The sequence below is a fragment of the Phaethon aethereus genome, assembly GCF_964289735.1.
Source record: "Phaethon aethereus genome assembly, chromosome: 4".
NCBI classification, from domain to species: Eukaryota; Metazoa; Chordata; class Aves; order Phaethontiformes; family Phaethontidae; genus Phaethon; species Phaethon aethereus.
The window spans coordinates 44,629,221-44,701,309 of record NC_138578.1 but is presented as its reverse complement, the minus strand read 5'-3'; the positions used below and the strand labels follow the sequence as shown (position 1 = coordinate 44,701,309).

Genomic DNA, 72,089 nt, shown 5'->3' with positions numbered 1-72,089 from the left:
GACTAATCCATCTGATGTGTATACAGTCTTGAACACACAGAGTTCAGCAATGTCTGTCAGGGGTTTTTTTCTTACCTTTTTTTTCCCCTTGCATTGCTGCTTCCTGATGAAAGAAAAGAAGTAACAACTGATGCATCAGTGCTTTGGCTCCTGAATGCTGAGAAATGCCAGTTTGCTAGAAAAGCAAATAATATGACTCACTTTGGATTTTGAAGCAACGTCATCCATCTGGAAAAGAGGTCTGCATACATTTTAGGAAACTTCTCATTTGCCATGTTAAAAGTTATCATTTTGCACTGCCTGTGAAGTTTTATTGTCATGTTCCAAAACCTCAGCAGAAGCTTCTCAGGATCAGTCATTCATGACATTGTGCTTTTCCATAGACACCGTTAGAAATGTACTGGTCTTCATCTGTTACAAATGAACAAGCTGGTAAACTGTTCTTTTAGGACCTGTTCTCTTTACCTTATGTTTTTATTTATTTGATCTGAGAGGCAGTACCATCCTACAGACAGTTGTTGGCATGGTAGGTGATCAGTTCTACTCTGCCAACACCATCTCTGTACAGTAGTGCTCTTCCCATAGGAATACAGAGCCTGACGACTGCTGTTTTTAACAAAAGAGACTATGGGGAACCTGTCACTGGAGGCAGCAGCAACAAAGCATCTAATGTCTGTGCTATTCCCAAGAAGAAAACATAACTGTGGTCAGCATACACATACATTACATGACCAAGTTCATGGCTCCGGGGTGTTTGCAATGATATTTTTGCTGCCTCTGAAAAGACTTGCTAAAGTCTGTTGAGCCATGCTGCTGGAATCAGATGATGAAATCATGAGAAGCAACAGTAAGTGTTATATTCAGATTGCTAGCAGACACAGTGCTTGCCTCCTTTTCTCCTGAAGTAACCTTCTGGGGCATATTTGTGCTGTGATTGTTTTTAATTTGTCTTATGCCTAATGTCCCCACCCTTTTGGGATCACAGCCGAAACATCTGCACAGCCGGCAAATGACCATTGTGCCATTCAATAGTGTTGGGTTCAAAAGCTGAGAGAATTTAACAATTACAAGTGGAGATAGTCTCTACCAAATAATATGTCGTGTGATGTCCTAGTAGTGAACTCCTCTGGCTAAGTGCTGTCAAAAAAAAAACCCATTCTTGCCAGCAGACCACTTTTACAGACTGATCAGACATGCTCTTCTCCTTCCACATCAATAACGTTCTCAAAGTGAAAGTGACAGGCTGTGCCTCATGGTCAAAGTTTGGCTTAGGTTAATTCATATTCACTGATTCTTGGGATTCATGCTACAAAACGTCCTAATGAGCTGTTCCACTTAGCAAGCTTCCAGAAGTAGAGGCCTTCTTTCTGTTTCTCCTTCTGAAATACTGCCCAGAGGAATGCTGCCTGTGAACAGCCTGTACTGCTGTTCCTAGAACCATAAACACAGCTTGTGGCTTTGGGAACTGTGAGGCTGCCAGATCAAGCAGTAATATTGCATTATCAGAGATAGTTCTCACTCTTTCTTGAGACTATGAAAATTAATAAAGTATACTTATGTATGCAATGAGTCTGCTTTTCTAGACAATCCTCTTCAGTGACTGCTGTTCGTACTTCTGTTCCTCTGGGCAGTCTCTTCCCTGCATAACTGTAAACAGACTGTCCTGGTTTTGGCTGGGATAGAGTTAATTTTCTTCCTGGTATAGTGCTGTGTTTTGGATTCAGTATGAGAATAATGTTGATAACACACCAATGTTTTAAGTAGTTGTAGTGCTTATACTAGGTCAAGGACTTAGTTTCCCGTGCTCTGCCAGCGGGGAGGTGCACAAGAAGCTGGGAGGGGGCACAGCCAGGACAGCTGACCCAGGCTGGCCAAAGGGATATTCCATATCCTACAACGTCATGCTCAGTATATAAATTGGAGTTGGCCGGGGGGCGGGAATCGCTGCTCAGGGGCAGGCTATCGATCACCAGGTGGTGAGCAATTGTTGTATTGTGCATCACTTGGTTTTGTATATTCCTTTATCAGTATTATTATTGTTGTTGTTGTTGCTATTATTATTTCCTCTTTCTTTGCTGTCCTATTAAACTGTTTTTATCTCAACTCGTGAGGGTTTTTCCTCAATTCTCTCCTCCATCCCACCTGAGGCTGAGGTGGATGAGTGAGCAGCTGCATGGTGCTTAGTCGCTGGCTGGGGCTAAACCGCGACACAGGCAGAGTTTCAAATGGACAAACTTACAACTACAATAAGGGTCAGACTTCAAGTGTTATCTCAGTTTGCTACACCGAGCCACGTGTATCATCAGTGTGAACTCACACAGTCAACAGACATATGCAAGGACACGTAACAAAAATAGAACTTCCTGAAATCAAACTAACATGAAATAGTAAAGCCACAATGGTACCAAATAGGCAACACATTTTGCAATTAGCTCGAGCATGCTACTGGAAATTTTTCTGAAGCCAACACAAATTATGTGGCTGCATTTTACCAATATTTCCTGTGGAAAAATGCCATTCACGAAAAATTTGGAACAACTTTAGTAAAAACTTCTTGCAAAGTGCAGAACAGATTCATAAAAACTCAGAGACCTGATCTTCAGAGGATTCTCTGACTGCCTGAAAAATCTGTCCTCTGTTCAGGGGTGATGAAATGGTGTTAGCATTTAGGAACAAACAGGAGCTAAAATCCTGTTAAAGACACGAGTGAATGGTCATTAGATTGTACTTGTGCAGTAAAGAATCTATATAGCAACTATTGGCATATAGTCACCACAGCTACATTAAATGCCAGTAATGAATCCATTAAGTAAACTGAAATGAATAACAGACTCTCATGTGCCAGAGGCAACATTTTTAAAAAATCTTCCATCTTCCAAATACAAATATAATATCTTCTTGGAGTCATCCTGAGGTAATAATTCATTTCGTACTCTGTAGGTGTAAACATCCTGGTATGACAGATAAAACATTTAAATTATTTTTGATTTATGTCCTTATATTATTCCATGGCTAGGATGCCTTTAGCATGAGTTGCTCTGAGGTGAGAGCACACTAGGCTTAATCTAAAATTACTTCACAATAGATTAAGAATTAATCATTTATGTGATCTCAAACATTTCACGTTACATGAACTCATTAACTCTTTGTCTCCACCTATGCATATGTATGACACACACACACACATGCACATATATGCTCTGTCACCTCAGCATAATTGTTGGATCTCAAGATTGTTAGGAGTATCAATCAACAGGATATGACAGTCTTTATGCCACAGAAAAACTCATCTACTTACAGGAAATCTCCACTTGTTGCATTAGGGTAGACTTGTGTGTCAGGGTTATGATCATGGTTACGTTGTCAATGCTGTTCCAGAAAATCTGGGTTTCTTGAATGCCTGATGCCATATCTGTCAATGGATATCTAAGATTTCTTAAAGCATCTAAAATTATGTGGATGCCTGTATTTAAGCAGCAGAAGCCTTCCCATTATTGTGTCTCTACACTGAAGTAAAGGGTATATTACAGAGTAGAAGGCGGGTCAAAGACTTAGTTCAATGCTTGACCTTTGAGCAATAACTACTTTGATACTTTCTGTCAAGAATTCTTAGGGAACAGAAGATCACACCATAATAGCCACTGTTCAAAAGTCAGGATCTTGGCCTTCTTTGTTAGTACATATAGACAAAACCCATGACATACTTTCTGTCGTCTCCAAACTAAAGGAAAATATTACTCATAAGAGGTAAATCTGCATTTTCATTGACTATGGTTTATTTGCTAGTGATTGTAGTAAAGACAATCTATAAACGTACAAACTAAGTTCTTAGAATTTGAATATGAAGTTGACATTTTCTGACGTATTTGGATAGTCTAGTTTCTTAAACATCTGGGCATAAGACATGAGTCTATTTTTCTTTGGAAATTTGGAAGAAACAGATGTTTAGTTGCAACTTCCCTATCACAGGATATTCCATCTGTATTTCATCTTTATGATTTACTAAATTGTCGTTACCACATACTGTGTGTTTATTTCCTTTTCTCATTTTCTGTCTCTTTCTCTCTGGTTCTGGTTTTCTTATTCTACATAAATTCTGACTTCATGTGCCTTTCATAATTACAGCATTGAAAATCTAGTTGGATTCTGTGACCAAAAAATGCTATCTGATTCCAGAAAAAGAAACAGAGAGAACAATTTTCTCAAAGTAGGCTGATACTCCGCTGTATTTATTTACCTAATTTTTTCAAAAAAAAAAAATTTTTAAACACTAGTCACAACTAGTTAATGTCATAACTGACATCTCCTGCTGATACAACTTCTAGATTAAATGAACAACAACATGCCCAAATAAGAATTCAGTAGACTCACAGATCTTTCTACTTTACTTCTGCATCTGTCCCTCTTATTTAATTATGTGCTCTTCCTGAAGACTATTTTAGCAATATCTAGATGCAATAATTAATCCTCAGTTATGGTCAGATGGATTTTCTAATTGGAGTTGATAATATCAGGAATTGTTTTATTCCCCACAGGGTGAAAAAGCAGCCTTTGCAAGGAATTATTTAGTTCAGTGTTTAAATTAATCATGTTGGTATATATTTTAAGTTAAAAGCTTAAAAACAGATAAACAACAAAAATACCTCACATAAGCCTGTCTGTTTCTGCAGCTACATAAAATGATCATCTAGTTTAAAATACACGTGCATACTTCAGGAAGCACTATTTAAAGTGCCTTATTTTCAAAAGAAGGGCAGGCCACTATACCAGAACAATATCACTCTACAACCTCACAGCCTTGTGGTTAAGACACTTTCTAGGGAGATGTGGATTTCAGTTCGTTCATTTTGTGGAAATCCTTGAACCTCTTCTATGGGAATGCTCTAATCATTCAGGTTCAGAGGACAAACCAGAGGACATCTTATATCTCCTACCTACCCTGTAAATTTAAAGAAATTTAAATTTAAAGAATATTTTGTCTGAAGTTAATGTGAAGCAGGACAGATAAATATTTGGGCAGAGAAAAGCTGATTTTCAGGATACCAATTAGATTTAAGTTTCAAACAGCTACCAGTCTTAATCTGAACAAGACGGCAGTCACTGAAAGGAAGAGTGGATTCTTCTGTATTAGAGGAGTTTTATTGCCAAAAATACAGTCCCTAACACTGTTCAGCAGGGCTTTTGAGAATCACGATCTTGGATTGAGATTCTTAAACAATCTACAGATCCACTTTGGATGCTTTAATATTTTTGTGTATTCTAGCCTGAAATTCCCTGAGCCTTGATTTAAAGTAGAATAATTCTAGTACTACAAAAAAATGGAGAGGTTTACCACAGCAAAGTTACTACTACCTTTGACCACCATATTATCTATCTGCAGTCGGGCATGCCAAGAGTTACTGGTGCTAGTAGTACCGCATCAGCTACTATGGAGACTGCTTCATCACTAATAATAATGGTTGAAAGATGTAGGGCAAAAGGCTAGCACAGACACATCTCTGATTGTTTAGGCTGATTATTTGTTCTCAATTACAGTAATATAAGAAAGCTATGCAATGAATTCGTGCAATAAATTAAAAGTGTTAAGCAAAGTGTTTTCTCACTTACTGATATTTTCCCCAACTTTGGTGATTTCTCCAGCTCTCTCTCCCTTTTACGTTTGCTGTTGTGTTAGCTCTGCCTGATTAGTCATATACATAAGTGAATCAGCCCAAAATAATTCACGAGTATCTTAGCTTTGTTGGATTACATTTGGTCATGCAATATTTGATTTGTCTTGATTCCTAGATTCCTAGTGTATGATTTTGAATTTACACATAGTCTCTAAATTTTTGGACCTCTTTGCTGGCTGTTGAGATATCCTGCCCTGAACTTTCCCTGCTCCAGATGCCAGATGTGGTTAGTAACTTTGAGCTAGAGCCCAGAAACTAAAAAAAGGCCAAAACAGATACAGAGAAAGAATCTACAATGGTACCAAGATCTACCCTCACTTTTCATGTGTAGAAGGTACTCTGAAAACTTTGAGCCAACAAATGCTCCATCCACAGGCCCAACACTGCAAAAAAGTGACCTCAGAAAAACTGCCAAAAGGAAACATGAAAGCTCCAGTCTAGCACTACAATTTGCACTTACTAGCCACCTCTCTTTCAACATATAAAGAGTTGACTTTTGTGACTTATACTCTACATAACGTATTTCAAGCGAACCTATTTCTACTCTACAGAAGACAGATATGAATTAAATAAAGAGGAATAACCAGGTTTACCTGTAAAAGCAAAAATTCCAAAATAAAATCAACAAATATATTCAGGAATAGACCATCCAATGATAGTAAGAGGAACTGTGTTAATTCTTCCTCTTTGTGAAGAGCACTCATTCTTTTACATAGTTGAAGTAGGTCAATAGGCATTACGGAAGCAGAGAATATTTTTAGCATATTTTTAGTGTCTTGAAACTCTATAATTTGTGAAAATAACACATTTATGCTAGTCTGTTCCAACCACTGCTATCCTCTTCCTTCATCCCCTATAAAATATTGGTTGTCTGTTGTTTTAAACCATATTATAAACTCTGTGGCTGAATTGTCTGTAGTGTGTGGGATCATGATCATACCAGATTCTCAGTTGTTAGAAGCATAAGAGCCACTAAATACCTCCAGCCTGTCTGAAATTAATTTAGAATCACACAGAAACTAGAATTTATAGGCTTGACCTGAATTTCACTAAATCCAGAAGGAGGAAGAACAAAAACTTTTACTGTAAAAGTGCTAAAAATATCACATATCAGAATTTCTTTCTTCTCATTTAAACAAGATTTTTTTTAAGGTATAGAATCAGTTAAGTTCATTAAAAGGCACTTTGAGATACATATATAAACTTTTGTTGGCACTGAACTCTATCAGCCCCACCTAATGTCACCTAAGCCAGGAAGAAAAACATAAACTCGCACTGTAAATACTGTTGCCCTTTTCCAGGTTATACCAGTTTGGGGAGTTAATAATGGGCTAATTTTTCTTTCAAATAGAAATTAGTGGCATGGAGAACTGGACTATTTCCTAGGTATAGAAAGGTATGCAGGCTACATATATATGTACACACACACGATAGTATATTTTGATTACTGAATGCATATTGATACTGAGAGAAGGACAGAATGGAATATACCTAAATTAGGTTAAAAAAAATATTCTTCCAAAATAATGTGTTTTCTCTTCAAAAATATTCTGAAAAATATGTGGAATAGACTTCGTTAACTTAGTAGACATTATAGTACTGCCATAATACTGAAAACATGACTGTACTCGCTCTGAACAAAGATCCACATATTCTAAAATCCTGTCTTTGACAGTAACCAGAACAGAACATACATATATATTGTAATTCTACCAAATTTTACAGTCCCATCTTTGGTGATGGTAATTTGGTGTCTAATTAACCTAAATTTTATTGATTGCTTTTTGAACCCACATTACAACACCCGATGGCAATGGGTTCCACAGTCCAACTGCACTGTGCACATTGTAATGATTCCACCCCTGTTAACATCTGTCTTTTAAATAGCCAAATACTCCTTTCTAGTTAGACATTGATGCTGAGAAGGGGTGCTGGAGCCAAACGACCAGACACCCAAACCATAGGGCTGAGACCTATGTGGTGCTTAGTGTTCTTACTCACAAGCTCTAAGCAGCTTGTTTCCCCTTCAGATCACCCACCTCACTCTCTCCGTGAACTACATAGAAAGCTTACGTAGAGAATGCCTCACTTAAGAGATCTAAATCAACCAGCTGGGACTAGGTGCTTCATATCTTGGCATTTCATCACTTACTTGGAGGTGGTTGAAAAACCATTCTGTATTTTGGTCATTGACTGTAGATTTATACACATGATATAAATATACGCATAACAATGCTAATCATCATGAGCCTGAGAATAAGTTCTGTTGATGTGCACTTCTTTAATTTCAGTGCTGGATTATGAATATCTTCAGATCACTAGAACATTTTAATTAAATTCTGTTGAAGACTTCTGCTGCAACACTGTAAATTGCCTTATAGATTTTGCTGTCTCAGCTGCTTAGAAATGGATTACGTACTTCTTTACACTTAGGTTGTGATCCACAAGTCAACAAAAATTTTCCCGCCAAAAATTGGAGGATGATGGTTTTATCATATCCTGGTATATCTAATACATGTTTGTACAGCACACATCAGTATTTTGTGGGAGCTTCATGATTTAAAGCAAAAGAAAAAGCAATAATTGAAAGACATTAAAAATTACACGGGGATCAAATGGAAGGTTTCACTCATGGGAATGCAGCCTAGTAGCATTATCTTTTTTTGTTCTCCAGGCAGACAATCCGTCTAAACATCTTTGTCCAATAAGCCTTAAAAACCCCTGACTAGAATGGTTGAGAATTTGAAGTTCAGTATTACGGAAAATTCTCACATTTCACAACTACTTTTATCACTACAAAAGAATTCATAATCAGAACATTTCACAATTATTCATGGAATATGTAATTGGAAATTCTTGGGAAAAAAGCTTCTAGGAAATTGAAATATATCAAGAAATATTATATATAACAGAAACCACACTGTGGCATAACATAACATAGAATATAAAAGCCTAAATAACAGTAACAAAATAAATTCAGAATTAAACACTTTCATTTTGCCAAAAGAAATCTTATCTTTACTAATAAAATGAAAACAGTCTTGTTCTAATGACATTTTCTTTGAAATTTGTCAGAATAAATGTGGTTTCATAAGAGATTTGGGCTTTCCTAATACTGAAACACTAAACAACCCTACTCATGGAGAATAGTCACTTGAAACATGATGTGGTACAGGGAGCTAGAAAGATGATTTAGTCTGATTCAATTCATATTTACAAAAGTACTTAGGTTGTCACCAGGACTCACTCTGGTCTTCCATGGTTCACAGATTTTTGGTGGAGTATTTCCCTATGTTCATTTTCACAGTGTGCCTACCTTAATACAAGATTATTCAGCTCCTTCACTGTACACATTTCTAAACATGTTCACAGGCAGTAAGTGGGAAACAATAAAAGGAAGGTATTTGCTCTGTCCCTCCCTTTATATTTCACTTTGTATCTGCCCTAATGAAATTTCATTGTTGCGCTCTATCACAAGAATGCTAGAAGAACTTAAGCCCTAAAGCAGCTTCAATTTAGGTGGGTAAATGATGCCTCTCAAACAAGAGAGATGTGGATTTGAACCTTCCCCTCTCCCTGATAGGAAAAAGAACCACAGACTAGGCAAATATTTTGCCATGGAATTCTTTTGAACAGTAGGAGTTGCACAACAACATAATCTACCAAGAGGCGTTGCCATGGTATTATGTACAAAGCCTAAATCAGTATCTGTGCCCACTGCTCATGCCGCAGCGTATAGGACCGGCCAGGAGACTGGAAAATTTTACACAAATGGGTTTTTGCATGTGCTAGACAAATATTAACACACAGTTTACACTTTACACATTAACGCTGTCAGTGTGACAGTTTTCTTGGTAAAAACAAAACCATCCAAAGGGTGCAGCGGCTGAGCACGTGTTTGAAAACTACTGAAGTCCTTTTGCAGATGTAGCTCTGCATGACACGGCCAAAGTACACAAGAGGCATGCAGCTGAGAGAGAAATACAATACACTATCTGTGTTTAAATCTATGAAAGGTCAAGAATTAGGAATTTTTTTTTGTTATCTTGTCCTATGCTGCATTAACAGTTTGTATATACCAGATAACATATTTAATCCATACAAACATGACTAGCAATGTCCATACCTGGTCATATATGTTCATCTTGTCCAAGGCAACCACTGCTTCATAATCTCAACATTGATACATTCCTTACTTAATCCCATCATCAAAGCAAATGTTTTAGGGTTTAAATGGAATACCCCTGTGTTAAACTAATTTCCATTCAAATGTCGTTATGTACATTAGTTCCACTTCACCTTATCTATGTCTTTATTTTTTTATTTTTTTATTTTAAGCCTCAACCTTCTAACACAATCCTATGTATGCAGTTTTAGCACTAAACACCATCTTCAAAATGTTAAATGAAAGGAAAGTTTTAGGAAATTGAATATTATTACATCATGCATTTTACTCCCAAAAGAGAGTTTCCTGATTTGTTTGTTCAGACTCATCCAGATTTCTCAATGCTGCAGTGAAATAATAGCTAAAACAAAGAAGAACTGAAAAGTAAAAAATAACTATCAATGCTGAATCTATCAGTGCTGTATTAGAAAATGAAACATCTTTATCAGATTTAATAAATGTGTAGATTGTTTAAGTTAGCTGTCATAAAACACAGAGAAAATATCCTTTGTAAGATGTTATTTGCAATTACTGTACAGCCTTTTCGCACAGCTGCTTAAGCATGGAAGGACAAAGCTAGTATTGGGGCTCGGAGGGACTAATGAGCAGGAAAGTGGAGCCTCTGCTTTCCAGAAAAAGGTAATGGTGCATTAATTGTCTCAAAACAGTGGAACAATGTGGACTATGAAACTGCCAAGGTTTCCCTTCCCTTCTTGTAGGAAGTCCATGGAAGACCAGAGCTAACTCAAATTCCTGACTACTATTCAATGGGCTTAACCAAACAAATTTTACTAGTCTTAATTCTTACTTAATTTGTCTTTGCCTGCAGTTTTCCAATTTGAAGAAAATATATGAAGAATTTTAAGTGGACCAATTCTAATGAGAAAGGTGAGACAACTTCTTAGATTGTGCTACCAACTCTGCTTATAGTTATACACATAATAATTTCTAAGCAAACAGTTTATGTTCTCTATCATGAAGATCTATAACTGTGAAAATTAAAGATAAAATAATTTTTTAAAGCACTAACTTTGAAGAAAACAGTTTGTGCGGTGCAGTAATTTCAGTACATGTACAAAATCAAATATTTTCTGGAAATCTTTTTTATTGTCCCCAGTTCATAGACAAATGTGACCTTAATCTTTTCATACCATTCTTTTATGAATGTACGTATATGGGATGAAATAAGGTTAAACTATTTACTTGCCAGCTGCTGTCTGATTTACCTCAAGATGGAATTAATCCAATAATTATTTTTTTTAATTCTGTACTATAACTACTAATTGGAAAATATGAAAACATTAGAAACACTTTATCAGCTACTTTTTCTTCAGAAACTGACTTGACTTCCATGGAGGTGCAAAGCATGCATCAGGTACATATCTGAACAATATGCACAAATCAAAGCAGCTTCCTAAGTTCAACAAGGGCAACCCCCGGTATCAGTACAGGCTGAAGGGATGGAGAGCAGCCCTGCTGAGAAGGACTTGGGGGTACTGGTGGGTGAAAAGCTGGACATAGCCAGTAACGTGCGCTCGCAGCCCAGAAGGCCAACCGTACCCTGGGCTGCACCAAAAGCAGCGTGGCCAGCAGGGCGAGGGAGGGGATTCTGCCCCTCTACTCCGCTCTGGTGAGACCCCACCTGGAGTCCTGCGTCCAGCTCTGGAGCCCTCAGCACAGGAAGGAGACACGGACCTGCTGGAGCGGGTCCAGAGGAGGGCCACAAAAATGATCTGAAATTTTCTGAAAAAGGTGGAAAAGTGGTCTGCTTTCCTTTTCTGTTTCTGCAAAGTTATCTGAGGTTGCTCTGCAAATGTAAATGCATAATATTATGTTAATGAGCTGTAGGGAGAAATCAGTTGTGCTTATTTAGAGCATATTTATGACCTTAACTCTTGTACACTGGAAGAATTTATAGCCTAACCATACCTATATTCATATTAAACAATAAACAAAAATTATTTACATGTATTTTTCAAGTCCACCCCCCTGCTCAAAGCACAGTCACCTGGAGCAGGTTGCTCAATACTGCATCCATTTTAGTTTTGCCTACCTTTAAGGATGGAGACTCCACAAGCTCTCTGGGCAACACGGTCCAGTCCTGAGCTATACTCAGAAAAAAATAGCACTGAGCTATACTCGGGGAAAAAAGTTTTTTCTGGTGTTTAAGTGGGATTTCCTGAATTTCAATTTTTTGCTCATTGCCAATTATCCTGTCACTAGGCACCACTGACTTCAGCTGTGTCTTCTTTACACTCTCCTATCAGGTTTACACATATTGACGAGAGTCTCCTCAGCCTTCTCTTCTCCAGGCTGAACAGTCTCAGCTCATGCAGCCTCTCCTTGTACGTTAGGTGCTCCAGTCCCTTAATCATCTTAGTGGCTCTTCACTGAACCCACTCCAGATCATCCATGTTTCTCTTGCACTGGGGAACCCAGAGCTGGATGTAGCACTCCAGATGCGTTTCACCGGGGCTGAGCAGAGGGGAAGGGTCACCTTCCTTGACTTGCTGGTGATGCTCTGCCAAAAGTAGCCCAGGAGGCTGTTTGCTGCCTTTGCTGCAAGCGCACAGTGCTGGCACATAGTCAGCTTTTTGTCCACTGTTATTAAAATCATTGTGAAATAAAGCTTCACAGTCAACTGCAGTGGTACTTAATGTTAGCTTGAATCTGTTCTTAGATCTTAAAGAAATTGTTTGATTTACTTCAGACCATGGTGTGTTATGCCTCCCCCTTTGCATATGACATTCTAAAATTCCAGATCCTCATTTATTGCACAATAATTCTTTATTAAGTTTTCTCTGTTGTCATTTAAAATGACATACTGGTGACCTTATTGAATACCTAAGTATGTTACCATATCTGATGTGGCTGTGGATTCTGTTTTCATATGATTTCTGAAATGTCTTGGAAGACTTATTTATATGTCTTCACATAAAAATTTTTGCAATGCATTATAGGTTTACCATCCCAGCAAAACTATGTCAGGAGGTTTCGAGTTTTATAACATAGTCAAAGATATAATTTTTCCAGCAGCAAGAAAGGCTTTCAGATGTCTTTAATTATGAAAATTGATGTTTATTTGTGCATGTTTGAATACCAGAAATATAAAAATGGAAAAGAGCTATCCAGTTATTTATATCACCTTAGAGGGATGTACTTATTAGTAAGATTTCCAGGTATCCTAGAATATAACGGCCAATTTGAACTTATCTCAATAATTACATTGAGGATTTACCTTTCTTCCTATTGGTCACATGAAGTAAACACTATTACAGAAACAGGAACTAATTTGTAGGTCTCAGAAAATGAATTCAGCATAATTCAGGGGATGCTTGATCTCCACACAGATTTGTACTAAATATTTCAGTTAAAGCTTTTAATTTGGACAGAAGGATGAGTGTGGTTGCATTCAGAAAAAATAAAGGTGTTTATGCCATCATAATATCTTCCTTTTATTAAGCTGCATAGATGAGTTCCTTAAAACCCTGAATGTTCATTTGTAATTCAAGATTCATCTGAGGATCTCAGCTAGAAAGCCTATAATATATACATTCTCAACTGACTAGCAAATGCAGTTTATTTTGTAGTTGTAAACATTTTAAATTATCAGAAATAATATCTAGTAATTGACTGTAAACTTCTAATAGTTAAAATACTTCACAAACAATCTACTAGCTTAAATTTTAAGTACTAGCTATAGTCTTACCTTTGACATAGGACTACTTGATTACTTTTTTTATTAAATAACTGTTGTTACTTTTAATAACTACATTTAAGGTTACATTGACTATGCCTGACAAAGATTTCTGTGTTGTTTTTGTATTTTCACCAATTAATATCAGCAGTAACATTTCCTTAAGAAATTAAGAACTCAGATCTAGTAGGTTTTGTTGTTGTTGTTACTCAGTTTCTGATTCAATTTCATATATTTCATAACACAAAGCATAAAAAATAAATGAAAAGCATGAACTACTTATAAGGAAAAGTGCCATGGTGTTACCATTTGAGATATTCGACTCATTCATTAGTTGCATCTTAAGTGACTAAGTGTCATCTCTAGTAAGTACTCATCAGTTCTTTTGTTCCCTTTTTCATACTTTTTTTTTTGAGTTTTGGTTCACTTTTCCACATTATTTCTGAATGTCACCACATCATTCTCCTGACTAGATGGTAATCTATAGCACATTACACATATTCTGTAGCACTTCCAGGATTTTGCACACCAGACAATTGTGGAAGTTCTGACTTCCATAAAATATACACATAACAACCACTCTGCAGCACAAAATACTCTGCCCTACCTCAAAGAAGCTCTGTATGTGACATTTTTACCTAAAACAGAACACTCAGAAATTGATGTACCTAGACAGTGATTATGTGTAGAGGAAAAAAAATGAGGGAGCCAAAACATTAGCTTCAAAGACAACTATTACTGTAAGATCTTGCAGAAATTTGGAGAGCAGAATAAGGAGGATTCCTTGGATTCATGGCTCCCTGCTAATTCATTATATTTCAAAGTTGGAATGAAGGTTTTCTGGGATTCATCTCTTTTTTTCAGGTTATTACTATTTAAAAGTTAAAACAGAATCAAAAACATATTCCTTCTCTCTTCAACTGGATATTAGTCGAAGAAAGCACATTAGTAGTATTTATCAAATAAGATAATAAGAGTCCAGCATTTCAACAAATATCAAAAAGCATGAGTTTTATCTATGTGGTTATAATCTTTTAAGGAAGTAGACAACAATTCAGTTGCACTAGAATTACACAGTTCTAAGAAACACGAGTTACTTCACTGGGTGGTTGGTCTGATTTTAATTGATCACATTAGATTTTTAAGAACTTTTACAGTTTCAGTATAAGCCTACAACAATTTCTTTACAAACGTATAGATATTGGCACTGCTTGATAAGTTGATAATCAAATGAATAGGGTAGACTGTCAGTCCTTCATATAGTGTGTTGCCAAAGTTTGCAAGAGGCATGGGAGGGGTTCACATATTTTGGTTTTGTTTTCACTGCCAGCTGCCATACTGCCGTGGTGTTTAAAGACAGTGCCAAATACGGGGTTTTAAAGGTTCTCCTATAATTATATCAGATAGAGAAAGGGCAGGGCATGCTTTAACACTGAATCCTTCCTTATTCATTTAGAGCCTGGCTCGAGCCTTGAGAAGTTTAACACCTTGCAGGACTGCCTTCCTAGCAAGACCTGTACTGCCCCAGCTGTACTCGTGCTCATGTTTTCATTCTTCCAGTAGACTATAATTTTTTACAATGTGTTATTGGTTCTCAGGCATTAGTCCCATATTTCCCAAGTTATCCAGTGACTTTTTGAAAGCGATTTAAATAATAAAACTCATTTCCTTGTTGAGCACTGTATTAATTGCTTTGAGTTTGTTTTTTCTTTAAAAGCATCAAGTACCTAAGGTGAAACCCTAGTAGCTTATTGTTCCCCAGTTATTTGACCTATATGCAGGATGAAGGATTGACATTGGATCACATTGACATTGTGGTGTCTAAGATACAGGCTGTGGCGATGTTAAACATGACAGTAGGAATTTGATCAAGGAAAGGCATGCTGGAGAGGTAGAAAGCCTCTCTGAATAGGTATCCAAGGTTGGATTCCTAAACCCCCTTGTCTTTAGCTTCCTAGGCAGCTATTTCCCACCCCTCTTCACTAGATATTTTCCACTAGATAAGTTTCTTTACTCCAAAACCTTTCTTTCAGTTGTAGTAGATGTTTCCAAAGTGACGGGAAGCTTTCTAACTTTTAGCATTCCTTCTTCTGTAATGCCAGTTAAAGGCAATCTAAAAACCAGTCATCACCTCTCTTACCTCTCATTTACTGTAATATCCTCCCACATGCTCTGACAAATCTTTTCACAAAAACTCCACACTTTCTAGGCGTTCTTACAAATCAGGAAATTGCACTGTACAAGTTTCTTACTCCTTTTTTTGAATGTCTCCAGTAACTTCCCTTTTCTACTTTATAAAGCAAAGTGATGTAGTCTTCACCTCATGATCCTCCTTAAGCTACTAAGCCAAGCCTTTTTCTTCTCATATACTGCTAAGACATTAACTCCCATTTCTATTCTGACAATACTACTAACTTCAACTGCTATTTCTCATGTTTTCAAAAAACACATTATGCTTTCTCCTATCCTGCCTGCTATTTTTGAAAAAAATGGACAACCCCAGGGCTGGGTTTTTTTACTGTCTTCCTCCAAGGGTCACCATGGAAGTCCTGACATCTTGAACAACCCATACTCTTACTAAGAACTCTGGTAATAGATTTTTCATAACTATTTTCTTATACTCTGCTTTGATGTATCCTGTGTTCTCTTATTTTCCCCAAGTACATGACATTTTTGTGCACGTATTGCTGTTGTCCTCGATGAGGAAAATAATCTAGCCACTGACCTAGCACAAGCTGATATGATGTTGTGCTCTAAAAATGCATTTTGGCAAATCTCTGAGCCTGTTGTTCATTCAGCTTCTTGCCCTCTAAGTTAGTTTGACATTTCTGGCAGCCAGTCTATCTGTCTTGAATTATTTTGTATACACAGCTAGGTATAACATCTGAAATAAAGCATAGCTGCATAACCTCATCTTCTTATGCAGTAATTGCTGCCTTTCTTATGCCTAACAGTGCATACAGAGAGATCATATAGAAATCGCATTATGAAAAAAACTCTTGGAAATGGAACACTGTTTTATACTTGCTGAACACTTAAGTTTCTTGTTAAGGAGGGTTTGGTCACACCACATTAAGTATGTGACCAGAAATCTGTCTTTTAATTACCCCATGCAAAGCTATACTTTTGGGACATTGCTCTAGCTTTTTTTTCCGCTCATTCTACTCAGTAGAAGTTGGAGAAATGCACTAAACTACATACCAAGGCACATACGCTGCATAACTGTGTTTGGATGCCCTCCTAAATGCATTGCCTGATAATCCACTCACAGGTGTGATATTGCTTATTTAGGTTTCATAGCAACTTGAAGAGCACCTTGCAGAGTATGAAGAGACGGTAACAAAAATAAGGTATGGGTTGCTTTTTGGAAAACTATTTTTCAAGGAACAGGGTGACACATGTCTGAGAGAGATCACATTCCTGTCTCCTTTTCAAAAACAGATTAAAACCACCCAGAGTGTCTTCAACTTTTGATGCCACTGTGGTCTGTGCGGAACAGTGGAACATAAGCGATGGGCCGTGGAAAAGAAGAAATGTAAGTAAACAGAGGGAAATTGAAGAGGAAGCACCACAGCCATAAAAGGAAAGAAAAAAAGATATTGTGTTGCTAGCTAAAGGTCTACTAGAAAAGAGTAAATTAAATCACATTCTGCACACAAATGCATTGAAATGTTAATAGATATTCAGCATTGCACTCTTAGCAGGGTGTGTGTGTGAAAGATTTAATCTGAACAGCTTCAGCATCTAAGACATTATTTACTATTATTGTTATTTCTTAACTTTGAACAGAAAGTGCAGATTGCCTATATAGAATTACTTGTCTCTCAAAGCATCCAAATCAAACATTCATGAAGTCATTTAATGTCTTTTCATGCCTGTGATTTCAGCTATTAGTTGTTTGTGATGAATCTAGCTAACATATTGGATAGCAAACCCCTAGGGCAAATGTTAGAGCACCTTTCGGTGAAAAAATCATAAATGTGACACGATTTGGTTTGACTGTACCATTGAATAATGCAACACCATATTTAACTATCTCACATTTTCCTAAATGACCCTATTGGCTTCTCTCACACACAGAATAAGGTATCCAAAGCATATACTCAGTGTTCTGTAAGCTGGCCACTTAGGAAGATAGATCCTTTATAGTGTGTTACTGCCTATTGTGATAGCTCTTCCAACTTTTTATGTGGAGCCAGGTACTGTTTTTACTTATGGATAGATTATCTGAAAAGGTAGACCACTGAAACATTAAAAAGTGGAATTCTTCATGCTTCTATGAAAGCTTTCATGAAGATTGAAGGCAAGGTTCAAAAACTGTCGATTTATGAATCACGGAGAAAAAATATTTCATAACTAACCCCCCAAGTTTCAGCAAGAAGACTGAGACGCTAAGTCTGGATTTCTAACAAGGTAAAGGTATACAAAGAGCTTTTTCCTATGGGCAACATTTTTTCTTTTATGCAGTTGGTCATATTACAGACTTGGGGTGGTAAAGGACTGTGTTGCAACAAAGGTCTTAAGAGTACCTGTGGCGAGTTGGTAGCAAATCCAGTGCGGTTTGAAGGAGCAGAGCACACACATTCCTTACAGCCAAATGATCTCTGCCGGCTCCAGGGATAAATCACAGAGCCATCCTCCTGGATTTGGAGGATTGGCACATACTGTTCTAGCTAGGAACACTATCTCTGATTTCAAATATATTTTGCCAAGGTTATGGATATCGACTTTTTTCACCATCTTTCAAGACATGTCATTTAGATTCTAGAATGGAATAATGGAAAGAGTCCATTTAGCCAACAAAACCAGAGTTAGAAAGCCTGGGTTAGTTTATCACAACACTTTTAAATGATTTCAACCTGTAATACCCAGGACTATATTCAACCCAGTTGATCTTTGGGACACAGACTTATAAGATTTGTTTTACGGAAACAGTGTGTGCAAGCAGGTTTTAAAGCATTTCAGCATCTCTGAATAGTCCTGTTTGTTCTTAACATTTATGCCAAGTTATCAACAGTTTAGAAAGCAGTTGCCAAGGCTCATTCCAACCACAGCTGTTTGGAAACACAGAGAGGTTTATTGATCTTTTCCTTTGCATAGCACTTTAAAAAAATATGAACACGTTGTGGAAACAAAGACCGTGACAGATGTTGATCATGATTTGGCCAAAGGTTGGGGGGGTGGAGTGGGTTGTTATCAGGGTTGATCTGAGGGTGAAAAACTCCACTGTAATGCTATTGTTAGGTCCTTGTGTGGTAATACTGTTTTCATGATGTGCCTTTGACCTGTCACTGTACTTGTCTCTCAACAAATTAGGGAAGCTGGCTCAGCTGGTTGGGAAAGAGCTCATTAGGCATGGCAGTTTAGGTGGCACAAATTTCAGAGCTCCAAAGCGATCCAGAGCCCTCCCAGAAATACAGGTATCATATTCAAACAAATCATTAATCCCAGAGACCAGCTCTGACGAAGCACCATGAATCATGATCTTTAGGAAAACTAAATGGCTGCTATCCAATTTAGCAGCTGGATTATATTAGTTCACATTTTTAAGGACAAAGGTTATAATAACAAGATCTTGTGTTACTCAATTTACTCAATTAGGTAACATAGTTACCTTAGTGGTTCTGTAACAGTTTGCTGGAGTTAGGAGCAATATAATTTGTTTCTTCTAGGTAATACAAAAGAAAGGAATTCCATACACGAAGGCAGCCTAGTAGAAAACAGCCAACTGGGATAAGAGTTGAGGCAAAATAGGCACGCTGTTGCTGAGAAGCAAGGAAAAATGACAACAGACATTAATGATAGATAAAGTCTGAGTCAGAGTACTTCAGGGCCTTGAAAGCACAAGCAAAAAGTTTAAACCTGCCACACCAGGCAAAAGAAAACAGACAACCCAGAAGACAAGCGTGTGTGTTAATACATACATGCACATGCATGATGTACATATGTTTACAGAGCTTAGGACTGGAGCAATGATTTTGCCCATCTACCCAACACTCTACAACATTGTATTCTCTATGGGATAACATCTGTGAATCTCAAAAGAGATTAATGAACAAGAAAATTTATTTCAGCTTTGGGATCATCAAGATTGCTCTTATTTCTACCAGATGGTGATATATCTTAGGATTGATAAATTTTAGTTGCATATAATTCATATTATGCAGCAGAATTTGTCTTATAAGCTGTAAACGCGATTAAACTTTTTTTAAGGTTACCAGCTATGTTACCCACAGACATGAAAATTTCTAGAAAGCACTTATCTTGACACATCTAACACCCGCAATGTTTAATGGCTGCTTTTTCATACAAACAGATTCTACTTACTGGCAGAACGAGAGGGAGAAGGCTGGTGGGGTATTTTGAAGTGGTGAAAAAAGGCTCTATGTTTGGTTTTTTGGAGACTGAACTTTCTTTCAATTCCCCTGCTGCTCACGCAAGTTGGGCCAACCAAAACGCACACAGTCTTCGGAGCTGCCAAGAGCCCTTATCAAAGCTTGTAGCCACTTCTCACGCGATTTGTGGAGGCGCAGGGGCTCTCCCCCCGCTCCGAGGGAAGCTGTAGCTGCCCCGGGGCCCCTCCCCCGGGCGGGAGCCCGTCCTCGCCGGAAAGCCCGGGGGCTGAAGAGGGAATGAAGCTGCTCCTCTCTCTGGTCCTTGATCTCTGGGGTTCATCCAGGCACTCGGGAGAACGATTTAACGACCTACTCCACCCCTGCCCCCCCCCCCCGCCGCCCAGGCAGCTCCGGGCTGCTCTCGGTCACACGAGAGGGGAGCGGGGGGGGAATGAGCAGCAGCGGCGGCGGCAGGAGGAGGAGGAGGAAAGGAGGGAGGGCAGGAGGGAGGGAGCGAAGGAGGGAGGAAACCGGGCAGGTGACACCGCACTAGGCTGCTCCGGCTCGGCGGGCGCGGGGCCGGCGGCGGCAGCGCGGCGACCATGCACGTCAGTAGCAAGGTGGCTCTGGTCACCGGCGGGGCGCAGGGCATCGGCCGGGCCTTCGTCCAGGCGCTGCTGGGCAAGGGCGCGAAGGTGAGCCCCGGGAAGCGCCCCCCGCTCTGCCTCCTGCCGCTCGCTCCGGCTGGTACTGCGGGAGCGGCGCGGCGGCAGCCCCCGGGGCTCGGCTCGGCGTCCGTCCGTCCGCCCGCCGCTCAGCCTTTCCCTCCCTCCCCGCCCAGGTAGCCCTGCTGGACCGCAACTCCGAGGCCGGACGGGAGAGCAAGGCGGCCCTGGACGAGGAGTTCGAAGCGCAGAGGACGGTGTTCATCCAGTGCGACGTTACGGACCAGGAGCAGCTGAAAGGTAAGAAGGAAACTGTCAGCGCTGTGCTCCGGATTAACATGCAGCAACCTGAAAGAGCCTGGGCTGCTGCACCAATAAGTGTGCAATTAAGGGTTCTAGAGGACAGCCTACTCCCAATCGCTTCTGACAGTGACTCAAAAAAGGATTTGTTTCTGAACCTGCAGACGTGAAATATTACTACCAGCATGCGCGTGTTTCACCGGGTTACTTGGCACAATGTAAAGGAAAGCCAGAGAAATCATTTCCATTGAGTGCTGTGTGTGATATTTTTGCATGAAAGCCTCTGCAGAAGATAATTGTTATTTTATGAGTAATATATATAAACTTTAAATCACGGACCTGCTTTTTATGAGGCTTCAGTACAGACTCCAAGCTGCATTCTCTCATCATAGGAGTAATAAATTCTGCTCGGGGTTGCAGTGCTCTTCACACTTTACTTTCAATGTGTGCTGCTGTAGCTGAAAGCAGAATTGGCAAAAGATGGCACATTGTCTTATTACAGTGTTAAATGTGGGTTGATAACTTTCCACACACATCGTGCAGAGTCTGTATGACTTGCGTTTGTGCTTCACTTATGTTCCCTAATGGGTTCTTAGAGTATTGTATAATGTTGATGTACCCTTCACAATATTTCCTAACAGGCACATCACTTTATCAAAGTTTCATTATTAAAGAGATACATTCATAGGTAGTGACTCAGATTCAGATTTTGACATAATTTTTGTCAGTGCCCTTTCCCCAGATTCATTTGTCAAGCTAGATGTGAACATTTTTAGTTCTGCTTTTATTCACTACACTGGCTGCTTTCTCAACAGCAGTGATTGAGCATATCCATTCCTCTTTCACAAAACATTGCAGCTAGTCCAGAATTCGTCAATATTGTTCACTGCTCTGAGCTAGCATGATTATGCCTAATTCCAAAGCTTTACATTGTCTGTCTGTAAAAGAGATGCTGGACTTTAAATTTGAGGTCTGCTCTAATCAGCAAAGTTTTTTATCAGCTAGGTTCATTATTGACTTTTTCCTCTAAGTGGGAGGAGTCACCTAGGAGCAAGAAAAAGCATCCTAGGGGTAGGAATAGCATGTGCTGCAGCGTGGGTGTTATTCCACTGTGCTTTCTCTCTCATGATTCCTCCTCTTTTTAGTGCTAAGCTAGTGCAGGACCAACAGAGTGTGCACTGAGAACTGGAGTGAGCAGGACAGGTCAGCGAGGGAGGTTTTGGAACCAAGTTAGCAGGAAAAGAACAATCAGAGTAGGATCAAAATGGGCTCTCGCAAGGAGTGAGAGCAAAAACGGGTGGCTGCTGCTTATGTTTCTTTCCTACTGCATTATTCCTGCCACAGGTTTCTTAGCATAAATTTGCAACCATGTCTTACTATCCTTTGGGGTTTCTGGGGTATGGTTTAGTGGTTTTGTTGGGGGCGGGGGTGTTACTGCTTTATTTTCCTATTTTTTTATTTGTAAGTACAAGCCATCACTTAATAAACTTAGATTAATTTCACTTGTAGTGTTTAAAGTTCTTAGTGGATGTGTCAAGTCCTGTGATTGCTTTTTATGCTAAAGGTTATGTGTGTGAATGAAGTTCCTCTTATTTTAACTTCAGCCCTTTCGGTATGAAACAAGTCACAGTACTAGAACTAGTATCTGTAAGTACATAAGGCTTATGGATAGGAAGTCAGCTGCTTCATCTACTTTCAAATCTTGCCTGTCCTTTTTTCTCTGGTGGATCTTTCACATAAACCCCCACAAAAATCTTCTATTTTGCCCCACTATGGAAAAATCACTATACATTTACTTTCGCTTTCCATGAATATTTAGGAGGCTCACATATAACCGCTGTTTGTACTTACTTTCCACTGTTTTTCTTACCTCTCATTTAAAATTTTTCTTTTTTCTTCATTCAATATTGCATATTATCATCTGCTTTTATTTTTTATGATTCCATAAACACTAACTAGTGTGCAATGTAAACACAGCATTATTCTACATTCAAAAAGGGAAGAACAAGTCAGTTTACACTGATGTGTGAGTGATAACTTTATCAAGAATTTATAATGAGATTCTTCTTTTGTGGATAGGTAGTAGATGGGATACTGTAGGCAGGTAGATTTGACCAGAACTATTCCAAGTTTGGTAATCATTCTTTATTTTAACATAGATATGCAAAGAACTGAAAAGTATTTGTCTCTTTTCTCAATGTGTAAACTAGAAAATTACAATTAGTCAAGACTGTGTGAATTTAATAAACCAATAATTGGCAAAAGTACTTTTGAAGGCAAAAGATTCTATTAATAATGAGGTTGATGAAAGATGCTACTTAAAGAAGGCTTAAAAGAGAATCAGAGAGCCAGTTTCCAAAATTTGGAAGCTAATTGAGGACCCAAATTGTATTTATTTTACTCATTGAAACCAAGATAAATAATCAGTTCTGCTTCTAATAAAGCCAAAGGTTTTCATTTGCCCTTGCTGATGCAGGATTGGAAAAATGAGAAGAGACTGAAGAGTTAAGTTGAGAAAGCAGAGAATGAAGTAGCAGCAAACATAATAAAAGCCGTAAAGGCAGAGAGCCAAAAATAAAGCCTTCAGGAATATAGAATAAGATTAGAAAAATCTGTACAATAAGGACAGCTGGACAAATAAAACCTTTCCCATCAGCTGCACAACTCTTGTTATGACAAGATGATGACTGTGATGTACCTGCAACATTCAGGCAAAGAAAAGTCTGTAAGAGTACCAACCATCTGGTGCAAGAAAAAAACTTTTTTGCAGCAGTTACAGGGATTTACAAAGGTAGATATCTGAAAGCTGCTGCTATGTTCCTGGTTGATACTAATAGCCAAAGACTACAGATCAGAGAATTAAGACGGTCCTGGGATCACCTTTTAGTGAAGTGGTTCCATTAAGGCCTGTCAAGCATAATTTCAGTATACCTGAAATACTCTAGATTTTTAGTCAGTCATCAAATGTTGTTTTTTAAAACAATATTGGGGTAGTAGTGTCTCGGGTTACATAATAATAAATATTTAGTGGGAGAAACAAACAAGCTATATATACATGTCAGATAATGTCTGCAGTCATGGAAAATCTTATTCTGGAATGAACATCTGGAGGTCATCTCATCCAACTATCCTGTCAAAGCAGAGCTAGATGAGCTGTCTCATCACTATGACATCATCATGTTTTTCCATACACATCTTTTATCTTAGTTCAAACACTGTCACCTGGGAGAACACAATGTCATTGTGGTACTTTATTTTGGAAATTCTTTGGAAGACAGGTCACTATTTTCATCAACAGCAGGAAGAAGATTTGAATTTGAGAAACACATTATTAAAGTTACCTGACAAGTAGGATGTATAAAAACTTATTCATAAATGGATAAATTTTAACAAGAATGATGATGAATTATTTGTAGTTGAAAGATTCATATTAGTTATATCACTGAATAAGAATTGTGTTCTTAGGTTAAATTTAAACTGAACCAAGAAAAGTGTTAGGAACACATGAAGTTTTTATTTTTCATTTAAAACAGAAGGTGCCAAACACTGAATTCACTAGCTACATCAAACTATTACGAGTCAAGCTATAAATGCTTCATTTATATGATTAGGGTGCCAAACATCTTATCTAATACAAAATGTATGGGTGCTAAGAACTTTCATTAACTCCTGTTATCAGGCATTATAAAACTAAATGAAAAGGTGACTATGGTATCTTAATCCTTTCAGTTTTCCTGAATATGTTTAATATTGATGAATGGTTAGATAAAGGCTTTAATTGCATGTTGCTCATTAGTAATTAATAAAACAGTGAAGACGTTTTGGCAAACTAATAAAACATTAATTTGTATGCATGCATTGTATTTTTACATCTTAATTTCCCCAAGTGCTAAGAAATTTCACCCTTGAATCTTACTACAGGTGCTTTCAAAAAAGTAATTGAACATTTTGGAAGGCTGGATATTGTGGTTAATAATGCTGGAGTGAACAATGAGAAGGACTGGGAAAGCACTATACAAATTAACTTGGTAAGCTTTATCTCCTTTCACATACTTTATTTAATTCATATTTTATTTAATGCTGGAATACATTTAACAGCCCTTGGCTTGTACAGATTATGCCATATGACAGAACATGAATTATTAGATCTGTAAATACAGCTATTGAAACAAAACCCAGGTAACCGCATATGTACTAGCCAATAAATGGAGGGGGCATCCTTTAAGTTGTCTATCCAAGACATACAGTACTGTGTAGAGGTACTCAGGCTAACATCAAATTAAAGTTTCTTTCTATAAAACTTGGTGAAATCCCAAGTAGGTGTAACAATTTGGTGCCCAAAACAGTAGAGCTGCATCTACAGGAGGCTAGTCTGTTTATACGAATGTTTTAGAACATTTTAGTTACTTGTGAACTCAGCTGGCCTGCATTAGTTTAATTTTTGTTGGCATTTGCCAACAAATTAGTTGCCATTTGTTGGTATTACAAGAAAACTTGTTCAACCAAGAGCTCCACATTTTCTTCACCAATGAAGCAAGCATACAATCTGAGTTTTAATAAAAGCCATTTCACCATCATCACTGATAGAAGCACACCACATAAGAGCACTTACTTGCTAAAACTCAGTACATTCAACAAGTGTGTAAAATTTATTTTCAAACAATTACCAGTTCTTTGATACCAGATCTGGTATCTTGTCAAAAGAGACCACAATATCTGTTTCTCAGTTGAAAATTTTTTAATTTAGACTACACTGTTAGGAGATCTAAACTCCAGAGGAAAGATCAACTTTCTAGGTTAATAAAATTCTGACCAGCTTGTATTCTACCACCTGTGAAGTTCAAATTCAGCAAGTCACCCCTATGACCTTACTTACGAAGTACTATAATCTAGATCTGCAAAGCAAATAGTAGCAAAAGGAAGCTTGGAAGGGTGCAACGTGGAGTTTTCTCCAATCGGTCACTTGGAATTTGTCAATGCAACAAGAAAGCTCAGGATAAGAAAGTTAAGAGTTCATTTTTGTCAAAAGTTTTAAGGACAAGGGTACCCGAGTCTTTGAATCCTAATGCCTCCATGAAAACAAACTAACAAAAAAAGCCCAGGACTAGTAGCACAAGCTGTATATGAGACAAGTGACAGACAAATTAATGGGAAAATATTTGGAAAAAAAAGTTGGATTTAATAATACTTTTTCTTGATCTTTTACATCTATACAAGGTCAAATTTGCTTATTCTTGGAAGGGAGTGAACTAAACCCACAGATTAAAATTTCCACAATAAGAGAAATACATTTGTTCAATTTGCTTTGCCTTTTCTTTAAGATTTAACTACACATATTTCTTCCTTCCTCTTTCATTTCTAAAATATTCTGGTAAATTAAACATCAGGAAACTTCATATTGTGAAGTAACAGGAATGTGACACCTTCAGTGCTATGCAACATCAATATCTATTAAAAGAGATCCTTTGAATTTGAAAGAGGACTTTACCTGTGTTCTAGATGGCTTATTTCTCTTTATTTTTGTGCCTGGTTTAACACAGGATAAAAGTTACTGTAGGCAGCCACCCACCTGTAAAATTTGCAAGCACAGATAGTTAGTCATCACCAGGAAAATTGAAGTCCATGTGAGAAACACATTTGTCTGTGATTCTCCTTTAAATTTAGTTCAAAAAATGAAGGCGTTTCTGATCAGGAAATCTAGAAGATATTTAATGTCCAGGTAAATATCCTAACTTAGAGTGATGACCAAATAATTTTTCAATGCCAAGAGCTTCAAAGACAAGGCCTAAAAAGGAAGATTATCTAGTTTATACGTTATTGTTTAGATAAGTTCACCGTAAATGTCCTAATGACTTAATTCATAGTTGAAAGTTGAAAAATTTCATCAATACATGCTGATGACTGGATTAACAACATCTAAAATGATCAAGCAGAATAGAAGTACAGCCATGTGGGTTAAATCAAGGACACTCTAAGATCCAAATATCCTCATGTGAATACTCTTTCCCTGTCTAACCCCGAGTCAACTAATCAGCTTATTTCCATAGGGCATTTCTATCTAGTTATTGTAATTTCCATAAACCAAGAAATAACATTTTGTACTTTTTGCTTTTTAACTATAACAATGGAAGAGTAACAGCTGCTACATGTGATATGTTATATTGGTTAGTTCCATAAAATATTTTCTGCTTCTTGTAGAGAAAGGAGCAAAATGTGTATGAAATACATGATTTTAAAATATCTATATTTCTGTGACACTGGACATTTTAAGTATCCTTTGTATTATACCTAAGAACAGGAATAACTTCTATGGCTACACATTTTGATACACATTATGCATATATTTTCTGCTTTAAAAAAAAGGAAAAAACCTCTGCATGCCAGTGTTCATCTCAGTGATATCATTTATATACTGATACAACAAATATTCCCTGCCCCAGTTTAAAGTACAAAGTACAAAAGTAGAGCAGTAAAGAGCAAGATAAATCAGAACAAACACATATGGGGTGTGTTCTTTATGGCTAAAACAGTTCACAGAACCTGTCAGTCTTCAGGAACATTTTTAAAGGAGTGTAAGGAAGTTCCCTGATAGTACTGCTTGAGAAAGCATGAAGAACAGAAATGAAGAAATAGGTTCAAAAAGTGGGAATTAATTTAGAAGGAAAAAGAGGGAATAAAACACAATTCCTACTAGTATCCATTACAGTTTCCTGAAAGCAAGAAAAGACAGCTTGATAAAGATGGGTGGAAAAAGAGTATCAACTGCTAAAAACAGATTTCTGTTGCAGTGTTTTCCACCGTTTTGCTATATTTTGTGCTAAACAACATCCACATTTTTGTTATTTTATTAATATTTCTATTAACCTTTTTAGTTAAGTATTCCAGCAATGCCATCCATTCCTTACATCAAAACTCCAAAGTTGATAGTGTTGACTTGATGGATAGCAGTTTGATCAATGGCAGCTTCACCCTCTCATACCCATACAAATGTACACTCTTGTTATTACGGTATATAAAAAAAGGTCATGACAACCATACAGGAATTCCATTTTAAATGGATATTACCAGTGTAGTTTCAACAGTTCATCACACACACATACCCATGCACAAACTAGTACAAGGACACGACACATACATTCTTACCAAGATTCCTACCTACAGTCTTCCAGCATGACAAGGACAGTGTTGCTTGCATGCAACTTCATAAGAACTTATGCCTAAGGAATCCAGAAATTTTATAATCTGACTTTCTTCTCTTCAAATCCTTAAAGAAAGAAAAGTGGCCACATCTTTATGAGCCTTGAACATATGTTAGTTAATCACAATTCTGTGTTCTAAGAAGCTTCCCTAATTTTATCTTGTGGTGATGATGCAGGCTTTCTGCGAACCACTATAATTATAGTGGTCGCTATAATTACTATAACTTTTCTTTACAAATGCACTTAGCACATTTTATAGTAAGACAATCCCAGAATTTACTTGGATGTTCTTTGATGAGAGTTTTCTGAAAACTGACATAGGTTGCAGTATACAGTTAAATGCAGCAGTATGGGCATCACATATGCTTACATTTTAAATATTATCTGAATCAAAAGTACAGAAGCACTTTACATAACATTTTGACTATCTTATTGTTTTCTTATGCCAACAAATTATTTTGTAGGTATGTTTAAACTGATTCCCCAAATGAAATTAAATACACTCATGAAGGAATTTGACAGCAAAACCACAATTATCTCCTGTTTATGTGCTGATTTTGCACATTTTAACACATTATTCTGGCAAAAATTTGAATTGTAGGCCCTAACTTGGGCATGCCAAAAAAACCCCGTTATATGGGATCCAATTATTTAAGTGTTGCCCGGAGAGAAGTAGAATTCAAATACACATGTAAAATTTGTTCAGGTGCATGACAGTCTCATCCTTCATTACTAGGTAAAATGTGGCAGCACCCAACAATTCCACGTTTTTATATTTTTCATGGGTTTGCATAATTTATTTCCATAAATGACAAAGGTAACAAGTTTCAATGAATTTAGGGAAGTTCTTTTCTAAAATGAAGTCTAGCTAACTCAAGGTATGTCCCTGCAAAACACTTAGATTGGTACTACAGACAAGAGAATGCAACACTGTATATATATGTTCAACATAGATCATGGCAAAATAAAAGTTTCAGCCGTTAGCAAACCTTGCAAAATCCATTCATTTGCTCATCAGTAAGGAACGATTCCTCAAAAGGCCCGTTAATATCTCATCAGAAACCAGAAGGGCAACTAGGCAAACTTCGGAAGTGATTAATTATATTTATTTTTGGGACAAAAACTTCATGATCATCACAAGGCTGTTCCATTGTGAAAGCCGTAAAAGGGATCCCTTGCAAGTGTGCTGGAACCTTTTCCATATACCTTGCTCTCCTTTCCCAGTGTACCAGAAGGAAAGACAAGGATTGAACTTTCATCCCAAAATAATGTCACCAGGACACATAGCTGGATTCAGCAGGTAGGAATTACCACCAGGTCCCGCAGTACAGAGAGAGGCAAGCATTGTTTCTTAACGCTACCAGCATAGAAACAAAACAAAACAATGTTATCTGTAGAAGATAAAATGGCACAGGTAACTAGTTTATCAAGCTTGCATTCTAAGACAGCCAGAAATACACTAACTCCAATGGCTCAGTTGCTTACTCTTCAGCATAATTTCATGTCAAAATGAGGACTAAGTGTCTAGGGAGAGATGTGGCCACCAAAAAGTGAGAAGTACCGCTTACCTTGAAATCAGTGACATGAAGGTCAATCCTCTAAGTGCATAAAGCAGCCTGTAAATACAATTATTTCGTTGTTCATAGAATCACAGAATCACTAGATTGGAAAGGACCTTTAAGATCATCAAGTCCAACCATTAATCCAGCACCACCATGTCCCCTAAACCATGTCCTGAAGCGCCACATCCACACGTTTTTTGAACACTTCCAGAGATGGCGACTCCACCACCTCCCTGGACAGCCTGTTCCAATGCCTGACCACCCTCTCGGGGAAGAAATTTTTCCTAATATCCAATCTAAACCTCCCCTGGCACAACTTGAGGCCATTTCCTCTTGTCCTATCGCTGGTTACTTGGGAGAAGAGACCAACACCCTCGTCGCCACAACTCCCTTTCAGGTAGTTGTAGAGAGCGATAAGGTCTCCTCTCAGCCTCCTCTTCTCCAGACTAAACAACCCCAGTTCCCTCATATTGCACTAGGAAGGACACAGACTTACCTTAATTGCACAGTAAGTCAATGAACTTAGCTTGCAGTTTTGAGGTATATTTACAGTAACCAATGCTAAAGTACAATGAAAAGCATGTTTCTTTGAACTAAGAACTACTTACCCTTTCAGGTAGTTGTAGAGAGCGATAAGGTCTCCTCTTCTCCAGACTAAACAACCCCAGTTCCCTCATATTGCACTAGGAAGGACACAGACTTACCTTAATTGCACAGTAAGTCAATGAACTTAGCTTGCAGTTTTGGGGTATATTTACAGTAACCAATGCTAAAGTACAATGAAAAGCATATTTCTTTGAACTAAGAACTACTTAAGCCCAGGTACTCACATGCAATACTACTCCTATGTCCTCCAGGAACGGGGGGGGCGTGAGTGTGTGTAAAGAAAACCGCACAGTAAAAAAATTAAACATAGTATTTCACTCTCACATTGTACAAAAGCTACTTATTTCTAACAAATGATCAAATCCTACTGCACATTCCTTTGTCCTTTCTGCCTCTCCCTCCCTAGGCTTCTTGTTTTCCACAGGTTGAGCTGGAAAATCAAACTCAAGAGCCTGCAATTTCATTTCATATAGCAAATAAACTAACCTATACATAGGAATGCTAGGGGACTTGCGTGCTTGCTACAACTTGTCTGCTTCCTAGAAAATCTACATTAAAGACAAAATCAGTCCCACCTCCCTGTCCAACAGCAAAATGCTAAAATTTTCCATGGATATCATTAGCAGCACTTAGTTTCAGACTTTTGAAGTTCGTCTAATGCAGTTCATAAAGTACTTTGAAATGTTTCCTTATAGATAGCCATCAATTTACAACATCACAGTATGAAAGTCAAATGATCTTGGGTCAAATTCCAGCTCTGTGCTAACCTGCTTTATGAAACCACAAGTCAATGGCTCTTTCATTTGTTTTTTGTTCGGCATCCCTAGCACTGAAGTAGATCAGCTCAGCTACGTATATAGCTACGTATAATGTTAGAACTGATTACTGATTACCATTTTGTTCTCTCAGAGGAATTCATATTGCCTTATTACCTTTGTAACAATAGAGTAGTCATCTTCAACACTGAAGGAATGCAGATATAGTTTTTCAGCATAAAATATTAGCATGCATAAGGAGACAGCAGAATTATGAGACAAGAGGTGGCAAGGGAAACCTTATTAAATAGGTATAAGAAACTATGTCAGTTGGAACACGTGCCTTGAAACACTGGGAAAAAAAGCACTGTGTACTAAATAACTTTCAAAGCAGTTGTCACTTACAAAGGATGATGGTTAATGATGTTCTGGGCACCATCATTGAAGAACATTTTTTTTTTTCTTCTTTTAGTAGATCAAGCTAAAATGAAACACAGTATGAAAATTGACTTATACAGAATACAAGAACATTGTGTAACATTGGTTCCTAAGTCCAGACAAAAAATTAATTAGGTCTCTATGGAAGACTTGGAGTCATCTTAGAATCAGATATTTCTAATATATATTTCAACATATGATTTCTTTTAGAACAATAAAATTAGAACTACACAGCTGTGGGATACATAAAAATGTCAAGGATTGCAGATTTTGTAAGTTTTGTTTCTGATTTTGACACTGATAGCTAAATTACCATTTAACACTTTGTTAAATCAGCTACTGATTACTGATATGATACTTCCAAAATAACTGCAAATGTTTTGGGTATTTGCACAGCTATTTTGCAAAGTTTACCATGCAGTCAGATGCTAAGTTTTGAGTTTATTACTGTACGGTCCTTCAGAATGTCTGATCTCCTCTAATTTAAATCTGTAATTTATGAAAGCTAATACTACGAGGTATTCCCACATTCACCATTATAACCGCATTGGAAAGAATCCTAAATTTTCTACTGGCAGTTGAGCAAAATTGCCTCTCTTGGGACCATACTCAGACCTGCAATGCATCTTGATTGTCCATCTTCATTATGTACTATAGTAAAACACTGTATTTTTGTAAGAAAATGAACAGCAGTATCACTAAGGTCACAGGTTTTTCAACAGCGAGGAGGACAACCATTTTGATTATTTTCTGACACTAGTTTACAGTACCCAGGAGCAAAAAAACTAGGTGAGAGTCAGCTGTCCCAATTTTCACTTTTCGTCCATTTAATTTCAAATTTGACTACTTTCCTACTCTTTGTTCTTGACATTTTTATGGACAATATCCATGCGGCTAAATGCAGCTGTAAACAAAGGAACTGTAAGAAATTCAACTCTAAAATGCAACACTGTTTGTTGTACAAAGTTAAGGCTCACAACATATTTTCATCTTAAAAAAAATCAGACAATTTTTTTTAATTAGGTAATTTTAAATGTTAAATTTCCTAGTATTTCTATTTGCAATGGACAAACTATGAATTATTGTTGGTTAAGAGCATGGGATTAAATTATTGTTCTTAAAAGTACACATGGAGAACTACACAATCTGAAGACATCTTTAGCTTCTTTCAGTTTATTGAAAGGCAAATTGCAGACATTTTTCCTCCTATCCCAAAACCAGGAAACTGGGCTATATTTCATGGTATAGTGAAGTAACAGCGATAAGCTTTCTTACAGAATTCAGAGGAAGTATTCTGACCTCAACAAATAGGAATCCAAAGTCGCATTTCACATAAGAGAAGGCCTGAGGCTTCAAATTATGCATTTGCAAAGACAGATTTCATAACAAAAACAAAAGCAATATGCTATTATTCTTTGGAATACAATAGTCCAAAGACTATTGTTCTTTGGAAAACCTCTTTCCCATTCAAGCGTTTGGCACCCAGGTAGGAGAGCCAGCTTCATTTTATCAACTCAGCTGGATCGACAGGCTCAACCGGAAAGCAGCAGTAAGACTTCTAAGCACACATCGTATGACTTTCGTACTACAGTAAGTTCAGCCACCGCTGCTCTTCCTTGGAGAACTATTGAGAGGACTTTCTTGTCCTGGAGAGAGGGGAATTCTGGCAAGAGAATGGGAGATCTATTACACAATGCCTTTAATCTGAAGTGCCATCTGCTGAGTGTGCAGATAGTTAGGTTCTTCTCACCCTGTATGTTTGGTTTAGAGTTTATGTCCAGAATACTTCTTTATGTTACCAGCCCAAACATCAGAAATAACCACGACACCCAAGATCAGCCACACTCGATGAGAAGTTTTTTGCAAGGATAGCAGCAGGTGTGAGGGCAATACCTGAATGAAAGTCTGCATCAATTCTGAAAAACCACCTCTCTCAATACCTACGTAAAGGAGGCAACTTTCCCAGCCACTTGAAGAAATGTTAAGTTAATGGCGTCTAGAGAGAAAAAAGAGCAGTACAGTGATTTTGATAGGAGAGTCGAGCTACCAACTTCTTCCTTGTCTTATAATTGTGGTTTGGCCAAAGACTCATCTAGCTCTTCTATCTCTTTGAATGAGAAGGCTGGAGGAATAAAATATCCTCAAGGACCCCCAAGTTACTTCCTTCTACAGCTGATTTATTTCCTGTAATCATCCTAAGTGGAATTCTCTTTTTCTGTTCAGCAGGCTGAGCCATTGCCCCAGGGCATGATAGGACCTGCACCTGCTCTCCACAGACAGCGTTAACCCCTTCCTTTCTGAAAGGTTTTGTGTACAGCCTATCATATGTATATATTAAAAAACACCACCCACCCTGAAGCCCAAGTCTAATTTCAGTTAATCTGAAAATGAATTTATGTTCAGAATAAGTATGTGTACCTTACAGCAACACTACTGGGCATTAACGGTCTTATTTTTCAATAAATCCTTTAAAATTTACATCAATCAACAGTACGACAATCAACATCATTAAACAGCACTTGACTACATTTATAATGGCTCTGAAATTTTCCAATCTTATTTTGCTATTTTACAAGCCGCTGAAGACAGGTCTTTTGAAACTTTCTGATAAAACATTTAATCAATAACATTCTTTTTAAATTAATCAAAACATTTTTAAAAGTATGTTACTTAAGCCAAAACTTTCCAGGAGAAAAACAAAAAAAGCTTTTTATGGGAATTTTTTGTTTTAAAAAAAAGTTTAAATTGTTATTTCAGGATTTTGAACTATTCATATTTTGTGATTTTTTTTTTTTTTACATCATTCCAGGAAATTGGTGTACTGAAAATATCACATAAAATGTTGCAACTACAGAAAATTTTAAAAGGTGATTCTTTATCAAAATTCCAAAGCAAACTTGGTAATCAGCTCTCAAGTTTTTTTATCTCTGTCAATGGGCAGCTTAACTTCATGTTACTTGGGCAACGAACAAGCACTGTTAATAAAGCAGGACATGCAGTCTTCCAAATCTGATTCCTGTTAAAAACAATAAGCGCAAAGGGCAACTGAATTTGAATTAGGACTTTTACTCTATGTGTTATAACATGTATGTCTAAAACTATCAGCTAATAAAAATGAACTGTAATACATGTCTTTATATTATTCCAATTTTGGTTTGGGAATTTAGATAATAGTAGAAAAATAGTTAATGTTCTGATTTTAAAAGCTTTATCTTTCCAGTACACCTAGCCACTATCCATTAGGTATTAGTAATATACATTTTTTTACTGCGTTTTTTTATTACTTTGGGATATTTCCTTCTCCATGATTCACAATTCTGTAGACCTTCCCTGGTCAAAACTCCCAGTGAAATAATTGTGCACAGATGTGAATATATTTGTAGGGCAAATTCATCTTTTGAACATCTTAATTGGTTTGGCTCAAATAAATAGCCAGTAATAAAATATTCAATGGAGTTCTTATTTAAAAACTGAAAGAATATTTCCAGAAAAATAGAAGTAACTCAGTACATTTGTTCATTTTAAGTAGAAATTGTAAACCAGATGTGAACTGGTTATGGTGAGATCTAACAAAATCAGTAAATAATTATGAAACTCATCACTAATGCAGTAATATTGCAACATTTCACTAAAGCTAGTATCTTCCCCCAGCAGCACTGCCTGCTGCCTTTCTACTACCACTTGTTGAAGTCTCTGGTAAGGTGACCTACTCTCTGGAAAAGACCCAAGCACTTGATTTATTTAGGAGGCTGATAACCTCAACATATCTTTAGGCATCTCAGTTTAAATGTCTGAAGTTTGATGAGATGAATCCCACCAGAAGTTCTGACTGCAGTAGGGTTCAGAAACAGATCTTGACTAATCAAGATCATACAGGTCTCAGTAAAATTTGCTTCCTCAAAGATCTTTCTTTAAAATAAAAAATTTAAAATTCATATCCTGCAGCTAATATTATGCTAACCCCATGTTTCACACCTCTTCAAATGCTTTTTTACCTTATCTGTATTTGTCTGTTTGGGTTAACATTTTTTTGAGAGGAATGGTAAAACTCCAGTACCTTCAGTCAGAAAAGAATACAGATTTTTAATATCCTGGGACCAGAAATATAACATATAACTTAATCCTAAAAAGTGTTCTCATACCTTGAGCCAAATGGAGTTATAACTGTTAGTGTTATCTTCAGATTCAACCTGCACCTTTTTTTGTAATGTGGTATAAATAAGATCACTGGTAAAGCAATACAGGTTGTAGGTACCACGATTAAAGCAAGATTCAGTTTTTAGGAGCACAAAAGAAACAGATTTTGAATATAATTATCCCTTTCCCCCCTATATCAGACATCTGTAATTAGAGGAACCTACCTCGGCCTAGAATACATGAGAAAAGGAAATGGAGGGGATGGAGGAGTGATCATTAATATCTCATCTTTGGCAGGTAAGAATATTTTCTGTATAAACACTTTCTACTCAGTGGTTTGTTTCTAAAATAAATACTGATCAGTCACACTTTTTCTTTTTTCTTATGATTCTTCCCTGTTTATTCCCATTTTGACCTGGTTTTCATCACACCAATCAAAGTAATATCAAAGGACCACAACTTTCACTTTCTTTTTTAAACTCAGTTCAATGAAAAATTCAGTAATTTTCCTAATCTGTCAGTCTCATATTTAATAATCTTGAGCATGATGTAAATAGTTTTTTCCAGGTTTCAGTACTGCCACACACTGAGCAAAACCTAACTAGCCTCAATTCATTATGCTTATTCAACACTATTCAATAACACCGATGAATTAAAACATTATGTACACCACACTATGTGTAAGAAACAAAGTCTAATGTATAGATCTAATTTGAATTCAGGGTTACTTTAAATCTGATTATTTTTTATATTATAAATTATTTACCAGACATCAAATATGGAAAATCAGATAATCTTTTGTCACACAAAGCAAGGAAGCAGTACTAAGTCCTCCATTCAACTCCATAAGAGCACAGCTGTAGGAATATTTAAGATTAGACTGTATCTACTTTACTAATGAAGATTGTCACATACCAACTCTGTCCGTGCTCCAAGTCCTCTCAGGTGTGATCTACCTCTGCTTGAGAAGCCATAAAATTAATACCCATATTTCACTTAGCTTAAGCTAGCACATTCTTTGCTCCCTACTTACCTATGCTACAACTGTATTTCAACTTATTGGCATAAAAATAGAATTATATGGCTTCTAATTCAGTCAGGGTTATTGCTCAGTTGTGAGGCAGAATCCTTCCCCCTTTCCTGCAGGTACGGGTGTTGCAGTGGCCTGGCTCATAGCAAAAAAAAAAAAAAAGCACAACTAACAGGGAAATCGTAAACAGAGAATGCTGTCACTTGACACCTTTTCTCAAAAAATTTGTGGGGAAATACTTGCATTCTCTCTCGTTTGTTCCAAGGGTTTGTTCTCTCCTGCTATTGTCATACTGTCTGGGAAAATAATACGTATGCTGGCTTGCACTTGGATTGTCAGCACTTTCTTTGGTATCCATGCAGAATACCAAATGATAGTAATTTTATTCCAGGGTATTCCTATGTGTTTCAACAATGAAAAGCCAGGAAGACAGCAGTGGCCATAGTTCCTGAGTGTGAATGGTGATCAGTGCCCGATAGGTGTGAACGTTCTGAGAACTATTACATTCTCCCATAAACCTTGGCTTTTGTGATGAGAAGTCCAGTTCACATGCATGTGGATCTTGAGGATCTGACTTAATATATTCACATGCCACCAAGCTGCTCTATCACTCCGCTCCTCAGCAAGACTCAGCTGAGTGAGGGGTCCTTTACTAAAAGTCTCCATGTACCTTTAAGTCAGGACTTGCAATATTGTCTAACACATTGCTTAGTGATGCCAGTAACTTTATGTCCATTGGCTGAAACGGACGTTGTATTGGGACCAAATTAACCCGAAGCAAACTGTTATTGCAGTACAAGAGTTCATCAACACAAGTAAAAAATTAAACATTTTCACAGAAGTGCTGATGCCCATGCAGTGCTTAAGAAAGGGCAGAGGTAGCAAGTAGTTTCATTCCTTTTCTAACTAGTCTCAAATGAACACTAAATTATTTTAAGAAATTGGCTGTTCTCAGTTTGTTAAGAGCTTATAAGTGCCATTTTAATTATTCGATTAAAATTTCCATTTATTTACTTACTTATTTAACATTAACAGTGGGCCATAATGATTGTGGGTATCTGTCAAAAACAAAGTGTTCTTTGCTTTGTTTGCTTTTACATGGCTTGTATTTTAGCAATTGTTTCCAAGGTCATAAGGAAGAACACATCACAAAAGCTGACATTCACTAATTTTTATCATTTATTTGTTTACTACTATTTGTGCTTTGTGAATTGTAATTCTCCTTTTCAGTCTGAAGGTCTAAGTCCTGCAGTTTATTCCATATATAAAAGGCAAACTGCCATTGGCTTGTTTAACATTCCCTTTGAGTGTTTTCTTTTCTCAGAGCTAGCTTCTGTTGATCATTAAACTTTTGAGTGGTTTTGATCCCCTCTGTCCAAGTTCTCTATAAGGATTTTATCAGATGTGCCCTGCAGACAGCAAATACTCTTGTGTCTTGCTGAGCAGCAAGAGTTATGTTTAGGGTTTACGTAACATTCAATAATATTTGCTTTACACATTAATTAGTTTCCAGTTCTTCACCATGGGAATTTTGCCAATGATTTGACCGAGGGACAGAATCGAGCCTTGCTGTTTGATATTTCCAAACACCCACGGAACTACTTAAATGCTTCCTATGAAGTGGATGCTTGAAGTGTTCATTCAGCTGGATGAAAGCCAGAGCATCCACCCTGTCTTTCCAGTATTGAATCTTCCTTTCTTTACTGTCTCCACAAGACAGGACTAAGTAAGAAAGGGAGCGAAATACGTGAGCACATGCAGCAAGCACACAACTCCTAACCCTCTGCCTCTCAATGCTATAAAACTTTCTTAATTTTATGGGATTTGTGCATTCATATCAAGAGGAAGTAATGTCGCTAAACAACTGAGATAATGGGAAATGTGTTTTACTGCCAACTTGGCCCCATAATAGATAATGCCAATGACTGCAGGTTTTTGCATTGTAATAAACTTCATTTCAAATTCAAAGAGTAAAATGTCTTAAAATTTCTTCTGGAAGAAGCTACGCACATTAATTTTAATTTTGTTTAACAGAATAGTTAAAAGCAACAGAAAAAGCATATAAAACTGAATTTAACTCCTGAGATTATTTACATGATTAAATTGAGCCTTGTCTTTTACCTTTTGGTGGCTCGTACCTGTACACTTTTAGTAAGTAAAGGAGGAAAGGAACACATGTGCATTATTATTATCAAAACAGTACGCACTGTTTTGATAGCTTTCATACTTTTAAGAAGGTATTCTGTAAAACTGAATTTGTGTCTGTCTGGATTCTAGCAGATTAAAAACAAATTCAAAGTATTCATAGAGGGCTTAAAAACTGGTAAAATGTTTGACGTAAGATCATGCTAGTTTTTTGAGAGGTTGTTCAATGTGTAGCGTATCTGGATACCTTTCTGTTGTCCAGACATATCGGTGGTTTGATTGAACTCAGCTTCAAGAACTGAGGCTCCGCAAGCAGCCAGTTTGTCCTCCTCCTATAGAAAGCTTCAGTCAAAAGAAATACTTAAAGTACCCCTCCCAGCAAACAGCCTTCTTTAGGACCTGATCCTATATATATTACAAGAACAAAGCTAAGCAGATGGTTAACATCATCGAGTAAAGGCAGTCATCACGGCGATACAGTGGAGCAAAGGCATGAATGGCTGTGCAACTGGGAGTTCAGTGTCATGAAAGAGCTTCTGGTCCCTCCCCTTTGTCAAAAGGAGGATGCTGAGCAGAATCCACAGGAATGTTAGGAAATTTAGAAACTATTCCCTTGAGACTTCAGTTCGCTCTTAAAAAATTTCCTAGAAATGACATAGCTCAGAATTTTTGCTAGGATTTCCGTGTCTCCTTTGTTTTGACAGAGATCACAGCAGTATAGCTGACACAATGAATGTGATCTCGTATCCCTCCCTATTCATAAGAATAGGGTGTTATATAAACCCCTTTAATCAATTCTCTCATCACCCTGTAGGACCATCATTCCCCTAGCTCATTTCTCTAGTTACATATCCGCTTCTTCAAAGGAGGCTTTGGCCTTCAAAGAACATTATAATTATATTCCATACTCTTTATCCAGACTTTCGCCTAAGGGTGACAAAAGAGATTTCTGTAATGTGGTTTGGGAAGACGTTTAATTTAAATAAATATGGCTAAATCTAGTGATGTTATTTATTTGTAACTATTCTATGTTTTGCAATAGGCTTTGATAAGTATATTTTATAAAACAAACCTAATACAGAAAGGAAAATAAACTACTTTGGCAATATTTTCCAGCACACAGAAATGCACAATTTTGGTTTGCTTTTAAATAAGTTCCACCAGTTTGCCAAAACTTACCTTTGAGCATTTTCACATACCTTTTTCATAAACAATGAAAAATTTAGAATCTTATCATGCCACATGATACTCTTCCAACAATTAATGAAACTTAAAGATACAATCAAACAGAAATTACGTTTATCTCAAGCTGCCTAACAGAGCACCCATGGAGCAAATAGGGGGCAGAAAGGTCATCTAAAAGCTAATAAATCTTGTTCATAGAAAGAGACTTGTTCAAATCTCTGAGGGCAACGTGTTCAGTGGGAAAGCATATCTGGGAAATGCTTAATTCATCAAAGCTCTTTGGTGGACTGAAAGGAAATACTGGTTTCAACAAAGCTTATGGATGGAATTGAAACTTATTGATACAATCCTCCACCTCCAATGCTAATTTCTCAGGATGTGGATATTGAAACTATTAACCATGATAAATAATCAGTGAAAAGCCTGACACCATGTCTCAAATGGTAGAGTGGTCTTGACACTGTAACAACAAGGGGACTAGAGTATAACCAAGGGCAAGAGCTGCCTCAGCCTGCCAGGAACTTAGAAAAATAAAAAAGAGCAGAGTTAACACTGGCGCACAGGATTACTGCTGGTCTGCTGGAATTGGTTTTGGTAAACCAAAGAGCACCTTCAGTTATCATGAAATCACTTACAATTCTCCAGATAGGTCTCGGTGAAGATTAAGGGGAGAAGGAAGTGCCCTGTCCCCTTTCATGTAGCTGTTCAGTGATGCAGCAACATCCAGTGAGAGGAAAATCTAGGCATGGCTGCCTCCCCTTGCTAAGAGAGATTTAAAACCACACGCATTACTTTCCAGGAGTACGCTGCCCCATCACCATCCATTTGAACACCCTCCCCATCCTCCCCCGTTATTTTGTGCATAGTATTCTCCAGTCTGCTTCACTGCTGTTCCACTTTGCCTAAGCTAATTAAATATTCATGGCAGCAGCAAATAGAATCCAGATTTTCTAACAAATGAATGTCCTAACTAACATGCTATGAACTCATCTTTGCCAGCAAAGTCCCCTGGACACACTGCTAACAGATAGAAGTTCAGCTCTTCCCAGGGCAGGGAAGTGGCTCGGAGCTGGAAATCACACCCCATTATTCTGAGTACTGAACTCAGGAATAAAAGTAAGACAGGACTGTCGTTGTTTTGGGTGAGGGATGCTAGGACTAGGCTTCATTGTCACCTCTTTGGCTGAAAGCGAGTCAGTTGATTTCTTCTTGGTTCTCCAACAAAAAAAAATAATTTGTTAGAAAAGAGCTGGTTTTAATGCTTTGATTCAAAAAAAGAATTATTTGTTCCTCCCTTCCTGCCTAGTTATTCCTGCTGTCTTTTGACATTTAAGTAAGTCTTTGAACCTTATTTCACTTCATTATTGTGAGCTTTGCCCTTCCTTTGTTTATTTCTTGACTTTGTTTCTCTTCCCTGTCAAGTAACAAGTAATTTGTCTTACTGTGTTTAAAAAAAAATAAAATTACCTCTAGATTCCTCCTCTGTGTTTCCCAGGGGATTTTGTCTTTTGTATGTCTGTTAGCTGCAACCTCACCGGATTTTTTTTTTCTTTAAAACATGTAAAACTACTCAGGAGTTTTAAAAAATAGTATCATAATATTTCTAAAGTGCTAATATTCCAATGTTTCCAATTATTTGAAGAATGGCAATGATCATCAAAAGTCACTGAACAAAGGAATATTAAGTTTGTGTTGTGATCACAACCCACAGGAGACAACAATAAAGCCATTTTTCGTAAAGCAAGTTCTCAATCAGAAGCATAACACATTAATCCAAGCTAAGCAGATAAATACAAGTTTAAGAGAACAACCAGCCACTAGGTTAAGTTCGTTCTTCATTTCCCACCACTGAACAGTGCTAATAACAGTGTTGCTTTCACTGGATCACCAATATAGCATTTAAGCCAAGGAAAATCCTTGAAGCTGTCAGGATTGTAATTACAGCTTCATGCTGTCTTAGAAAGTTTTTTCCTTCAGACAAAAGGGATTCCAGAGCAAAAAGCCCATGCAAGTCTCTGGCATACATAATTTTTCTGGCAAATCCATACTTAAAGCTGGGCAGTATATTCTTCATCTCCACTGAGGTAAGTCACACCCCTTCTTGATTATACCATTTAAATATATGAAGAATGAAAAAATGTTTCTGAGAGATTAATTGGGATGACTTTCATTGGAATTAAACATTAACATATCAAAATCAGCACCCAATTTTACAATACCACATTCAGAAACACAGACAAATTTTATCCTCTAACTTTAGGACAGGCTGTGGTTTGCTACTCACAAGACCCTAGCTTTCAGGTGGAACTACAGCATCCATGTGGTCCAGTTCAGCTGTCATTGTACAGTGGAAATTGTTGGCATAATGGGCAGAAATGTTTATACATTTATGGTCTGTTACCTCTTCTTGACCAGCTTTTTGCCATCAAACTCAGTCTTACTAGAATTAAGTTCTTAATTTTCTTCCAAAACCTCGGTTCTCTCTTCTTTCTTTACTATGAATGAAGATTTTATGCTTTCCCTCTCCCACCATAAAGGTTCACAATGTTAGCAGTAATTTTTCATTTTGCTTCTCCTTTTCCGTACAGTATATAGCAATGATATTACCCAGGATTGTTACCTCTTTTTCCTGTTCTCTTCTAAAAATCTTCATCCCGGCTTTTCATTCCAGAACAGGGCCCACTGTAGGAGGTACCATACAATGAAATCCTTTTCAGACAATCTAATTCCATCTAGAAAACGCCTCAAAAAACTTTCCTATCCACATCTCTGCTTCCATTTCTTTCAGCTCACTATCTGAGGTCTTCATCTTACCATTCCATTCCTAGTGTTTACTCACTTATCTCTATACACTCTCTGCACTGAGGTCCTGCATTCACTTAGTGCTTTTTCCATTTGTTTATTGCAAAATGGCTTCCCTATTTCATTTAAATCTCTTTAAAAAAAACTATCATCACCTACGAAATATTACCAGAGTAGTATTGTAAGTAATGTAAATTTTACAATGCCTCAGATGGCGCATCAAGTCTGAATTACTTCATTTCCAGTTACTCCTTTGAGCAAAAACCACTATGCAAAAACGTTTGTGTTTGTTATAGTACTAACCACGTTGTCAAATAAATAAGCAGTAACAATATCGCGCAGGCAGACGTACTGGCTGACGGCGTTTCAGTCAGCTGTGCAGCACAGGACACTGGCATTAGGGCTAGCGGAGAAGCTTTATCCGGGGCCAAGTTTCGTTACTGTTCCACAGAAGCAACATAAGCCAGGGAGTTGTCAGACATCGTATTTATGTTTCCATATATTACAAAGATAATATTAAATGAGTTACAGTAGTCAAAATGGATTTTGCTATTTCCCTTACCTCTTCCCACACTTCCTCCCTGAAATCACTGTAAATGATTGCATGTGTTCAGTTTACATATCGACACCTAGAGTGTCAGCAAAGTTTATCTAAAATACATACTTTATATATTTTAAATACTTTACAGATTCGTAGGAAAAGACTCAAAAATCTCATCCTTGAGTGTTTTGTTCCCAATCCTGTCCTCCATATTAAGTCATACTTCATAGATACAAATTATCCTCTTGAAAGTTTTACTGTTTTAGTACTTTTCTTTTGCCTCCTCAGATTACAAAATATAATTTGCAAATTTTTACTAATCTATTTTGTTGCATCACTTATTTTTTACGTCATAGACCTATATGTGTTTTTAAGGTAATCATAAATAGGAGTACCCAACATCTTTATTCAGCTACCTTTTTATTTTAAAGGACTCATGCCTGCTGCATTCCAACCTGTGTACTGTGCTACAAAGCATGGTGTAATTGGATTCACACGGTCAATAGCAGTAAGTATGTGCTTTTGAAAACAGTATCAGCAGCTGCCTGGGAACATGCTAAGTTTCTCATGTTTCCTCTCAATTGTCACACAACTGGAACTAATTTTCTTAAAGAAAATGAAGTGTCTGAAGCAGTGGATGTTCCCTCCTTTCACAAAGGGAATCCAAAGATGGAATAAATAAGGCGTGTGTGTGTTTATGACCAATTTGAGGTTTTGGGAGCATGGAAGAAAGATGTTGCAAAGTAATTTAAGGACAACCCAAAAGTCAAATTTTTATCCAAGCCTTAAAAATATTTTTCATAACTTCATCCCAGTCATTTACCATTTTGGTTTCCTTATTTGTAAGTCACGCTGATGACTTTTTTTATGATAAGTAGCCACTAAAGTATATAAAAAGTTACTTGAACACAAAAATGTTTACCATCATTTATTCTTACCAACTCCTAATACACTGAAAATGCAAAATGACACATTCAGTTTGGGACAGGTTAGATGCTGTATGGACATATAATAAGCCTTAGCCTCTGACTCCAGAATTTTCTAGTTAAATTGAACAAGCAGTATAGTAAAAAAACTTGGACAGAGCAAATATAATTACACTTTAATAGGCCAAGCTTAAAAGACAGTCTGCTCTATATATATCCACATTTTACAACTGCACTCCCTACCCAAATAATTTCTTTTAGATTAACTAAACAGATTAGTATGGATAAGTGTTGAATATAACATATTAGCCACAGCATGAACCTGATACCAAATTTTCCATTTTTGTTTTCTCGTTATAATATAAACATCACCACCTAAGTTGAAAAATAAAGGGTCTGCTAGAAAATTAGAGGAAATGCTGTATCTATGGAACATGAGAATGCCTAGGAGAAAAAGAATAATAAACATAGCAAATCATTGTATTTACCAGGAAAGGCAGTACAGCGTAACATTGGGCAGGTACGATACAAAACATCTAGGACTTCAGTTTCTTTTCTTCTCCAGACCAAAAGGGCAGGCTATCATATCATGAAAATGACATGTGATTTACAGAATACCGGAAAGGTTTCTTGTTAAATGTTAAAATAAACAGAACTCAGTGTTGAACAGTTATGGTTATTCTTGGGTATATCATGTACCGTTCATAAGATCTGTGTCATTGCTAAGAAAGTTCATCCAGCATTCAACATATGCCTGGATGCTGATCAGACTTCTTTGCTACACATGCATTGGTAGCACCACAAATGAAGGGTCCTACCATTCCCAGAATAATTTGTGCTGCTTGCTTTCATCATGTTCCTGAACAGCTTCCCAAAAAAACTCCTGCCTCTTTCCTGGAGTTCACAGAGACTTTCTTGTGGAGATGTTCATTGATAGATTCATCCCTTGGCAGGGACAACAGAGCAGCTGGAAAGGTTTAGCATTAGAGTTCTAAGGGTAGAGACCAAATCCTATTTCTGTTTGATATGAGGGAGGTAAATACAATCTTAGAGTAAGATCTTGATTTGATTTTGGATAGTTTTCTTTTAATAACACAGATCTTATAAGATTGGAAGCATACATTTGGAAAATTTTTTTACTTTGTTTTGCTTATGAGAGTTATATCATTACCCTAGAATACTGTTAATGACATGCCAAGAACACTAATAAAGATATTAGAAAAAAATGGCTGCATGGAAAGAAGTGTGTTGATTTCTTGTAGAATTGTTCTCCTAACAAAATAAATGTTTTTTTCAAGTAATCTAGTATGATTACTAGAGAAAATGTGCTTCACACTTAGTTGTTGAAACAAAACAATCAGTAGTAACAAAATTTGCTCACTAGGCAAGGCAGGAAAATACTTAGTGGTAAATCTTGTTCTTTGAAAAATTACTTACTTACACAAAACTGTTTTAAAATGTTGATGACGACATTTTACAATAACATATTCTCTTTTCTAGTTAGCTGCTAACATGGAAAACTACGGTGTGAGACTCAACACAATTTGTCCAGGATTTGTCAACACACCAATTCTTCAGTCAATAGATAAAGAAGAGAATATGGGACAATATTATTCATATAAGGATGAGATAAAAAATATGATGCAGTTCTATGGCGTGATGGAGTAAGTCAAGTCAGATACAATGTTTTTTTGCCCTTTGTTAAGGAAGAACAAGCACACACAGTAGTACTTTCAGCAGAATTAAAATAAAAGGGAAATGCTGCCTCAGAGAAAAGTCTATCAAATGTTATCCAATATACAAGGAACAAATGGCAGATATCTAAGGCTATTTTAAGAGTATCACGCACATAGTGATATGTCTCTTTATGCATTCCCATTTTGCAGCAAAGTGCAAATCAAATTCTCAAGTTAAAAATAGTGTATTAGTTTTTAATAGCTCTTGGTGTTCTTCCATAAATTTGCTTACTCAAACTTTTGTTTTGAGATACAGAGTGTATCATTTGTACTGAATTTCCACAAAATTTGCAAGCGAACAAAGACAGAAATCAAACCAAGAACTGACAAGACTGAACTAAGCTCATGAAAGCATAGAAGCGATGATGGTGGAGCAGACCAAAGAGTTACCAAGCCTGTTACGGTATTGCCAACAAAGGGCAAATGCAGAGAGCTGGGAAAGAGAGTGAGACTAAGACAAGCATAAAGTGATATTTTTTTTAACGCTTTCTCGGTCTCTAACAATTTAGCTGCCCAAACACTTCTGCACAAAGGAAATTGGATGACTGTGTTGTTTCACCCACACTGTTTCATCTGTAAAACACATTGCACCTATTGACCACAGCAAACTGCATGTGACGAAATTCTCCTTCCGCTAATTTGTATGTCAGTCCTGCTACAGAAACGGGATAAATCAACAGCAAAGAGCTCCAGAGGGCTGTGTAAGGATTACTTCTGTCCATTGCCCTGACAGAGACAGTTTTGATAGGAAGCCCAGTGGCAGCCAGTTGTCCACAGGGATTTAGCAGTAACCAGAGCAAACAAATGATGATTTGTAAAGTTGCCACTTTACGTTGTATGTCCTGATTGAGGAGACTGAATTTCTCTCCTGAAGCACTCATACCACCTCTTTTCTTGAAAATAAATCTGTTCAAATACCAGTTTGTTTCATTTTCAGGGTATATAGATTTACATCGAGTTTCTTTACCTGTCCTTTTCACATGTTCTATTGCGTTGTGATTCTGAAATCTTTTTTTTTTTTTAGCCCATCAGTAATTGCTGAGGGACTGATAACAATAATTGAAGATGATACTCTAAATGGAGAAGTTATGAAGATTACAGCATCCCAAGGGATTCATTTTCAACAATACAGCCAAACACCTTTAACATCATCAAAGAGATAAATAATTGGTTTATGCTAGTTAAGTTGGGCTTTTCTGAAATTTTGAAAATAGTAATTTTGGGAAAAAAGGTTGGTGTTGTACCTAAAGCAGTTACAGTGTTCAAACATTCACATCCTAATAACGAAGAGATGGACAAGAAAATCTGGTGTGGGAAGATGTTACCATCCTATTTTGATTCTATAAACTCTAATAATAGTATTCAGTAGAATAAACAGACTGCTCTGAAGAATTTTGATTATAGGGGCCAGTTTTTTCCTTCTGGTAGTTCTGATTTACATACTCCAAGTGTATTTTGGTGGACCTGACTTACTTCGTATAATTCTTTTCACTGTCATAAGCATCTACTTATTTACATCTTGAATTCTTCAGACCAGGAAATCAGTTCAGGAATCTAGAATACAATTATACCTGTAAGGAGTTAAGAATTTACTTTTTCTTATGAAATGTAAAATAGAACAAGAGGCAAAATTCTCTTTCCATGTTTATATAACACAAGAAAGTACAGGTTTTTTCTTCTTGGATTTTAGCTATTTATAAAAGAGTTCAGAAATATTTTTGTTTTCTTTTATAGATATATATATGAGAATTTTCTCTGTATATACAAGGACAAATACTTGGCATTGATTGAAATGTCTACTTACTCATTAAATCTCATTTTTTTAAACCTTTAAATCTCATTTCTTGTCTTGACTGATTAAAACCTCAGTTAAATCCTGAACAATCTGGGGGAGTTGTGTTTTATATATGTCCATTTTGGCATCATGATACATATTCTTAGGTGGAGCATATCATATAGTGGCAATGGAAATAAAAAATGAGCTTCCTACTTCCTGAGAGCCATTGGACCTTCTGAATCCAGGTTAATCCCCAGCTACCTTTACAAAAAAAATCTTGGTACTCTGTGGGTTACACGCCTGACAAAAATAAATTTTGACACAGTAATTTATTTAGTCTCATAACACAAAAAGATTTTGTAACTCCTGGGAAAGCTGAGAAAAGTTAATATTTACCCTCCTTAGGAGTGTTGACTTTAATTTCACTGAGGTAAACATTGGTTTTTTCAGCATTTTAACTGAAAGAGCAGAGGCACTAGTATTTATCTTCTGTGGAAGTCAGGGAGTAATAAGACTGTGGGGAGAAGAAAAGAAGCAGACACACATACCTTGAATTACTCATCATTCTCCCCCCACCTCCATTTTTGGCTATGTATGTTAACACTATTTTTGAAGCCTATTTTGAATGCACACATGATGCTAGCCACACCATCAGCATCCCTGAAAGCATCTGTATATCCCTATGAACTAACAACTACTATCTGATTTGATGGTATTTATTTTTACTTTTGTCTCATTAAAACCAGAGCATTTCCTAATATGTGACAGAGTAGTGCAAAAGATGCGATGTAAACTTAAAGTCAGCATGATGCTTTAGTTAGGTCCTAACACTGATAACCATCTACTTCTGCTTCTCTCCTTGTTAAGCAGTATTTCAATAAAGTTTATAAACAAGGGAAGATTTAATACTAATGATAGTATATACAAACCACGTAACTAGCAACCACCACACTAAGTTAGCTAGTAACTCAGCAACTTCTCCTAACAACACACCTCAAATAACGATGGGAATATTGTAAATATCAGCACGTGTGTTGATGATGTATTTTTGCCTTCACTGCTTTTGTTCATCCCTACTTCTTGCTGCCTCAAAAGAAATACCTGTTAAACAGCAAATGTTGAGTTTTCCAAGGGATCAATGAAAGAATATGTAATTTAAGAATGTTAGTAATAAAAGGAGAGAAGTCTGATGTATGATCCCTGGAGGAAGAAAAACAGAAAGAAATTTAAGGTTAATTAGAGCCAATCACTTTAGACATTGCACAATAAACTTGTGATATTGCACTGGTACAAAATTCTACTTCCGTGAATTGGCAGTATTTTAAGAATGGATTCCATTTATGTGGTATATCAATAGTCACACAAGACAAAATTAAGTTAATAAAATATGCAATTAGACTCCAGGACAGCTGAAAAATCTAAGCCTATGTCTGGGAAAGAATTAAAGCCCTATCTTTCTTGTATGTATAGGTCTTTTCTTCTGGATTATTTTTGTAACTGAAAGACAGATGTTTTGAAATCAAAGCCATACAGAAAACTTCGTGAAAGGCAGATACCACATTCACTTCCATCTGATAATCCGATAAGGAAGTCTCAGAATGCAATACATGTTCATTTGATCAAATAAACATTTATACTAAGATAAATCTCAAATTATTAGCAAATCTGGAACTCGCTGAAAGAAACAAGGAAGTAACAATGAATTAAATGTCTTGATGCGAATTCTAGTAGGAAAAACAGTCATCAAATTTCTGCCTTGTAATTAAAAAACAAATGCCCCAAAACAAATATTAGAGTTTTCCCATTTCAGTTAGTCTGTATTAAAACACATCTGAGGGTATTATCTGCACAGGAAGAACAAGTCCTAAATATGTTTTGGAAAGGTTTCCTGTAAGACTTCCCCTCAACCTTTGGAAGTCTGCCAGAAAGCAAGAAAAAGAGCATATGTTTGATTTACAGACAGAAACACCCGGTGAAGCAGTAGGTAGAAAGATGAGTTAAAGGGAGAAAGTGAGTTTCATTTTTGCACAAAGACTGTTTTGAAACTTCATCTTCAGTTAAAAGTCTTGACATAATTCCAAGACTTAATTTATTTTGCCTGGGAGAGCATCATTTTTAAGACGACTGTTCCAATTTTGTAGGGAAACTCAGCCAAAAGGAAAAGTAAATATTTCAAGTGAGATACATTAATTGCCAAGAACATAAAATGACGAGTAATAATCTAGAGTCATATAATGATCATTATTTGTAATGAACTTTCAATCCCATGTGACACGAGTTGACTTTTCAGTGGGTCCTTACAGCTTCAGATAGGAATCTTAAGGGTAAAGGCTATATATTACTAGTGAACTTAATTTTTTCAGTCTTATGATCCTACATGAAAGCCCAAATCATAAGACATTTCAACCACTTTGTGACATGACAGTGCTACTTTATTTGTATTTTTTAACGTCTTGATTCAAGGAAATATTTTTTAAAAAGTGCATAACCACAGTCATCAACATAATTATGTGGATAATACCTTATATTCTGTGCAGTTCAGAAGGACCTGGAATTGACTTGTATTATATGTATCATAAAATCATACGTGTATCAATTTTATTATTGAGGGGGTGATCCATGCAGTAACAAGTTCTCCTTGTAGTTTCCTTAAATTAAGGAAGTCCTGATATGAGAGACTAGACCTCTTCCTCTGGTTTGGAACATAAGTTTTGCAAACAGCAAACCAAAAATAAACCTTAGTAAAACCAAAATCTGGTTTCCACTGAAATCTTGAACATGAGCCTAATCTTTAAAGGAACAGCGTTAGATATCTGATGCTATGGCTTTTGGGCAGGATGGGGCTCTTCTGACAGATAATGATTTCCTTCCTCCAGTGTTGAACTGCTCTAAACTTTCTACAGGATGATTCTCCAGCTTGAACTTCCCTTTTAGCTAAGTCTATTTGCTTTACATCAAGAGATGTTGACAGTTTTCAGCTCTGGCTCCAGCAGTCCAGATGGTTCAATGAAAGTGAAGGATAATACCATATGACTTAGATTTATTATTTTTTTTTCCCCTCCAGTACGAAAAGGAACAGCTTAATGTCAGGTCAAATTTGTAATTCAAACTGCGAGAGACAGTAAACAAGAAGAATTATACTCTTACTCTGAAGAGGACAGTAAACAGGAAGAAAATAGGTCAGGTAAAAATATATAAGATGCAAAAAGGCTAAACTTAAAATGTTTTTGAAATCAGTAACTTAATTCCATTGTTTATGTGGAAGGCCATTATTATGAACTGTGGACCAAATCTGAACCAGAATGTTTTCTGACTTGTATACAGAGACAGTCTAACACAATATTTGCAGGGATTCAGAGAATAAAATCAGCATCTTCACACTAAAAATTAACCTTGATTAAAAAAAAAATTCAATTTCAAGTAATCATGCTTTAAGCGGTGAAGCATTTGCAGCAGTTACATATTCAGGTCCTTTTATTTTTCCACAAGCTCTATGCTAATTCACTGCTGGCATCTGCTGGGCAAACCTGACAGAGATAATTACTACTGCAGAGGCAGAAATAATTTCTTGCTACAGAATTGCACATTTTCAGCTTTTACTTTCATCAGAGCATTTCTAGCCTTCCTGCTCTCACCCAGAAGAGAGATCACACAGGACAGGATGATCATCTGGTCCCAGATTTCTGGATGGTTTAAGGCTCTAGATTGAGCTTCATGAAGCAGAAATTCATTGCAGTGACATCCAAGAAGAATGCAAAAGATCTGTCTAAATCCTTCTCTATCGCCCTGACCTTGCCACCCCCTTCTCTGCATCTTTCCACCGGACTACCTCAAACACAAGCATTTCAGCAGCGAACTACGCTCCAGCTACACCAACACACAACCGCGCCTCTTCAGCAGTCACCAAGAACATATTCACTTAAGACATCACTCAGATTTCAGACAACCTGTAAGGCCAGTTTATTAGCTCGCATGTTGCTCCATTCCACAGAAATGGCCCAAGGTATCGCAGCAGCATTTTTCTCTTCGTGACGCGAGCTTTCCTCAGCAGCCCCAATCTTGAGAAACCGGAGAGAGAAGAATAGGAAATAAGCTTCTGTTACATGGCTTTGAACTCTTTACTATAGGACATGAGAATGAGCACACTTCTGCCTGCTTTCAGAAAAAAGCACAGGGACAACTTTGAGTGTGATTTCCCACAGCTGCGAACAAAACCCACAGAAGAGGAAATAAAGATATTTTTGGAACATGGGAATGTAAAACTTTTCAGAAAAATAGTTGCAATTTACCTCATCTAGCCATTCCTATCTACATAAACGACTAACACTTCAGAGTCTTGTACAACATTTGACCTTGAAGAAGTATTTCTGCAATTAACACTACAAGCGGTTAACCTCACATACACATGAACACTGCCATTCGCTATAAAGACCCACAGATGGGCAGAGAATATGGAAATCTCTGCCACTTATTCTGGAACAGCTCTGACAGAAGTGACTCATCTTCCTTGTACAAAATCCTCCTGGCAATTTCACTTCAAACAGATATAGTGTTCCTTTGTGGAGCTTTTTTCTCCTCTGCATTTGTAAGGCTGTTTAAATACACTGCCGCCAGCAATGCTTACAAATTAGCTGACACTTATCAGAACTATTGCTGTTGTTTTGATTTAAGAGTGTTACTTTCCTTGGTATGTGCTGATGCAAGGTTAGGGAAAATGCAGCTAGGTATGCACCCATGCCCAATGCTGCACCAGTACTCCATCTTATACTTTATTCCTAGAGGAAGAACAGTACATATTGACTTCACACACAGACTACTACACTTTCATTTTTATACCCTCTGTACACGACTATTTTATTTTTTATATATATAGTGTATATACATATCTCCACGTGTATGTATTTATGTATCTACACACTCACAGAATACACATACCATAAAAATTATCTTTTGTTCTAGAGCAACGTACGCTATCTATGAATGCACCTGAGGCTAGTAATTTTTCCAAAAGTTGTAAAGCAACTTATTTTTCAGCAATGTTCATCTGCCAAACCTCTTCTGTGAAGTTCATGGAATATGCTTATATCTGTATAAACTACATTTCATTGCGCAGGTTTAACCTAGTCTAAGTCAAATTTGCAATTTCATTTTTCTTCCTAGTTCCTGAATTGTATTAAAATTAGATTTTCTCATTAATTTATATACACTCACACGTTAACTGATGTATAACCTTTGACATAGTATGTATCCCCAAAACTCCACCTGATGAGGCAAATCTATTGCCTTATCTGTTATATCATCTTATACATTACTTCATATATTACCATAGATGGATCAATTTCACAGTCACTAAAATACTTAGGATTCTACGCACTGGGCACTTCCCAAATATTTCATGACAGAGTGTTTGTGGCAGGAGGAATTAACTTTTTTTCATATAGGTTTTCCTGCTGTCTGAGCTGCTATCATTACTTTTTACTTGCAGAAGAACAAAACAAACAACCCCAGTGCCTCCCCAAAAAAAAACTTCCCTTTGAAAGCTACCCATCCAAAGAATAATGACAAGTAAAAAAGCAGAAGATAGCACACATTGCCATTGCATTTAATGAACAGTACTCTCTGCTGAATGCAACAGTAAGTTCTGCTTTAAAAAAAACTATGTTACAGTGTGGCCGAAACCAAAAATGTGATCAGAAGGCCCATCTCTGGGACCGTGTTCCTTGAAAAATCATCAGATATATCATCTGAGTAGTCTCATTATTCCCTGTCATTTCTCATTATGTCTAGTATGTCTAACGTCAACCTTTCAAAAGACAAACATAGAACAAAACGTTTCTATAAATTACAAAGTTTGTACTACTAAGCTGAATTGAAGGTAAGTAGCCACTTCTTCCTATATAGGTATTTGTCTATGACACATACGTGGTGCAAATTTTGTGGCTAAAAGAGTGAGATTAATTTGTATGAGCAACAAAGAGTCTGTATACTTATTGATATGAATAAGTAAGGTTGCTTTGGCCACTAATTTTCCCTCAAGTTTCCATCATACTATGAACTGTTGGAAAAAAATATTTATGTAGCTTAAGGAAGCTCTCACTCTACATGCTGGAATGAAATTCAAATTTCATTTTCAAGAAGAATTTCTCAGAATATTTGACAATGAAAATATATTGGTAGCATAAATTAAAAAACTATATGGTGCCAACAAAGGTCCGTGGGGTCTGTTTAACAGACACAGGGACTAAAAACACATTAGACTTTGTTAATGGCATTTTCAATTAGTGACACCTGAAAAGCAATCATAGTTGTTTAAATAAACTAAATGTGTTTAATTCCTGTAAATTTCAAGCCTTGGTGCTGCATTTACAACAAAATGTTTTTGATCTCAAATTAAATGGAACTTTAGCACTGAAACGTTAGTCATCTTGCAGAAACATCTGTATGTAAAGCAATATTTGAAAATGCACACTCAGCTTCAGGGAAATGCTTAGATCCTATCCGCTTCAGTGAGACTGAACCCAGCGTACCGGTCAACTGAATCAGAGCCTAGCTCTGTGCTATAGACAAAAAGTCATGAGATAGCACATAGCACCAAGGCATTAACTGCATACAGATCCTGCGGGCATGGAGCCTTCCCTCTTTGCCAAATCTTCCCATGAGGACTAAGCATTTCAGTCAGGGAGGGTGAGAACTATGCAAGAATCTCCCAAGGAAAGGGGTTGGAATTTTCTGCCTCCCTGCAACGCCTCCTGCACGACATTGCTCTCTGCCTTCTGGAGAAAAGCTGGCTTCGTTAACTGTCTTAGTCTTAGTTAGCTCCTTGCCTCCAGCTGCCCTTAATTTCTGGATATTGAGAGAAACATTCCATTAAAAGTGATTTTTGGCTTATCCCAGAAAACTAAAGTTCATCTCCAAATTTATTGGGTCACAGCATCTGAGCTGCACAATTCCAGAGAAAATGCAGAAGAAAGTGTTAGCTTACATGGATTTGGGCACTAACTAATGGTAAATATTTCTCCAGAGCATGTGACAAACTGTGAAGATTTGCGAATGGTAGTTGAAAACATGCATAAACAGAGATCTCACATTCAATTTCTAAATGAAATACTAATATCAAACCAAATTGACCACAAATACTCTTTCCCTTCTCTCCATGAGGAGGTGACCCAAGTCCCCAGTTCCGGAAGTCAACAAACAATATTCTAGAAGAAATGAAAAGAGAAAGAAAGAGCTGTCATAAGATGAGACTTTACAGTCACAGGCGAGATTAGCACAAATCTATCTATAAAGGCTTTAGCATTATAGTACAGTAATCATTCTAAATTTTCGATATTTATAGGTATTTGCATAAGGGGTCTGGCTATGAATAAAGCAGGAAATTTTATGCTAACAAAGGTGTCCTCAACAAATATTAATACTTAACACTATTGCTATCAAGTTCTGGAGTATAAATACATTTTACACTTTTATAAACTGGCAAATAACTGTTAATAAGCAGTCTGACTACACTGTCTTGGAACTCGGCTACCTCTATAACATTATAACTTTGAGGAAAGATGTAAACTGCAGAATCATAGTTATTGGTTTCTAACTATTTATTTACTTCACTTTTTTTTTTTCCCCTTCCATGCTGTTACTTTTTGTATATTTAAAACACTCAGAATGTATGAACAGATCTCTAATCATCCGCTAAGCAATCTATACTACTGATCCTCAATATTTGCCTGATATTCAAAATCAGTTTTTGTAGGTGATTGGCAGTCCTGACAGTGGTGTTTGGCACAAGAGCTGGAGTCCCAAAGCAGAAATGCAAATTACAGGAATAGAGAAAGAGAATGCATTTTGATTTGCAAATCTTTGTTTTAGATTTATCATGTATTCGTGTCTGATTAAAACTCGGAGACTGAAATACAACTATTATGATTGGATTTCTAAAGCCTACTCTAATTTTTCAGCTCATTAGTAATTCATGCATTTTGATCAAATTTTCACTCTCTAGTAATTCTTTAAAGCATATCTTTGAAAGTCAGCTGCATAAGAAGTTCTGTGATTAGACAGATGCAAACCAATTCAGTAGCTTTGTTTATAGGGAAGCTGCCAAGACTTGAGTCACTAAGTCAGCCTGTGACATGCCCGCTTGTATAACTTGTATTCTTTGGCAGCATTTGAGGGTTTTGTATATCTGTTGGATACATAACTCTACTCACATATCAAAAAAATGAAATGGAGTCATAAATCTGTATAAAATTAGTTTTAAAACTGTACTCATTAAATCCAGTGGAGATCAGTGTATTTTTTTACATCCTGCACCACCCTCTTACCTGGTGGCAAAAGAAAGGAGAAAAACTTGAGGCTGGTAAAAAGCAAACCTCTTACCATACATCACACTTTTGATTAAAAGAATAGCTTTAAAATTCACCAGGATAAGGTATCTTCTCTGATAGTAGAACTTGGTAGATATACCGAAAGAGCAAACTCAAACAATTCATCACAAGTACCTTTGCCCCATCCCTAGAAACATTCCAGGTCAGGCTAGATGGGGCTCTGAGCAACCTGGTCTAGTTGAAGATGTCCCTGCTTTAAAGGTCCCTTCCGACCCAAACTGTTCTATGATGCTATGACTGTAGCCTGTTGCATACCAATAGCCACCTCTATGTGGAGAGAGAAAGCACATTCTATCTGTCTGTCTCTCTGCATCTGATTAATCAAATTAGGAAAGGACAGGGGAAAGGGGAGTAAACTTCAAGCACATTTTTTTGCTTTTTAAGCTAAAGCTGGGTGTAATACTCAAATAATTTATCTCCACCAAGCGGAGATCTGTTCCACTATTTTCCTGCAGATTTCATACCTCCAGGAGTTGTTTCCTAACTAAATGGCTGGAGAACAACAAGAAACAATACATATTTTGGGAGATGATTTGCTTTGCTTCCTCTATGTCTAGCAAATTGTTACACTTTTTAAACCATGACCTTTGAGTCTCATAGGCAGCACTCAGTTCTGGATTAAAAGAGTTTCCAGTCCCCAACTGTTATTTTTCCCTCCTAAAACAGAGGTTTATTTAGTGAAGCAACCAACTCTTATCAATTTGATGACTCCGGCATCCTCTTTAGGTGGTATAATACAATCCAATTTCATATCAGATTTTAAAGCTTGTCAGAGCTTGCTTGGCTGTTCCTATTTATCTTTCTCTGGAAAAGAAAGGAAATGTTTTGTTTGCTTTCTTGTCTCATTTTGTCTTTGAGGATTCCAGTGGGCCAGGTTGAAATCCAGAATATTAATTACCTTGTATATCATTACATCAACATGATCTGGAGGAAACAGATTTTTCTGGCTTTCCTGTTCTAAATGATATGGGTTAGAGTCAGCTAGAATATTTGATAGTTGAGGACTGGGGCCTCTCTACATGCAATCAGTTCTTCCTTATCTAGTAAAACATGGGTTTTAATTTCATGTTCTGTTAGTGCCAGGCTGAAATTAAATTACTATTTATAATATTTGACTTTTACACACCTACAGCTTTGTGTTTTTATACTTTGAGGTAGGGTGTCTGATGGCCAAGGATGAGACTGTGAAGTAGAGGTAGTCATTAAAGAAGTGAATCTGTAGAGCTTGGGGTCACCTTAGTGGACACAGAATCAGAGTGTTCCCCTCACGTTTAGAATCAGAGCAGTATTAGGTTAGTTTCCGTTGAATTATGGTGAAACACATTCACCAGATGACTAAATAGAGTAGAACTTGAAGAGTAATTTCTCACCCACTGGCTGGAGATCAGTCCAGAGCCTGACAGATGAAGTGTTAAAATTCCTATGGGGGAAGAACACGAACCAGTTCCAGTGAAAAGAATGAAAGGTAAGGGGACAGACAAGAATCCACACAAGCAACAGGAATGCCTTGTTAGAGGTGTCTCATCTAGGACAGAGAACCCTATGATGTTCTGGATCAACTAGATAATCTCATCTAGGCTCCCTTTCCCATGAAAGGATGGACCAGATTATCTTTCAAGGTCCCTTCCAACCTGGCCTGTTCTATGGTTCTGCACATTACTTTAACACCCTCTATGTGGCCCATACTATGGTGCTTCTGGAACTAGGCATTTGTGGACGACCATTGTATCCCACAACTGGCCTGAACTCTAATGTGTTGACAAATTGCTCATGACAGATGGTGGCAAGCAATGAATGGCATATAGACTCACTGTACAGTGGAAGGCTAGGAATTTCCTTCCTAAAAGAAAGTAAGTTATAGGTTTTGGGTCAGAAGAAAGGGAATGGCAAAGTCCCTTTTTGGATGCAAAGATCTTCGTTTCCTTGCAATCACCAAGCGTGGCTGCAAAGTTACACTTCCCATGCCAGATCCAGAGATTTAGAAATTATACACAGAACAACAGGCTGCAAGATTTTATCTCGTACCAAGTAACTGCTAACAAAAGTGCTAACTGCAGTGTAACAGGGGGGAAAAAAAAAAAAACCACACACACAAAAAAATTAAACCAGTTGTGAGGTTGGCCACTGCCTGAAACAGTAGAGGTCCTGATTCCATGTGCACATCCTGAGGAAGGAAAAGAAACTTCTATTTATGGCAGAAAAAAAAGCCAGTGCTGCTAACAGCACGAGGACACCATGCACAATGCCTTCATTGTTTCTGAGTTACCCTTGATGGACAGATAGAACACATCTACATCAGTCTGAGAAAAAGAGGGTTTTTTCCTAAACTGGCCTCGGAGCAGCTGTGAAGAGGAGGTATCTAACATTTCAAAGGGCTTCTTAGGCAGTGATATGCTGCCACATTAAGGAAATTCCAGACTCAGACTGGAATGGAATAATCTAAGTGCCTTTATATTCCTCCAACAACAACTCTGCCCAGGAGGATGTCCAGGGACATTGCCTTCCTCCCACTGTCTTGGCCCATGCACCGGCAGGAATTGATCACCTGATCTGGAGTATGCAACGAGTGCATCCTTGTCTGGTCCTAATTCTACACCTTGCAAATCATGGTGACAACACGTCAGCAAGGTTAGAAAGCAAGCTGGCAAAATGGACTGAAAAGCTAAGGAGAGAACTTACTCTCATAGGTCCCTGCTGCAGCGTTTGCTGAGATACAGTGGTTTTAGGCTTCACAAGAGCAAACAATTGTCAAGGTGGAAAGCAAATTAAATGGGATTACTGTAGTAAGGCAGTCTTCCTCAGATAAAAAGATCAAATTCTTAATTAGTAAAATATTCTCATACTTTTAATTTCCCTGTAATCTCTTATTTATCAGACGATTTGGTTGGCTGTGCTATCATGTTCAAAAGGCTTTTACTGTTCTCTAGCATTAAGGGGAAAAGTAGAAGTTTCATTTTATCCAAAAGATAAAAGATGATTCATACGAAAATTTTATAGTCAGTGATAAACACAACCCTGAATTTGTTTGGTCTATTTGACACTAGGAGTGTTAGATGTACTTACATTATTTTCCTTGGCAGGTAGGGAGCTCAGGGCAACACACTTCTATTTCAAAGACAATGTATGCTGTTACATCATAGAAAGTATTTCCAGCATTACTGGCCTGAGCTCAGATCACATATTCTTAAGAATCCATGACCTGTTTGGAATTGAAACTCACTTTGACCCTGCATAAACAAGTGCTGCCACTACCCTATTGTGTAGGGGTAGCAATTTTATTTTTTAAATAGTAGCTGATATTCAAATATTATTTCTATTTTCTCCTTAACACTAGTTGTCATACATTTACCATGCTATACTGCAAACAGATTAGGCTTCAACGTACAATATATTTTAGAAGGAAAGAAACTGATGAGGGAAAGAGTTGAAAGATCGTTTCTTTCTATTAATATTTAAAAACACCTACGTAACCATACCTTCCTTACTCTCTTGTAAACACTTAAAGTAGCCAGGCAGGTTTTTGAAGGACGCATTGCATTACTATGATTGAAGCTCCAGAAAAAGGCTGAATTGCAATGTTTCTGCTAGCATACATGGCAATGCGTAGTAACGAGCACATGACCTGTACACCACAGACTGTGTAATTCAAAAGTTTTTGCAAAGAAGAAACATTCTTTAGATAGCCCCATGTGTGTGCTTGTTGGTTTGGGTTTTTTTCCAACTCACATCTAATCACCTTTGAAAAGGAAAAGAAAGTGGAATCAAGAACCCGACTATACCCACTCTGCCCCTGCTCCGCCGCTGCCAGACGTTTATCCTTGTGGCCACGTTACAGCCTTTCTCAGCGAGCTGTTCCTGTAAACAAGCCAGCTGCTGATAAAGTGGCACAAGTAATCCAAGAGCTTCTCCACACTCTTTTGTACCTCACAGTATGCGAGTGACTCAACTTACTGAAGGTTCAGCCAGTTCATACCACTAGGGAGCACTGGTATGGGATCATGGAGGCACGAGAATGACTAGCAAGCCCACATCCTGACCACGCAGGAAGATGTTTACAAGTACATGACCAGGCTTGCATGTTCTGCTTTTCTTTCTGACACTTGGCCTGAGGAGAAAAGCCTACTGGATTAACTTTTAATAATATTTAATTTCCAAACCACAGAGGACAGTTGCCAATGTAGAGCTGCTAAAATTTTTTTGGAATTAAATTGTACATTTATAATTTGCTCTCTTTTGACTTCAGGTTTTTTTCTCTGCCTTTTAGCTGTCTGCTGCTAGTTTGCTATAAAAAATTCTTTCATTTCTCTGCGCTTGTATGATTTGAAGGATTCCATGTATCCTTGGTTTCCAAACAATTTCTGATTCCTGGTATGCTATAAAACCATTTTTGAATAAATATGAATGTTCTCTCTCTCTCACTAGAAATCCTGCACCAGCCAATGCTACAGAAGAATATGAAAGGTCTGTGAACCAAATATCAAAAGAAGATGGAGAAAAACATTACAAGTGAAATGCTTTGTGAAATTCCTACTCCCTGGGACATTTCTATGCGAAATTTATTCTCAGCAGAAATAGTACAGCATAAAATCAGTAGCCCTAATTTAAGTAAAAAAAGTTTGCAGCAGAAGAATGAAATTTGTTGTAAGAAAGAACTGACTCCTGCCACAAGAACGTTTGCAGACATGGCCGCCTTGATCCTAAACCCCTGACCTTGATCCTAAACCTCTTCCTCAGACTGCCCATACTGAAGGAGAGGAACTTTCAAAAAGTTAAGAGTAGCCAGCAACTTCTGTCTGGAATTGGCAAAGGGGTTTAAAAGTTAAACTAGAAAACAAAGAGTGAATAATGAAGGTTATAATAACTAAAACTGGAATTCCAAATAACACAAAAAGATACGATAGAAACATTATACAATGTTTTTTGGTTTTGTCTCTTACTCAGCTCTTGTTTTGAAATAGCCCCTAAATTTTTACATTACTAATACCACAGCAAAACCCAAAGTCTTTCTCAAAACACTTACTAAGAACCTCTAGCTCAGAAATTTGACTTTTGCTGAATATGCAGTATGCAGGTGAGTCTCTTCTAGGAAAAGCAGCCTAGAGGAAAAAAAACAAGCCTTTTCCTGAGAATTGTGATGAAACTTGCAGTGATGATTTTACAGTCCCATGGCAAGTTTCCCAAAAGGTAGCATCTTGGGCTAGTTTTTAGAAGACGCTGCACTGCTTCCACAAGACCTTGAATAGCTTAACTTTAAATTTACGTTGTTATAGCTAGCGATAGTCAATCTTGACTTAAGGCTGTGTTGTAAACTACCTTATCTCCTTTTAACCCTGAGACCTGAATGAAATTTTCCCCATAGAACTTGATGGGGTAAAATGCCAGTATACTGTCACTAAAATGCTTGGAAAGCGTGCATGAATTTTGTCAGTTTTTTCTTTGGAAAAATATTTATAAATTATGAAAAAATATTTAAATTGAATGTCACAAATGTAAGTTTTAAAACTTCTCCTTTCAACAAATCTAAGTTGTTGGATTTTTTTTATTTAAATGTTTCAACTTAGAATTAAATATTTTGTTTCCCTTGAGACAAAAATTGTCAATTGTCCATTGTGATTAACATAATTTCTAACCACCAATGAAATTAAATATGCACTACTTAATTTGCTTGCATGCTTTCCTCCAGAGTCCACTGTATGATTTCTGGAATGTTGATTACTTCATAATTTTCCTCTGCACTATCCATAATCCTGCTGGGGTTACAGACAGAGAGACATTTAAGCAAAATTAAATAAATTATAGAAAGCCCAGTCTTGCAATCACATTCTGCACTGGTATCTTATGTTTTACTACAGGTCCCATTCTCATGTTAATGAAGCACACTCTTTATTTTGTATGTTTGATTATGCAGTAGAGAATGACTACAACCTACAGGGGAGGACCTGAAACAGGGAGACATTAAAGATTAAATCCAAATTTCAAGAACTCTATGGGTTCTTACAGTTTTCTTTAATGAAGATAGTATTTTGTATGGCAAAATTCATATGGGTGCCTGATGGCTCAGGACCATTGAAACAAATTTCTGGGTAGCTCTTTAACCATTTGACCTGTCCGTTTTATACAAACCAGTGCTGCACTTTGCATCTAGCAAGCATTTAATTAGTGGAGGAAAGCAAAACAACAGGTTCTCTGGGAAACACTAAGAAATGAAACAACCTGCAAGATTACCACCAACCCCAACCCCATTCGCAGCTACCACGCAGAAGACTATTTCACTCCAAGTGTTGTAATTTCTTATTCTAAGAACTTTGATTTGCAGATTGAATTTTAAAGGAAGAGTTCCTGTAATGTGCAAACTCTGTTTATCTCACCAAAACTTCATTTCGGTTGGTTCTGGAACTTACTTGCCTGAATCTAAAATGAAAGCAATTGGTTTGCCCTCAGGATTTAGTACAAACAAAGATTTGGGCAAGAATTAATGTAAATGCAGAATAAACACGAAAGGAAGAATATTTACAGATAAAATTTCATTTTTGACAGCATTTGGGAAAAATCAGTGAACTTCAGGAAATATGCAACTGGAAAATGAGATGGCCAGATAAGCAATAAACGTGTGGGGTTTTTTCTGAACATTGTATCAGTTTGAATTTTCAACAATCAACCGTGAAATACAACATGAAAAACATGTGGTTGAGTCAAAAACGCAATAGCAAGATACTTAGCTAAACGTTAGCGCCAAAAAAGTCCTGATTATATTTACAGAGGGATTAAAAAGCAAGCATAAAATATACAAACATAAATGTTAATAAAGTCTCTGGAGAAAGCAGTGAAAGTACTGTTGGTTGAGCTGTAAATAAAAGCTGAAAATTACCTATTAATCATAGAAAATAAGACACATAAAGATAAACATAGACACTGCACATGTAAAGATAAACATATACACTATTTGATCTGTACTAAAGAAGAAGATAAAGTTCTGGAGATTAAATTGTTTTGATTTATTATCTCAGCAGGGTTAATTTGTTTCATACACATGGTGTTGGTCTGGAGTTTTTAATCAATCTAGACAGTTCTCCAGTTAATTATTAAAATGCCTGAAGCTTCTGCATGTACTTTTTGTAGTTGACATAATGGAAACAGAAGAGAAGAGTTTTTCTGAGCAATTCTGTGAACGTACTGTTCAGAGCATAAGAACATGGACATCCTACCACATTATTTGACTGTTAAGAAAGGAAGTGCTGTTAACAAGTTACGTAATTCCATCTCTCATGCTGGTGTACTAGTGGTAACATTCTAAAAAAAAAAAAAACCAGCAGTTAGGAGTTATGAATTTTTATTCATGCAAACAAAAATCACTCATCCTTTCAAAAACTCTTGTTGTGCCTAAATATGGGGATACCTCCATGCTATTGCCCAGACATTTAGATGACATTTCAGTATCTCCCACACACCATACCTACAATCACCAGACTTTTGTTTTGTTCCTATATTTAAAGGGGATTCAGGAGGAAAATTAGTTCCTGCATTTATGGCCACAAGTCACAATAGCCCTGAGCTACGTTAGCAATGAGATGCCTTATCTGTCGCAATCTTGGCTTCCTTTTGTTTGCTGGGCTATTTGGGAACACTTTGTATAGTATTACTCTAATCTTGTTCTTTTTCCTAAAACACTTCCACATTAAAAAATGGATTGTGATGCAGGAGAATTAATTTACACTGTTAGAAACAAATCCAATAAACTAGGAAAATGTATCGATTTCAGTCACTGTAAAAAGGGCAGATCCTGAACTCCAGAACTGACCGTAGCTGGGCAGACGACTTAAGTGGGAACATTCAGTAGCTGGTTTATGGTGTGTTTTTTTAAAACAGAAAAACAGGGATCAAAATTGTTATGAAAGCTGAAGAAGTGGGACAGCATAGTCTTTTCTGTTCCTTCCGCCTACAGGGCAAGGAAAGAAAAATTAATTAAAAAGTTACATGTCTGAAATGCATGCAGCTTCTTCTGCATGTTTTATGAAGTACTTCTTTGGCACACTGACTTTTCATTTAGTCTTTCTGGATCTGTTTTCTCCATTAAAACTAAAAGCAATGTAGAGTGAAAGTATTTCCCTGTGCTTTATGTAAACAGCAAATGTATCAGAGAGTACACAGGAACTGTCAAACTTCCATATCCTGTCTCTGATAGCACTCACTATCACTGTCAGAAGAAAGCAGGCAACAATAACGAGATATCATTATCAACATGGAAAGATGTTCCCACCATCTGAAATTGATTCATGCCCAGAAAATATCTATCCTCAAAATAACTGTAAAAAATACAAATAATCTTGCTACCTCTACAAAGCAACAGTCTGTTCTTTAGTCCTTTGGCTTTGATGTTACATAACAATTCTTGACCTTCTGGTGTATTTCCAAAAAAAAAAAAAAAAATCTCATTTCTCCCTCACAGCACAAGATCCCATCTCTTGCTCAATTCTATTGCCTAATGATAGAAGACTGTTCTTTTTTCCCCAGCTGAGACACACGCACTTCTAGTGCACGATTGCCAATGGCAGCAAACAGAAACAAATTGTACGAAGTTGCTACTCTACAACCATCCTCAAAATATATCAATAAGGTTCAAATTATGCAGTGTGTATGCATTAAAATTCAGAATAAATTATTATGCAACTTTCTACAGAAATGTTCTAGCAATATCAAAGTAGTTTCCCTTATATTCTCTACTTTATCAGTGACTATCTACAGACCTTTAGTAAACCTAATGATGCTTCTCAGCATCAGACAACATAATTTGGAAAAGTCATTCTGACCTTCCTAAAATGCCTCTAATTTTTAAGGCATGCTGTGGAACCAATCAAAAGAACGATGTCATTTTTTTCCACAGCTCTGGTAACTCTGTTTACCTGTAACAAGTCATGTCTTCTTCAAAGTAATCTCAAATATGAATTGAACAACAAAATTGAAAAGGGAGCTTTTTCAATGTGAGTATTGAGTATTTGCAGTTGAGCAAAATTCAGCATAAAATAAGTTTAAATAAGCTTTATAATAACATCATCGTCTATAAATGCATTTAACTTCCTCAGTCAAAAGCTTCAAAAACATTATTTTCTGATATCTGAAGTCACGTAAATCCAATTTCTTGTGAAAAATTTATAGTTTTCAAATAAGATAATGAAAAGTTGCAATGAAAATGTGTTCTTCCATTGAATGAGAAGTGACCAGTAGAAGGATTTAGATGAGACTTTGGAATGAGTTTTCATTTGGCAGTTCACCTTAATACCAGTTTATGTTCCTCTTTTTGCTGGGTATTATCACATCAGATGATTAGAACACCAGTATAGGATTTCAAAGTTAATGTTTTTCTTTATCTTTGGCATCCAGTCCTTCTATGCCATTCAAAAAAAAAAAAAAAACAAAACAAAACTAGACAGGCCTGCTGGATTAGATCATCCAGCATATCTCAATACAGGCTGCTCTTTACAGAGAGGATTTGGTGTACTTTGTTCTATAAAAATCTACGCTGCTGGGATTTCCACAACTTCTATCAGAAGTCCCTTTCTTCATAGATTGCACTCTTAAGAAGCTTTCACATATTCAAATCTTCATTTTATTTTACAGATTTCATCCTGTTGTATCAGCTTCTAGCTCAGTGGATTATACTAATCCGTTAATACTAATAATATAATCCATTAAAACTAATCCATCCACTAATATATCAGGACAGAGATGAAGGCCATGTCGCAGCTGAGTGTGAAAGAAGAGGGACAGTGAAGAGAGAGGCCATCAAGTGCTCTTACAGTAAAGGGAAGTAACTCACAGTTAGTATGAGATACACTGTGAGCCAGCAGAGAGATGCAAAATTCCAAAATAACTTACACTGCCAACCATTCTGTTTAATAAATAATTAGTAACTGACTAATCTAATTTAATTTTCCAGACTAAAAACAGTGTGAAGACTTATTACACAACAGAAAGAGGGTAAGAATAATGTTTACATTCTTTTCACATAGCAATATCATTTTATGTACAGTGTGCATGCAGAATTAGATTAATAAAGATAGCAGGCCATATAAAAATAATTTGAACAAAATTGTTCAGTCTTTTGAGATGTTGGATATCTGCATTATTTTCTCTTTAAGTATTTTGATTAATTCAGAATCCCCACAAAGGAGAGTCTTACTATGAATCACCTCAAGTTTGGCTGGCTTTCGCAAGGCCACAGGAATGTTCCCACTCTGAAACGTACATTTAATTGGAAGGAATTAATCAACTGTTTAGAGTAGAAGAAAAAACACAATAGACTCCATCTGCTTGAGAGCTCAGTACTTTTTAGGATACTTGGGTCAATAGTCAATTGTCTTGTAATCTTTCGATGATTTCTCCGCCTCACTAAGAACTTGAAATATCTTCAGCATAAAAACAATTGGATTCTCATCCTTCTTTTCTGTTCTTCTTTCCCTTCTCACTCCATGTTCAACAATGTGAATTTTGTTGTATATATAGATGTTGCTAACTATTGTTTAAGAAATATTTATCCAGGAATCCTAAAATGGTTACAATTTTCCCCATTAAATTATTCAAGCTGCAACCTTACCACAAAGGAAGGTTTCTACCACTACACGGAAGTGTAGCAGTATCCAGCAAACCCCATTATTTCCAGAACATGAATAGGTTAAATTTTAATGTGTTATGATGGAGACCAGTACTGCAGAGCATTCTAGTCATCCCACAATGAAAAGAAACACCACATTGCAACACAAAGGTCTCTGAACAGTCTGTACAATTGTCAGTTGATATCACGTCAATGCTAATTAAATAGAGTTGACACAACTTTTGTAAGAAGGTATGGAGAAAGATGTCTCAACTTGGGAAAACTTGTATAGTTTTCTTGAGTAACACTCAGTTTTAAGAAGTATCTGATTTATATAACTCTTACCAGTTCTACCTGGGAAAGAGAAATATTACATGTGGGTACTCAAATCCAAAAGGAAAGGAAAGTTAATCTGTTTGAATGCCATAGAAGTACCATATAATAAATGGATAGTGTGAGAAAGAAAAACAAAGTATTTTTACAAAGTAATTCAGCTTCCAAGACAGAAAGATTCCTGATGCCTGTGGTAGATAGAAATTCACTAAGATTACACATGTTATTACTCTCTTTTCAGAGGAGTTGCTAGATGGGACATAACTAGTCAGGTGCCTTACTGATTTAACAGAATCTGCAACACAAACGCATTAAAGAAAGAAGATAGTAATCACTTCACTGATCAGAAAAGTAATGTTTTACATTTATTTTAAACAAAATAATCTTTATTTGCTCTTAATTCCGTCTCTCTTTGAGATAATTCCATTGTGCTATCTTACATGGTAGCTATCCATACAGCGACATCTGAATGTTTTCCATACAAGCAGATTATTCACTTGAAACCAAGGATTATTCACTTTCAAATAGGTAAGAAGGACAGATCAATAAACTCTTCTCATGCAGCACGGTACTCCCGAGTTTATTAGGAGAGAGTGGATAAAAGTTTGGAGCAAGGCAACTTACTGTCATGGGTCAACCCCTGTAGACAGCCAAGCCCCACCCAGCCGCTCACTCACCTGTAAGTAGGATGGGGAAGATAATCAGAAGGGTAAAGGTGTGAAAACTCCTGGGTTGAGATAAACACAGTTTAGTAAGTAAAACAAAAGCTGCATGCACAAGCAAAGCAAAATAAGGAATTAATTCACTACTTTCACCTGGAGCACTGCATCCAGAGCTCTGGAGCCCTCAGAACAGGAAAGACATGAGCCTGTTGGAGAAGATCCAGAGGAGAACCAAAAAAGGACCAGAGGGCTGGAACACTGCTCCTATGAAGAAAGGCTGAGAGAGTTGGGGTTGTTCAGCCTGGAGAAGAGAAGGCTCCGGGGAGACCTTATTGCAGCCTTCCAGTACTTAAAGGGGGCTGGTAAGAAAGATGGAGACAGACGTTTTAGCAGGGTCTGTTGCAATAGGACAGAGGGTAATGGTTTTACACTAAAAGAGGGTAGATTTAGCCTAGATCTAAGGAAGAAATTTTTCACCATGAGGGTGGTGAAACACTGGCACAGGTTGTCCAGAGAGGTGGTAGATGCCCCATCCCTGGCACCATTCAAGGTCAGGTTGGACAGGGCTCTGAGCAACCTGCTCTAGTTGAAGATGTCCCTGCTCATTGCAGGGGATGTGGACCTGATGACCTTTAAATGTCCCTTCCAACCCAAACTATCCTATGATTCTATGATTCTAGTTCCCAATGTGTTGTGGTTTAACCACAGACAGCAACTAAGTACCACACAGTCATTTGCTCACTACCCCCAGTGGGGTGGGGGAGAGACTCAGAAGAGAAAAGCGAGGAAACTCGTGGGTTGAGATAAAGACGGTTTAACGGGTAAAGCAAAAGCTGTGCACACAATCAAAGCAAAACAAGGAATTCATTCACCCCTCCCCATGGGCAAGCAGGGGTTCAGCCATCTCCAGGGAAGCAGGACTCCATCACTCATAACAGTTACTGGGGAAGACAAATGCCATCACTCTGAACGTCCCCCATTTCCTCCTTCTTCCTCCAGCTTTATATGCTGAGCATGACATCATATGGTATGGAAATATCCCTTTGGTCAGTTGGGGTCAGCTGTCCCAGCTGTGTCCCCTCCCAACTTCTTGTGTACCCTCAGCCTACTCACTGGTGGGGTGGTGTGAAGAGCAGAAAAGACCTTGACTCTGTGTAAGCACTGCTCACCTATAGCTAAAACATCCCTGTGTTATCAACACTGTTTTCAGCACAAGTCCAAAACATAGCCCCATACTAGCTACTATGAAGAAGATTAACTCTATCCCAGCCAAAACCAGCGCACGCTGGCAGGCTGCTGTTCAGCCATCTCCAGGGAAGCGCGGCTCTACCATGCATAATGGTTAGTTGGGAAGACAAACACCGTAAGTCCAAATGTTCCCCCTTTCCTCATTCTTCTCCCAGCTTTTATTGCTGAATGCAAACATCATATGCTATGGGATATCTTGGTCAGTTGGGGTCAGCTGTCCCAGCCACATCCTCTCCCAACTTCTTGTGCACCCCCCAGCCTACTCACTGGTGGGGCAGAGAGAGAAACAGAAAAAGACCTTGACACTGAGTAACCATTGCTCAGCAGTAATTAAAACACCACTGTATTATCAACACTGTTTTTGTCACAAATACAAAACATAGCACCATACAAGCTACTGTGAAGAAAATTAACTCTATCCCAGCCAAAATCAGTACACTCACACCCACAAAAAAAAAGTAATCAGAACAAAAAAAAATACTTGAACAACATATAGGTCAAATCAGAGTCAGCTCAACCCAATTTATAAACGAGGTTGTTATAAGCCATGAAAAGAGAAAAAAACTCAAAAAGGAGAGATGGAGGCAGTCCCTCTCAAATCACTATCTACTTAACATTTTCCACTCAAGAAAAGTAAAACATTATCAAATGCTAAGGGCAGGCATGTACTTTGCAGTCTTTTTTTTTTTTTTAATTAATTTTTCCTGTGAAAGCAGACTTATACAGACACAAACCAAACAGTTCTCTCAAGGTTTTAAGCCAATTGTTTTTTGGAGAGGAGGAATTTAGTGAACATTTAACAGTGCACGTGTTGAATTTGAGATATTTGAACACTGAAAGAGATGATAAATTTCAATAGTATTTCTGAGTTCACAGAAAAAGGTGTTTGCCCCACGGTAACAGAGAATTCTGTTCAGAAACACAAACAGTAAAGCTGAGAAAAACGTTGGATGGTTGTTTGTATGAATGGTGACCTCAAAACAGGTACAAGGTCAGTGAGAAACCAATAATGCAGCAGATGAATTGCAGGGAAAATTACAGCATTTTCTTCTTCTCAATTAAAAAGAACAAAAAACACAGCTAAAGAACATGTATTGAAGACATTAATTTTACAGTGATCCAGGTGAGAAGAGTATATGGGTGTTAAGAAAAGTGCCTGACATAGGTTTTTTCCTGGAAATGTTTGTAAGTAGGTCTTGGCCTACTTAAATACCTGATACTGGAAAAAATTAATAAATAATTCTAAAAAAAATCAAGGACACAAAAAAACATGGCCAATAAAAATATCCTTGGGCCTTTCTCTCCTGCCTTTGCTTCTAGAAGAAACCTAAGTTATTAGTTTACACAGTGAAACTACTTTGGCTGGATGAAGAGCCATGGTCACCATGGTCTGAGGCACTGCGCCGACAACAAAAGCAGCAGTTGTATGTGCATTAAACATACCAGGTAAAGATGACAGTTTGTGACACACCAGGCTAGCTTCCACTTTGAGCAATGTGTAGAGAGGAACAAAATCCCCGAGGGCAGAAAGTTCTGTATCACATTGGATACCAATGGGAGTTGATCACGATACTCTCGACTCTGGCTCTGACCTCCCTCTTTCTTTTGACAAGGTAAAAACAATGCAAACATCTGCAGTGACTAGAAAGCATAAAAGTTCTCTTACAAGTGGACACACCAGCAAAGAAGTCCAAGACATTGTCTGACAACCGAGCAAAATAAGTGTCACATTGCTGTTCATCTGAAGCAAGCGAGTTCCCCATGGGCGGGAAGCATGTGGGACAACAGCTGGGTACAGTTCAGCACTGAATTTTAAAGATGGTTTCAAGGCAGTAGGGGTTCAAAGTGACTGTCATAGAAGGCATGAGGTCCCAGTTAAAGTGATTTGGCTGATATGCAAAAACTACTGTAAGTTGGAGGAGCAAACACATCTACTCTGTGAAGAGCAAAGTCATCCTCCTGTCCAGTGAGCCTACTTCAGAGTGGCTTTCCTGTTAGAGTCATTTGCCACTTTAAATACTATAAATTAAACATGTTTGTTGTTGACAAAATTCACTTAACATAAGTAATTCAAGGAAATTCCCAGCAAACCTCAAGCGTAAAATAGCAGCACTAAGGACTGGAAAAAAAGTCATCTGTTGCAGTAGCAAAACCAGCAGTTGTTGCCGTATCTTGGCACTAGGGAGTGCCCATATCCACAGCAGCAACAAATCAATGGGCATCTGCTAAGTTATTGCTTACAAAGCTGCTGTTGATATGATATTCTCAGTTCCTTGTGTTGCTTCCCAGTATCTACAGCAAGTGCTGGTGTGCTGCAAACAAAACTGAAAATGTCTATTAATGTTTATTAGCAGCTTCTCTTTATTTCAAAGGATGAATCATCTCTTGGCTGCCCGAAACTCTGAGTTAATCTTAGCCACTCCTGCACTGACTCATACTCATTATTATTATGGGGACTCCAGCGTGATACTCCAGTTCATATTACTGGTGCCATAACGCACACCTGATTCATCCCAAACAGCGTATTTCCAGTGAGCACAGTATGATCCCAGGATGTATGGGACAATAGAAATACAAAATCAGAAATCTGAAATATTTTTGTTAAAGGATTAGCAACTGGACAAGGGACTTTGTAGCTCTCAATGATACATTGCAGCTTGAGTGATTTAGATGGAATTAGAAGGTACAAGAACCATACGAAGCCCTAAGGAAATAGAGAAGGAAATCATTCACTTGCGGGCAGGGTATCATCAACCAGGAGCTTCCTCATTCATGCTCTTGCCTCAAGACAAAAGGGGGAATGCACTCTGACACCTAGGGACCATTTTCATCATTCAGGTTTCTCCCGAATCTTGAAGAACTTACTGTAAATGCATGCATACCTGGCAATCTCTCCACTAAAGGATGTTGCTGTGAGCCTGCCACTATCGCATATGACAGGTGCTTATAGTAAGATCCAGAGCAAGTTGAGACTGTCAAGGCTCCACGCATGAGTCTTTATGACTCCAGAACTACCTTGCTAGAAACATGTAAAATAAAAGGTGCTTAAACCTATCAGTTAAATACGCATTTGCTAAGGATTTCAGACACAGCAGAAGTAGCAACACAGTAGCACAATCCCTAATGGACTATTTAGCTTCAGGTTACAAACATCCTGCTGTGACTCCCATCAGTATAATATATTATACTGGTATAGTATAC

At 37.3% G+C, this 72,089-nt stretch overlaps 1 protein-coding gene across 1 annotated transcript; it reads left to right on the top strand.

Annotated features, from left to right (window-relative positions):
• Positions 1-20,278: 20,278 nt before the first annotated feature.
• Positions 20,279-47,059, top strand: HPGD (15-hydroxyprostaglandin dehydrogenase; the record flags this gene model as incomplete). Its single annotated transcript, XM_081999371.1, has 7 exons — positions 20,279-20,564; positions 20,711-20,834; positions 24,756-24,862; positions 35,732-35,828; positions 43,666-43,742; positions 45,661-45,824; positions 46,921-47,059. Exons 1-7 carry the CDS (start codon positions 20,472-20,474, stop codon positions 47,057-47,059), a joined length of 801 nt encoding a protein of 266 aa, XP_081855497.1. The 5' UTR covers positions 20,279-20,471.
• Positions 47,060-72,089: the final 25,030 nt, after the last annotated feature.